The sequence below is a fragment of the Spea bombifrons genome, chromosome 12 (genome assembly GCF_027358695.1).
Source record: "Spea bombifrons isolate aSpeBom1 chromosome 12, aSpeBom1.2.pri, whole genome shotgun sequence".
NCBI classification, from domain to species: Eukaryota; Metazoa; Chordata; class Amphibia; order Anura; family Pelobatidae; genus Spea; species Spea bombifrons.
In genome coordinates this window covers 13,559,301-13,631,389 of record NC_071098.1, presented here as the reverse complement: position 1 = coordinate 13,631,389, position 72,089 = coordinate 13,559,301, and the positions used below count along the sequence as shown (strand labels likewise).

Sequence of the window (72,089 nt, the reverse complement as noted above, 5' to 3'; positions counted from 1 at the left end):
CAAACACATACACCAGGACAGACTCTGCCACACCAACACCCAAACACACACACCAGGAGAGGCTCTGCCACATCGACACCCAAATACACACCAGGATGGTCTCTGCCAAACACACACACCAGGACAGGCTCTGCCAAACACACGCACACCAGGACAGGCTCTGGAACACCGACACCCAAACACACATGCCAGGACAGGCTCTGCCATATTAACACCCAAACACACACACCAGACAGGCTCTGCCACACTGACACCCAAACACACACACCAGGAGAGGCTTTGCCACACCGACACCCAAATACACACACCAGGATGGTCTCTGCGAAACACACACACACCAGGACAGGCTCTGCCAAACACACACACCAGGACAGCCTCTGCCACGCCTACACCCAAACACACCCAGACACACACACTAGGACAGGCTCTGCCAACGACATGAAGATCCTCTACTTGTAACGACGAACTGTTCTGTGAGCCCGCCCCCTTGAGCCTTACGTCTTGAAATAGGCGGGAGGAAGAGACACTGGCCCGGTAGGCCAGTCAGGTCCTGTATGATGAACTATAAATGTGATAATATACAGGGATATTTTTTGGGGGGGGCAAATTATTATAGCTAAGTGTCTCCAGAAGTCAGAGCCTGCCGGTGAGGACCGTCTCAAGGTGTCACAGGTACAGGTAAATCAATTTAAGGATTTAAGTGAATAATCTTGACAGGTCGTGGGTTCTTGCAGACTGGTACTATTTGTCATTGCAATGGATATATAACTACCTGAAATCTTCAAAGAGTACATTGAATATTTGTCCTTGTTTATGTACAGTAACGTGCAAAAGTTTTAGGCAGATGTGAAAAACAATACTGTAATGCCAGAATAAAAACAGGCATGTTAATAGTTTAACAAAAGCACAAAATGCAGAGATGCAAAAATGTAAGTGAACAGAAGAAAAATCTAAAGCAATATTTGGTGTTAACATTTTTGTTTTCAAAACAGCATCACTTCCAAAATCTCTTCCATATCAGGACATAATAACAATCATCTGTTCCTTAGCAGGTCTAAAAAATAGTTAAATACAACAACAACACATGACATATTATCATAATTTATTCAACAAAAATAAAGCCAAAATAGAGAAGCCATGTGTGAAAAACTAGGTACACCTTATGATTCAATAACCTGTAGAACCACCTTTAGTGGCAATAACTTGAAGTAATCGTTTTCTGTATCAGTCTCTTGCATCGTTGTGGAGGAAGTATGGTCCAGTCTTCTTTACATTGCTTCAGTTCATTGAGGTTTGCAGGCATTTGTTTATGTTTATCTCTCTTAAGATCCCACCTTTAGCAGCCATTACTTGAAGTAATCGTTTTCTGTATGATTTTTCTGTCTGCCACATCATTGTGGAGGCATTTTGGTCCACTCTTCTTTACAACGTTCCTTCAGTTCATTGAGGTTTGCGGGCATTTGTTTATGCACAGCTCTCTTAAGATCCATCCACAGCATTTCAATTAGTTTGAGGTCTGGACTTTTACTGGGTCATTGCAACACCTTAATTCTTTACTATTTCAGCCATCTTGTTGTAGATTTGCTGGTGTGCTTGGAATCAAGCACACCAGCAATTGTCATTGTCCTTTTGCATGACCCAATTTCAGCCAAGCTTTAGCTGCCAGACAGATGGCCTCAAATTTGACTCTAGAATACTTTGGTATCAGGGCCAGCCCGACAATGGAGCCGAGTGGGGCAACCGCTCCAGGCGACACTTTTGAAGGGGCGGCACTTCGGCGCCCCAAGCCCTTTTTTTTTTTTTTTAAAGCTAAAGAGAGAGAAAGGGGCGCCGAGTGGTTTTCGCTTACCAAGCTGTCAGTACCCGCTCGGCGCCCCTCTCTCTCTCCTCTGCAGCGAGTCTCCCTGTTCGGTCTCGGTGCCGGCTTGTAATGCTGAGTGCCAGAAGATTTCCGGCGCTCAGCATTACAAGCCGGCACCCAGACCGAACAGGGAGACTCGCCGCAGGACTGCTGACATGTAAGTACAGGGGGGGGGGGATAATTGGGGGGGCAGGGAAGGAGGGAGAGGAAGGGTAGATAAGGGGGGAGCGGCATTTTAAAATTCGCACCAGGCGGCATTTTGCCTTGGGCCGGCCCTGTTTGGTATACAGAGGAGTTTGTGGTCGACTCACTGACTGCAAGGTTCCCAGGTCCTGTGGCTGCAAAGCAAACCAAATCATCACCCCTCCACCACCATGCTTGACAGTTGGTATGAGGGGTTTGTGCTGATACAATGTGTTTGGTTTTCACCAAACGTGGCGCTGAGCATTATGGCCAAACATTTCCACTTTGGTATTTGATTAGCAGCACCTGTCAGCTACCTAGCATCTTAATTCCTATGAAAGCAGTAAAGGTGTACACAAAACAGGTTACATTCTCAGGTTACATTATTCTGCTGTGTCACATTTTTTTGGTAGGCTAAGCTCTTTTAAAAGGACCACTGAGTGAGTTTATTTATGTGGGTTTATGTGCAAAACTAACCTTCAACAGTCATTCCAAAATCTAGTCATGTGTAGAACTCAACCCAGCCTTTACTATGTAAGAATATATCACATCTACAACCCATTTTTACTTGGTTACCTAAGAAAATCACTATTCATAAGCATCTAGTAAGACAGCAAAATCTTAGCATTCCAAATACGATTAAATTGGATCTCTAGGCATGTCTGGGCTTGAACCACAAGGAAGACGTGTCAATCAGGCATAGTTACTTTGGTAACACCAGGCCACATCAACCCAAGAACTGTCATTAATTTTCAGAACACCTAATACTCCAAATACTAGGCCACACGATCACTTTTTGTAGCGATTCCAAATAGCAAAGTAATTGTAACATGAAGGTGAAGATTTTTTGGGAGGATTTACTCATTTTATTAGCTTTTTGGGTCAAGAAAAATTCCTTGTTGTATCCCAGAGAATCTGGAAAAACTGGTACCTTGGATCATCGTCCTGGATCAGCAGGTAAGAGATAATTGCTAGAGTCACTAGTTAAAGGGAGCAGTTGATCGTAGTTACAATGTATAGACTTTGTTGTGGGTTTCTTTTCTATGGACACGGTTTGATTTTCTGTTGTGTGCCTATAACCTGAGACCTTTGAATACAGAAGCGGGTGGGGTGAGTATCAATAAGGCAAAGCTTGTTACCTTGACATTTATAGCTAGAGGTGACTCATTTACATGGCTGAATAAAAGTTATTACATGATCTGCAACATTTATAGTTGAAACTACAGTAAGCAATAACATATGTTTTGGAATTTCACAGGTAAAGAAGCAAATACACGAGGGACAAGTGTATTGATTTGTACTGTTAGTTGATGCTTAATTAGTGGATTTGGAACAAGTCACTAGTTTGATTAAACTAAAAATGTAACTAATTAACCATAGCGGTAGGTTAATTCAGATCAGCCGATCTGTTTTCACTCCAGGATTTGTCCCTGCAATATATACTGTCACATACTATGTTCAGTGAAGCACTGCGGTTGTTCATATGATCCACCAATGTTGTCCTGCCTGCTAGGAGTAAATACTATAATGCTAATATTCTGTTCCATTAGGATTTCTAAGCATTAGTTATTCATGTAACACATACAGATATGTACAGTAACGTTCTCCTGACATACATATACTGCTTTCCTAGTCATTTTGAAAGTTAAGAGTTTTTTTGAGAATTGTACATTACAACCTGAAAAATCTTGAGACAAAGATGGGGTCAAGCAAGAAAATATAAAAACATTAATTGGTGACTAGATTAGTTGTATACCTTTACTACGTTACACTAACTAATCTCCACAATAAACTACAGTCATGAAAGTGAGATTAAAGCCATGTTGGATGGGGAGTGGAACACTGTGATAAGCAAATAAAAATGGTGTTATCTACCAAATAATGTGGAATATGGGGATGTGACTTATGTTTGGCTTCAGTAACTGAGCATCCTGAGTACAGCTGATGGCTCCGTGTGATATCTCACAGTACTGCTATGTGATATCACACTTACAAATATGAAAGTGACAATGTAGAGGCCAGTTTTTATTTGTAATCCTTCCTGGGGTCCATCATTCCTCTTTTACTAAGCCCCAATCTCTCCAGGCCTGCCATGAAAATATATAATAATATAGGTAAAGGAAGATGTATTTAATGTTCTTTTCTCCACATGTTGGGAGCCCAGGATACAATCATCTATTTCTGAACTAGAAAAGAAAAAGTCAAATTTTGGTAGATATTACAGAAGGCTCACAGTAAATTACTGAAATATACAGCTATAACCATGGCTCTTTGCACCTGGCCAGGCAGCTCAAGTGTTCCCCCTTTACCTTGCAGAGCCTGAGACAGTTGACCCCCATTTCTTTGCTGAAACATATGTGCCACAACGGACATGCCAAAGCCTCTGTTGTGGAACGCTGCCAGGTTGCCAACTGACTGGTTAATTTTTGAAATCAGCACGAAAATAAAGGGGACATGAGGTCTGTTCCTACAGAAGCCTGTCGGCTATTAATGCTGAGCACCGGGATATGTCATGACCTGGCGCTCAGCACTGAAGCCTCGCACACTGTGATTGGAGCAGTGAGCTCCAATTCTGCTGCTGTAGCCCACCTGCTTCAAGGTTTGACGTGTTTTGCGTTCAGAGATGGTCTTCTGCATACCTTGGTTGTAACGAGTGGTTATTTGAGTTACTGTTGCCTTTCTGTTGAACCAGTCTGCCCATTCTCCTCTGACCTCTGACATCAATTGGGAATTTTCATCCACACAACTGCCGCTACTCTGGATATTTTCTCTTTTTTTCTTGCTGTGCGTGAAAATCCCAGGAGATCTGCAGTTTCTGAAATACTCAGACCAGCACGTCTGGCACCAACACCCAAACCAGGTTGAAAGTCACTTAAATTCCCTTTCTTCCCCATTCTGATGCTTGGTGTTAAAAAGTAATTGAACAGGTGTACCTAATAACGTGGCCAGTGAGTGTACATATAGATTAAACTGGATGTGTGCAATGTGTTTGCATATATTGAGGCTATTTTTCAAATTGCTTAATTTATTCCCCAACAGGTTTATACATATTTGCCAAAATAAACTGTATCTGCCAAGCTGTTTGATATATGTGTGCGTATGCAAGTATGTATGCTTGTGTGAGTATGTAAGTGTATATGTATGCATATGAGTATGATTGTGTGCACAGTATGCATGTAAGTGAGTATATTCTTGTGTGTGGTTTTTTTTTTAAACACCTCTGGACTACATAAGGGGTAGGCACCCACATGCAGTGTTTGCCCTTTGAGGTCTGCAACTTGGTTTGCAGAAAATTAGGCAATCAGGCCATATATTGTTTACAATCACTGTTCTTAAGAGAAACAACATCAGAGATATATTTTTGTGTTTTCACTAATGATCTTGCATGGTAAGTATAATTTTACCAAACTGAAGGATATGACCATCTCAAACCCCACCACCACCAATACATTTGCCCGTTTCCTCACCCTCCAGCTGTTGGCCATACAGGAGGCGTGTGTGCATAAACACATCATAATGGCAGTAAACTCCAGCACTGGCTCAGAGAATTTCGAGGGGGTTCTTCATGTGGAAAGCACTCTTGGCATAGGTCTAGCTGTCTCATCCTACTTATGTTACAGGAGACATCGTGTCTTAGTCCTTCATCTGACTGGTGAAACAAGCAGGCTGTTAACTCAATTGAATGCAGATACATTTGTTCCTTTCTATTCTCCTTTTGATGATGTGTTGAAAAACTAGTTATCGATATGATGTAGAAAACAGTTTTGTAACGCTGTGTGAACATGTGATATCCAGCCGCCGGCCACACTTCTGTCATTAGGCAGCTGCTGGACTTAAAGTGCCAGGTCCGCCTCGTTACCCCCAGGTCGGCTCAGCTCTTCATGCAGATACAGCTGCACGCCTTAAATGCAGTCTGAAGTTTACTTTAACCAGTCACGTAACTACATTACTTATAAGAACACGTATGCACTAGTTTCATGTTAACTGAATACCAGAGTCGTTTTGTTATCAATTCAGTGATAGGGCCGCCATCAGCAATTTTGGGGCTTTGTACAGGTGTGTGTTGCCTCTGATGTCCATTGCCATGTAAGAGAGGGCGAGGGCCAGTGTGTCTCCATAAGTCATATCAGCTGCACACTCCTGATGGCATCCCTGATGGTAGTAGTATTACTGTGCTGTTATCCCATTGATATCAGCTGGATAGCTAGAGCACTTGTGCAGGATTGGTACTTAGGTACACTTCTTGCTTTCATTAGAGTCAACCAGGGGAAGAGAACAATGAGACGGGAGTCTTATTTTCTAACTCATAAATAAATGAATTGGGGCACTGATTTGTTTGGGGCAAAATGGATGAAATCAGTGCAAAATTGACTCAACTATGCATTAATTTAAAAAAATCGTGACTAGACTTATATTTACTGGGGTCCAGAGCCAAACCGGTTTCAAAGTAGTGTGACATTTTGGTTAATAGCTTGTGCCACATATTGGTTAACATAAAATAAGCTGAGGATGGGACAAAGCAGCTGCTGAAACAGACAGACCCGGGTACTTTGGCTTTCTAAAAAATAAATAGGGAGAATAAATCAGAATGTACCTACCCTTCATAATCTGGTATGTGCACTTTATGGCAGACGAATCATATACCGGCTGTAACCAGAAAATGAATTCTGTGAATGAATCACATATGTGATTCAAACACACTGCACTCAGCAGGGGCGGGCTGGGGAGGACAAAGCGGTCCTGTCGCTTAATGACAGCTGGATATGACAAGCTGCGCAGTATGTTTTACGCTCACACATCGTGTGGCCGGCCATATCCGAAAGGTGAAAACTTCGAGGGAAGCCTGAGTGTTGGATCTGTGAATATGTGCATTCTCCATCTTCTCTACAGCCTGGAGATGGACCCAGGTGCTTCATATTCAAAGTGTTTTACACCTTTAGCTCTCCTGGACATTTCAACATAAACATCAGAACTTTATTTGTATTCACAAAATTCTTTATATCCCACAAATACAGAAAGTGGGTAAATAAAAATACTATTTCTGATATTCATTTTGTGATCATGCAGTAATGCTGTATTTTCTCTTTTATGTTTTTGTTTTCCTCCAAAAATTTAAGCACAGACCAAGAATAAAATAAATTTATTATTAAGCCTCTGAGAGCTTCTGCATGAAATATACCGGTATTTTATTTGTTTAAAGATCTATTAGCTTTCAATACTAAGATGTATGATGTTTAATGTTCAAAAAAAACCTGGTACATAAAGAGAACAGCAACTCATTTTCTAACATAATAGTTTATTATTGTTTACTGATTTATATGTCACTGACATATTCTGCAGCGTTGTACATTGGGATATGTTAAAGATCATATTGCTGTTATTCTATATAAAATTCGGGGTTTACAATAATATCTTGACTTCTGGATCACTAATATTTAGAAATGTAGCAGAATAAAAACATAAGTTCTGACTAAACTGACAAACAAGGTTCATTTAAAGTCCTCAGTATATATCAAATATATATATAAATATATATAATGTATAATATATATATATATGTCCTGTATAGTATATATATATTTATGTACTGTATAATAAATAGTGTATATTATATATATATATAATATAGTGTATATTATATATATATATATATATGTACTGTATATACATATATATATATATATATATATATATATATATGTCGTGACAGCAATTTACTGGGACAAAGTCTTTGAGTTGTCATCCATATGTGACAACCTTACATGGGAGAACTTGGCAGCACAAGCTGGGCGCCATTCCCTATTTACTATCCCTCTTTCTGTTGTAATTGTATCACTCCCTGTACGTCTTAACGGCTCCCAAGCCTGTAACCGTTCCCTTCCCGCCCAAATATTATATCGCCGTCCCCGGACATGCCGCGTGCCGCCACCGCAAAGAGCGGGAGATGCGCGCGCCGCAGCACCTGTAACTTCCAGCCCCGGGGTCCAATCCAACCCCTGCCCCTCCCTCGCGCCCGCTGACATTGCCGCGCGACCGTTGAGACGCTCCACGTTGCTATCCTGCTGCATATAAAAGGAGAGGGCCGGGGAAAACAGGTCAGCGAACTCTCCACGGGACAAGAAGGGACGGTGGGCTGCGAGCAGGTGGGTCCCGGTACTCGCGGCGTGTCTTGCGGGTTATGGTAGGAGGATAATTACCAGCAAAACGCTCACTTCCGGTGCTTCAGGGACCCCCAAGGAAATAAAGGTGTGCGGGGAAGAGTGTCATGGCTGGTACCTGGAGTGGGGAAATAGTTTCCTCCCAGTCCTTCATTTTACCGATTGATGGGTTGGCCAGTCCATGGCATGGCTCTGGTAGTTTATCATTTAATGCTGTCTGTAGCGGCCACCGTATAATTATTATTAGTAAGGGAAAACTTTATTTGTACCAGATGTTAGTGGTTTGAGACACTAAATATTTTGTTTAAACTGCCATTGTTATGTTGTGTTGTACAGCTGCATGCCACATACTGCTATTGTTAAGTTGTGTTTCCATTTGTGTGTTGTTGTGGCATGGACATAGTAATGGAATTTTGAGTGAATATCCAATGTTTGGCTGATTTTATAGAAGTATGTTTTCTGATGAGGTTTCTGGCTGTGAAGGTAATCTATATGCTGTGATGGAATGCCAACGGGATGGTAGAATAGATTAAACATACTATCCTATACAGTTAATCTTTAATGACAACTTCCTTGTCTATACCAACTGTAAATTGTGATCCGTAATGAGAATATTTACATTTTGAAACAATATAGATGACTGCCACAAACTTCTCTTGGATTATTACTAATATGATGATCTTTAAAAGTGCGAATATCCAAAATAATCATAATAATCGATTTTAGAAAATGTAATGCTTCTTTGTGCAACTGGCTGTAGTTTTTCTTTGTTTGCTTCTTTCTCTGGTTGTGTCTTTGGATTTTTTTAGGGGGATAAAAAGAAATCGAGAAGGCCTTTCTCAACTTTTTCTACTTCTCTTTAAATGATTAGTCCGCAGGTATATCTTTCCTCTAACACTACCAAATCTAGCTTTAATCACATAATTGGCTTCTGTGGATGGCAGGGAATCATTGACACGGAACCAGGCTGAACATCACATTTATATTCAGGCGTGATAAGTGATCGGCTCTATCAGCTATTGATTGAGTGTTTAGCGTATATGCGGCTGTCTATGGAAACCTCTTCTACAAAGACCTGGTAGTTGGTAAGGCATATGAGTCACGTGGGTTTGCATTGCCTGTACACGCAGAAATCCACCTGCCCTCTTTTACATCACTTACACACGTCCATGGCTACCGATTGTATACAAAAACTTCAACAGACTCTGGGTTGGTCGTAACCGTTCGAAAGGGGAATTTGGTTTTATTGCAAGATCTTGTTATGCTTTGTGCTGCTTAAAGATGTTTTTTGAGGAATATGCACGATGACGGTGGGTGAATGCATCCGATTGACATAGATTAACAATTGTAATGCATATTATTATGGACATTATTTAATAGAAACTGATTGATGGTTCAATATATATATATATATATATGTGTGTGTGTGTGTGTGTGTGTGTGTTTTTAAATATACACGGCAAAATGCTTTGTATGGATCCAACCACCAGATTGGATTATTTTAATAATAACAAAATAGAATTGCCCTACTGTTTGTAAATTCATGTATGTACCTTTAGATGTTGTTTGTTGATGTTGGACATTTCATGGGGATATATGGAATGATTTGATTTCTGTAGCTATATCTAAGCCAAGGAGGTGAAGGGCACATGGAGGTGCACTGGGCAAATCATCTGGTGTTCTATAGCTTAAAAAGAGTGGCCCATATTGTGGCGTTAAATTATGAATAGTGAACAATATACAGTGTTTTCGTGTCCTCGTTTCTGCCATTCCTCCATTTATATTTTTGTGTAAGATGTGTTGCTGGCAGGTCAAATTGTTAACATGTTTTGTTGTTGTCTCCAGGTTGCGTGGACACATTGCCCAGCATACAGTGTTTGGTTTTGAGGCAGTGTAGTTAGCTGATTGTGTATTCAATAAAACCTGCAATCACTAACTAAACTACCATCGAAACGTAACACAAAACCACGCTAACACCAGGAACTTCCACAGGATGAGTTGTGGACCCGCAAGAAACTATAAAGTCGGCAGTGGGTGGTAAACATTTCAGTTACATCTCTAATGCATGAAATAATTGTTTCCTGTAAAAGGATATTATCAGCCTGGTCACCAGGCAGTGTAGTTAGATGATTTGAAATAATATCAATCACTAACTACACAGCCAGGTGAAAGGGTCTGGACACCAGCCTTTGGCTTTAGTAGAGATGGGAAAGGAAAGTACCGTCAAAGTAGCTGAAATCAGACTTAACTTTGGCTTTACAAGCAATCTGTGTCTCCGGTTCCTAAACTGACAAGTTCATTTTATTTTTAAAATGCTGCCCGTTAAAAAATGTTTGGCATTTTACCCCTTTAATTATGGTGATTTACTATGATTTTTCTATTTGATTGGAGAATATAACCACCTAAAGATGAGGCAATCTAGATTGTATTATCAGTTACGGAACTGGAGGCAGTTAATGTAATTATAGGAGAACTTTGAGTAACATCTGACAAGACTGTATATTAAGGTTTGCAAGAGGACCCGAGTGTTACATAGAGTATTATAATGCATGCAATCTGTATTTCTGATTCAACTAATTAATAAAATTGGATTTCCTTATGTCTTTTGTCTATTTCTAATGCAGTTGCAATTATTAACTTGACATGGTAGTGTTAATGAGTCAATGATCTAAAATGCAGAACAAAAGTGCTGATTATCTGTCCATTATATGCTTATTACCGTATTTGCTTGATTATAAGACGACCCCCCCCAAATCTGAATATTAATTTAGGAAAAAAAGAAAAAGCCTGGATATAAGACGACCCTATAGGAAAAAAGTTTTACTAGTAAATGTTAATTCATGTCAACTATTTTGAGAAATATATTTTTTGGTTTTTATTTCCTTTTATTTTCCAACCTGCCCCCAGGCTTGCCACTCTGCCCCAGAAATGCCTTATGCCACTGTGCCCCATAATATGCCTTTTAACCCCCTATGTGCCACTCTGCCTCCAGAATTGCATTATGCCCCTAAATGCCACTCTGGCATTTAGGATGTTAAAAGTCATATTATGGGGCAGAGTGGCATATAGGGAGGTATAAGGCATTTCAGGAGGCAGAGTGGTGTATACAGGGTTAAAAGGCATTTCTGGAGGCAGAGTGGCATTAAGGGGGTAAAAAAGGCATATAGTGCACTCTGCCTACAGAAATGCCTTATGCCCCCCATTTAACATCCCCCCCCCCAAAAAAAAAAAACTTACTGGCGCTTCTGACTCCCTGGTGTGTAGTCGGGGCAGTGGGTAGATGTCTACGCAATTTGCGTAGGCAACTTCAGCTGCAGCCGGAAGGAGGTGCCGTTAGCAGCGGGGGGTTGTCTGCGTCCATCACGCAGACCTTCTCTGGCTGTCAGAGAGGAGAGTTCCTTGCAGCGCTGCAGCGGAAGTTGCCTACGTGAATCGCATAGACATCTACCCGCTGCCCCGACTACACACCAGCGCTGTGGGGGATCTGGATCTTTAGTCTCATAGTCAGACCTCAATTTGAGGTCTGATTATAAGACGACCCCGATTATAAGATGAGGTGTATTATAATCGAGCAAATACGGTATCAGTCTTGATGATTTCTCTTTATTGGAAACTTTCTGTTACATTTTTGCTTTCATTGTAGCCAAAGATTACTTGAGTAAAGGTCTATGGTATAGTCGAACATACAGTGGGGGAATAAAAATGAGCCTGTCTCAAAATAATGTAATATATACATTCATGTTATGTAATAATGCTTGTTCTTATAACATAAAATAGACCGTCATTTCCCTTCCTTCCTCTCCCTGAATAACTGCTCATTTTATATCGTTTTAAATCTGTTATGGCAGTCGTGAGGAGGAATTAGTTATGCATTTTTTTTCACACCGTCTGATAGGACTTTGCTCTGCTTAGGTAAATTGGCCACTGGGTTCTTACCCAAAAATATTGTCAATTGAAGTATTTATTTATTCCATCACATACAACCTTAGAAAAAGAGTTTAGGTTCCCATCTTTGACTTCTCTATACATTATGAAATTCCAACTCCAATGATCTTCTGCTTCCGCAAGAGCTTGGCTGGCCCTGTATAAGGCATACTTAAATGGATGTGTCCAAAACCATTAAATTATGTAGGCCCCTCTTACTGGAGAAACTTGCTGGTGTTGGCCTTCAGAATGAATAACGAAATAAGGAAGTTGAAACCACAACACTCCCTTTAGTAAATAAACCCATTTGTTTCAATAATTGCCCCTGGAGTTCTTGGCTCTATTACATGACTTACCCATGTACTATAAAATGCACACCCCACCCCTCAATGGTCAACAAATTCCACATACTGGAAACCAAGCAACAGAAAGAAGTCAACAACAATTGTCCAATAATGAAAAAGAGAAAAGAAAGAAAATGCTCCGAGTGCCAGAATTATGTAGACTGCGGCGTGAAGAAGCGATATACGGCAGTTTGTTTTTCATGCTGGTTCATGTAAGCAGTTTCTTTATGATAATTAAGGTTGTGGGTATTTAAATTTTTTCTGTCTTGGCGTGTACGTTTTTCATGCACATGTATGACCTCTTTTTTGCACGCTTTTTACATGGTTACATCATCAAGGACCACCGTGAAACACTTTGAGAACCAATTTTATAATGACACTTGAACTGGTTTCAACAGGACACCACGGCTCACATTGTAGAAGATTCATATCACTCAGGTCCCTTCACACTGCTGTATTGGAGAACATAATTACTCTAAAGTTATTCCTCGGGCATAACATGACTGACGCGATTATTCATAAACTGTCATTTTACCTTAAATTATTTCAGATTAGTGGGAAAATAATTTCCAGGTATAAGAGCAACCTAGTCATGGATCAATGACATCATACTATATAAACTTTCCCATCTGTGGAGAACCTCGCAGAGGTTCTTCAAGCAAATGAACATTTAGCAAGTCGTGTGTTCATTTTATTTGCTAATGAAGTGAAATGATCATTTTAAATACAGAGTATCGTCTGAACAAAGTTTTAAATGATCTATTTGCAAAGTATCTGGTTTATAATCAAGAATTATTAATGCGTAGTGTTCTCACACTCTTTTTGTAGGACCAGTTCCGAAGCTCACCAGCATGTCACAATCTTCCCACAGCAAACTGCATTCAAAAGTTTCTGATGAGCCCCATCCTAGCCCCCCACCCCTCAGGTTTAGATCATGACCGGCAGATACATAACTGTGGTATTAACATGTCTAATGTCAGCTATTACAAATACATCATGCGCTGCTTGATTGCTGAGCTGTCAGTCTGCATGTATTTAACTGCTTAACATTTGACAGCATCTTCATAAAGAACCTGTTTATTGGGCACTATTTACATAAACAAATGATCAGCTTTCAGCTTTGACAGAGACGAAAGGTGTGAGAAAGTGAAATTCCATACAGTAACACGTTGTCTTAAACAATTATGCTATACATTTACACAAGTTTGGAACAGAATCACAAATAAGTGGGCTCTGTTTCTGGGTGTTTTGTGAAACGATTGGTCAAGACCTGAGTTTCTTGGCTAATCCTACACAATTGACCTTATCCTATTATATTACAATATAATGCCTGGATCTTAATCCCTTAGAAGGCCATCACATTAATAAAGGATTAGGTGGTGGGACATGGTAAATGTTTGTCCTGAAGTGGACTAAAGTTTCGGCGTGTGGCTTAGTACCCAAATATAATTACCGTATTGACTCGGATATAGGCCGCCCCCGTATATAGGCCACACCCTAAAAGTTTGGTGCTTTTTTAAAGAAAAAGTTTTTTTCTTTAAAAAAGCACCAAAAAAACATGTTGCCACTCTGTCTCTCCCCCCCCCCAGATATGCTGCCACTGTCCTCCTCCCCCCTCTGAGCACATCCGAGAGTAGGATGCAGGTCCCCTGCACCGCTGCGGGGGATCTGTATCCTAACCCCGCTGCCTGCCCGGCGCCCGGGACTGCATGTCCCGGGCTTCGGGCGCTAGACCCCGAATATAGGCCGCACCCCCACTTTAAAGACTTAAAGTGGGGGGAAAAAGTGTGGCCTATATTCGAGCCAATACGATATAAAGAACTACAGTAAATGGCACCCACAGAATGTTCAAGCCGTTTAAGACAAAGTAAAAAAATACATATTTTATTGTAATTCAATGTAAAAATGTATAAAAGGCTCCCACAATCACGCTCAAATACACAGATCAGCTATAACATTAAGAACACCTGTCTAATATTGTGTGGGTCCCCCTTTTGTCGGCAAAACAGCCCTGACCTGCTGAGGCATGGACTCCACTAGACCTTTGAAGGTGTGCTGTCCTATCTGGCACTGAGACATTAGCAGCAGATCCTTTAAGTCCTGTAAGTTGTGAAGTGCGGATTCCATGGATGTATCCGGGGGCCATGTGATGTAAAAGAAAATGTGATCCATCAGAACCTTCTTCCATTGCTCCGTGGTCCGGTTGTTATGCCCACGTGCCCATTGTAGGCTATTTCGTCAGTGGACAGGGTTCAGCATGGGCTCCCGGACTGCTCTGCGGCTACGCAGCCCCATACGCAACAAACTGCAGTGTACTGCGTGTTCTGACACCTTTCTATCAGAACCAGCATTAAGTTAATCAACAATTTTAAGCTACAGTAGTTCGTCTGTTGGATTTGACCACACGGGCCAGCCTTTGTCCCCTACGTGCATCAATGAGCCTTGGCCGCCCATGACCCTGTTACTGGTTCACAGCTTTTCCTTCCTTGGACCACTTCTGATAGGTACTGACCACTGCAGACCGGGAACACCACACAAGAGCTGCAGTTTTGGAGATGCTCTGTCCCAGTCATTTAGCCATCACAATTTGGCCCTTGTCAAAGTCTCAGATCCTTACGCCTGCCCATTTTTCATTGCTTCTAACAAATCCACTTTGAGGACGAAATGTTCATTTGCTGCCTAAAATATCCCACCCACTTACAGGTACCATAATAACAAGATTATAAGCGTTATTCGCTTCACCTGTCAGTGGTCATAATGTTATGGCTGATCGGTGTATACTCTCTCACTGTGAAGAGAATCCACATTGAACAGATCAAAATATCAAATAACAGTGCATTTATTTCATCAACAACAAGCACTGTGTTCTCATGCTGTTCTTATATTCCTAAGTAGAATATGGTTGCAGCGTAATAATCAAAACTCAATCCTGTATCTTCCATCCAAATACCCATAGGTATACCAATAGAGTTGCTCGTACGGACATTTAAAATCCTGGCGCCAAAGCTGCTGCCTAGTGCGTACCGCGTTAACCCCATATTAACCCCTTCCACAAAAGATGCCAAACACGAAGAAAAGAAACGAACACGGAGAGTGTACAAGAATATTCGCCCGAACCGAACGCAGGAAGGGGCGAATATTTGTGGAATATCCCCCACGAAGACGAACACGAAGAGTTGGCCTGCGCCCAAATCTAATTATTATTATACTGCGCAACATTTGAAATGAGCAAAGAGGGCCACGTGCTTTCTGGGATACTGTTAGAGGACTGATTAGCATTTGGCAGGGATTTCTATGTGACTTTGGGATCTACTTATTGCTATATATTCAAACCTGTCAGACATAAGAGAAGAATGATGCATTTTTTCTACACAATGTAATTTAAACAGATGTGTTCTCGTGTGTTTCTATCTATTACTGTAACTTTTATGGATGTGGGACACTGCGATACCCTCTAAATATTCCGAGCTCCAAGAAAGTGGGGCAGAAAGAAAGAGAAAAGGATATGGATCCCATAAAGGGACTGTACCTCCTAAAAGGGGACTCTTGGGAGGTACTTTTATAGATAACCTCCGACAGGGTTATAGAAAAGCAGCCATAACGGCTTCTGACTTTTAACCCCACTGTTACTAGTGAGGATCACAATACAGGGGTTACAGGGGAATTTTGGTAATTTGCGCTGATAAAACCGTGCAGGGGATCCAAGTTGTGGCCCTAACATTCGCCTCATTATTAAACTATAGTTTGGTGTTCTGCCCTCTCAGGAGAAAGCACAGAAAAGCGGTACCGGCGCTGGTAATTTACGCTTTAATTCAGTGCAAGTTACCCCCAATGCAGAGTATTGCCAGTGAACAGAAAATCTTCCCGCTTTTGAATTGGCTGGGGGGGGGGGTTATGGGTATGGGGGCTTTACCCAAACTTTTTATGTGACTTTATCACATGATGGCTGTTTATGTAACAGAGGAAGACATGTAGAGGAAGTGTAATGTGTTTTATTTCCCTGTTATTATACACATTACTGTGACTTTAGGCCTACAGAGCACAATGATACACTCATACCCAGCAAACAGTGCGAGGAAAAGACTGTCCCTGCTAAAGAGCGACGCTTGGGAGGTATGCAGCAATAACTGGAGGTTCATTTTGATGGTGAAGCGTCCTGTGACCAAGGCAACAAGAGCTTCCGCTGCGTGTTTGAGCTGGGCGTTGTGTAGTCATGGAGACGGCAGCGTCCCAAAGTAACCATGGTAACGGAGCGAGGAACTGCTGTGAGTCCTATGGCAGCTTCCGGTGTCAATCAACCATCTCTGATGGAGAGTGACAAAGATATATACGGCGATTTCACCGTATTTACCGGCTCATCCGAGCAGGACGTCATGTGCTGTAAAATCTTCTGGAATTCGGTGACTTTACAGCCGCCGCTGGAATCCAGACTGGTGTCCGGGGACATGGAGCAGCGACTGAAAGCGGCCGGCAGCCCGAAACTGCGTGAGTACCGGGGGGGGGGGGGTCTGCGATAATAACGCGGATGGAGTGGATGCTCAGGGAGAGATATAAGTAAGTTGGCGAGGCAGATTTACAGGAGCGAGAAGTGAGTAGGAGTGAAGGTGGACAGGTGACAAGTTCTCCAGAAAGGATGTGGGGCGGAATAAGTGAAAGCATGAGTGACAAATCAAGCGATAAGGTAGAAACAGTAAGGACGCGGCGCAGAAAAGAGCAACTATACCGAAAAATAACCAAAGTAGTCAGTAGAGGAGTACAGACAGGGATACGATGATTTAGTAATCCAAAGATTCATCCCTGCTGAGCAACAATATTAATGCTGGCCAGTACACCTGTGCTCTGGAGTCAAGCACGATATCAAGACGATTGCCAATGATAAACTTCATTTATTATCGATACATATGTATGTGTATATATATATATTAAATATATATATATTAAATATATATAAAGTATACTTACTGCTCCTTTGCCTAAAATGTATTGAAATCATATAAATAAAAGTAAATAGAATTTTGGAAATATTGTCAGTTTGTGGTAAGTGATGCTCTTACCTAGATGGAAACCGAACACAACAAGAACCTTTTTGGCCAAAATCCATAAGTGTACTTAATTGTAAATTTAATGCAGAATGCTTTGAAAAATGGATCCTCCAGGCCATAGCTTTGCCTTGGCATCTGTCCGCAGATGTCACATAGTGCCAGCCTTGTCCCCAAACAGCTTGAGTGCCACCTTTGCTCCAAAAAGCTTCTCTGTGCCACCTTTGTCCCCAAAACAGCCGCCTGCTGGATATAAGTGACCAACACACTGTGCTTCCCCTCAACCGACTAGATTGTAAGCTCACAAGAACAGGGCCCTCTTCTCCTTTTGTTCCTAATTGTTTATGATTTTAAATTGATCCTACCAACTCTGATTGTAAAGAACTACGGAATCCGCTATATAAATAAATGTAATGTGTATGAAGCCCACAGCCAGACATTCCAGGATCGGAACTGTTACGCTGGCCCGTGGGCATTTGCCAAATGCCCTGTGCCCTTCTGTCCTGATGCCAGACCCTTTTTAAACCTAATAGTTTTAGTGCAGCAAGCTGGCAACGCTCAGAGCTCCTCTAGGAAGCCATTAAAAAATACCCAAAATACATTCACCTCGCTTTTCTTAAAATGCCCCCCCAACAAAAAAAGAACAAGGCGGGCAGCTTTCACCAGGAGCCCCAACTGCACTGATCACAGTAATATTTCCTAAAACCAACCCCCTGCCAGCTTCTCCCGTACCCGTTACAAAAAATCCCATGGCCAGGGAGATTGCTATTAACCCCCTGCGTGCCACTCATTAACCCCCAATGCCATTGTGTTGGAGCTCAAGTATCGTGTTTTATGACAGCATAGAAGGGGTTAATGTCTTATTGGGAGGTAATTATTATATATCCAGAAATACTATGCAGAAGATATCGATAGGTAAAGAAACAATAAACCAGCTTCCCATTACTGATCGTGTGAATCAAAAATACAGCTAATATAAGATATATTATTCTCTCTGCAGCGTAATATACATTTGGTTTATAATCTATACAGATATATGTCTATGCAGAATGCTGCTTCGTGAACTATGCTATATGTTCTGGACTCCGACAGCTCTGGCCGGATCATTAATCCACTAATCGTTACATTAAAAAGGTTTCGACTGCGCCAAACAATACTTAAACAGCCATGTCAGGGAAACACGAATAAAAAAAATCAATTGGAATCCGCTTTTGGAGCATTGATTGCATTTAATGAAATGATTCTTCGGGCCGTGTGAAAAATGTGCACTAAAATAAGATGAATAAAATGCTCATGGTGAGTGATTCATTTCCACAATCACATGTGAAATACTAATATTTCCACATCAGTAAACAAATTGTAACCCCTTTTATAGACGTTTCAAAAGGTTTGAGTTCATTTCATTTACTGAGAGGGTGATAGATACATGGAATGCCTCCCAGCAGAAGGGTTAGGGTCCAATGCAGTCAGGGAATTTAAACATGCATGGGATAGGCTTAAAGCTGTACTGATCCTAAGACAAGACCCACGACTGATTAAAGTCTGAGTTTTTACATCAGCTTCAGATGATGATCTATTTATTATATATAATATTATATAATTAATATCTAATAGATATTATATATCATACATTATATATATTCATAAACTGTAAAAAAAAATATATATATTTTTACACTTTATTATCTATGCCTGGATAGACTTCATTGAATGTCTTCGAGTTACATTTACTATCATACACTTAGCATTAGTAGGCATTATTGATTATGGGGGATATTCATTGGTTTAATTTAATATATGATAAACGTTCTTTCTTTCTTTTTGGCTCATTAGGAAGGAACTCTGCTCAGCAACAATTGTTAGAAGATCTCAGTAAGTATAAGACATGATGCTCCAGGAGAACAGAATGAACAGCTTTGGATAATCGCTCACAGATTCTACAATGTTATTTTAATTAGTATTGGCCAATCCTTTCCTGTTTATAAATGATAAATCATATTTAGGTTTACCGTGTTTCCCCGAAAGTAAGACAGTGTCTTACTTTCTTTTTATCCCTAAAAGCCCCACTATGTCTTACTTTCGGGGTATGTCTTATATTGGGAAAAAATTGTCGAATTTTTTGTTTTAACCAAAAAATTAACATTTATTAACAACCTGAACAGTATTGTATTCACCACAAAACAGGTCCACACACACATATACACCAATCCACACACACATATACACCAATCCACACACACATACACCAATCCACACACATATACACCAATCCACTCTCACTTAATGCTTTCCTACCTTTCCTTTCTTCTTTCAGCTTCTTTTCCTCCTCTTCGCTCCTCTTCTTCAGTTCTTGTCTCCTTCCGGGTCAGAGGGCACAGACAGCGGTGGGCGCGGCTTCAGTGTTGTGCACCGGGATCTGACAAGAAACCCCGGCGCACAACAGCTGTTGCCGCGCAGATCACAAGGGAGCGGTATCGGAGGTCATTAACAGACCTCCGGCTCCCTTGAGTGATTTTAAGCCGGGTTGAACCCGGCTTAAAATCACTCAAGGGAGCCCGAGGTCTGTTAAAGACCTCCGATACCGCTCCCTTGCGAGCCTGCTCCTCCAGCGGCGGACATTACTGTCCGTCTCTGGAGGGGTGCCGGGTGCCGCAGGTTGGCACCCCCTGGAGTGTGGCGCCCTGTGCGGTCGCACACCCCAAAGGTCGGCCCTGCTCTAAGGGGCCGGCCTTAGGGGTCTGCGGCCGCACAGGGTTTAAATAAAAACATCGGGGGTTTTTTTCAACTTTATTTAACATCCTCCATGTTAAATAAAGTTAAAAAAACTTTATTTAACATCCCCCGTGTTTCCCCGAAAGTAAGACATATGTCTTACTTTCGGGGTACGGCTTATATTAGCTGACCCCTCTGAAACTCCCGATACGTCTTACAATCGGGGGTGTCTTACTATCGGGGAAACACGGTATGATTCAGAAAAGTTCTATAACCAGTCCCTCCTTGGGAAGCAAACCCTATATATATATATATATATATATATATATATATATATATAATATATATAATATACACACATGACAGGGTGGATTATGTATAAAGAATGCTTCTGCTCCAGTCATTTTTTTTTTATCTTCAGTCATCATCTTGACACATATTCAGATGACATTTAATCTGCAGTTACTTCGTGACATTGTAATTTAGCTAAACAGCTGTAATTTTGCCTTTTAGAAACTGAATATTTCATACTTGAAGCTCAGAAAGAGGAACGACTGAAGCAGAAAGCAGTTTATCTAGAGAAGGTAACATGTTTGCAGAGGATCAGATGTTCCTTGTTTATGTTCAATAAAATTGTTTTTGTATTCTTGTCGATAATAACCCTTTTATTTATTGGTAGCGTATCAAAGGTCTGCCCGTTTTACTTTGAATTATTCTTTTTCCACTAATCCTCATGAAATCAGTGTTGTCCGTTTCTCTCTTTTCTGTTGAGGGGAAGGACCGGGTAGATACTCAGCAGATATCTCTACCCCCTTACTACAAGGTAGAGCCCTGCGCAGGACTGTTTTCTTAATCCCGCTCCCGCTGAATTTCTGACCACTCCCGCCCGCTCCCGCAACATATGTGTTCCACTCCCGCCCACTCCCGCAACATGTGTGTCTGATCCCGCCCGCTCCTGCAAACATAATTCACATTCATCCCATCATTCACAGATACTCATTCATTCCCTCATTCACGCATACTTATTCATACAAACTCCCCCACCCCCTTACCTGAACTTCAGATTTCCTAGCATCTCTTCTCTTGCAGCCCGCAATACCCAAAAAACTGCCCGCACCCGCAATTTTTTTGACGGGTCCTGAGGAACCCGCATCCCGATGCAGTCCTCTACTATAGGGTTAACATGGGGTGTCGCAATAAGCTGCCTCAACACTTATAGGCAATCACACTTAATGATTTGTACTTTTATCATTTTCTTTTGATCTATTCATAACTCTTAGGCTAGGTTTCCATTTGGTTTTTTTTTGCTAAAAACGCCTATAGCGCCACCTGGCGTTTTTTTTGTGAAAAACGCATGCAGCCAGATGTTAGCTGTTCTTCAATAGGAAATCGCAAAATGCCATTTCCACTTGGCGTTTTTCTGTTTGGCGTTTTTTCAGTCCTCTTTGGCGTTTTTCTGCTTTTTTGGGCTCTGTGGCAGTTTTCCAAAATCGCAGCATGTTGACACTCTGGCGTTTTTTGCAAGAAATCTTGGCGTTTTTCCTCCAATAGAAGTCTATGGGAGAGAAAAAACGCCATGAAAAAGCCATGTGGGTTTATTGCCTTGGCGTTTTTATGGCGTTTTTTCCACAGTTACAATGCAGAGGATGGACCCAGTATCTGTGTGTCCTACGAGAAATAGGCTGAAAACAAACAGTTTCACACAAAACAAAGTCCTGGACTGGTTCATATTGAATTTTACACCATTTGGAACAAACATGCCATTACAAACAAACATACCCGACGCATCAACTGGATCCTGCGTGCCAAAAGCAACAGCAAACAATTTGCACCATCATTTGGGGCCAATCTTCCCAGAGGAGCAGACATTCGGAATACAGCATGCCTTACAAACCACAGAAAAGAGACAAAAGGGTCTACCAAGTAAATGACATCAGGAGAGGGCAGATACTTGCCATTTATCCCAATCCCTTTTAGCTGGGTGAAACTTCTAACTTGTAAAGGCTGGAAAAACTGCCTAAGGTCAAAAAAAGCAATTTCCACAGAAAGGCTAAAACGCCAGAAAAAACTGCAGAAAAAACGCCAAAACGCAGGTAAATGCAGTGGCAGTTTTCTTGGCAGTTTTCCTGGCGTTTTTCATCAAGAAAAAAACGCCGGACAAAAACCCAAGTGGAAACCTAGCCTTAGGAAGGTGGGGTGAAATCTGTGACTTTGCTTTCCCTGCTTGTCTGTGCAGCAGTTGGGTTGAGTTGCTTGTGGAGTTCAGGTAGCAGCAGTACATATATACAAAAGCAGGTAACCCTGCGCAAGGTGACACATCAACCTGCGAAACCCCCCAACAGTGCTATAAAACACATGAATAGATTAATGATTCCAGATCTAGATAATAATAGAATACTATACCTTCCCAAAAATCACGGAGAGCAAATGGTTAAAAGTAAAAAATAAAGAAACATTAAATACAATAAAGAAAGTGTGATGGCGATACTGAACTAATACAGCAATATCAATTTTCATTCTGTCTATGACTCCCCATTGGATCACTTGGTAGAAGTTATTTTGTATTCGCTTCATTGTAGCTTTTTGTCAAAGAATCCATGACCGCTATTTGAGGGTTAATCAGGTAGTCGAATAGCAAACTATGCGTTTCAAACACTCTTTACACCTGTTAAGGCTCTTTAATTCTCAACCTATAGTTTTGGCCTCCTCGTGATGTTTCGAACCTTCTACAACATACAGTTTATCTTCCGTGAAGGGAAATCATTTCACTAATTCTAATGAATAGAGGATCCTATAGATTTGTCTTTGGAGATTGATCGTTGTCAGAAGGATGTATGGTCCACTTAGGGCATGAGTGGACAGATGTCAGTGGGAAACTAAATGTATAAAAGGGCATAACACAGCGGTGCATTTCTAAAATGATTGCAGAGAACGGTTAAAAAGCTTCCTGTACTTCCCTTTATATATATATATATATATATATATATATATATATATATATATTTATATATATATATATATATTAATGTTTTTTTCAGGTAATTAAAAAGATGGACGTTTCTACCTCTGGATCATTAATTAGATAGGCTTTAACCCTTTTGACTCTACACTGTGTTTGAACCGGCAGATTTGTTGGAGCGCCATACACCCTATATATATTTTGTTGACACATTTTACAAGCATCTCGTCAGATGTAACGAGATCTTTTGATTGCCAATAAAGCTTGCCATTAGAACACAGTCTGCGCTGGCATCCACTCATTGATTGCTGATGTTTCCATGAGATGGAGCATTTTAATTATTTTATTTACAAGAATCCGTCTGTGTTTAGCTTGTAAATTTGACTGGAAACTTCCCAGAACACTGAGCATTTATCCTAATATATAAAGAGAAAATACTCCCGGAGGAACATCGAGTTTTATATGGAAATGGGGCTTAAATGTTCAATTCCCCATGAGAGTATTAATCTTAACTAAACTACCGTAAAGAATCCTTTACACATAACTTATTGAGCATCAAGAATTGAATGTTATGAAATCGAAAATAATCTTTAAAATCGATTGGCCCTGAAGATTCCCCTATTTTTTATTTTTTTACATTGGATATACTGTAAACACATACTTGGTTAGTGGAACTTGGTATGGTCCATCCACTTCAAGACTACATGTTGAGTGCTCTGAGATGTCCATCATGCATGCTGCTGTTGTAATGAGTGCTTATTTATATTATTATTTGTTCTAGGTGTTTTTCACCCATTTTTGTTATTATTATTATTTATTGTTTTTATATAGAGCCAGTGTAAAGCACTATACAATGGGGCCATTAAAAAGCTTGATGTATCGAAAGGGTTGAAGTGTAAAAAAAATAATAATAATCTAACAAATGGGTTAAAGCTATCAAAGGAATATCTTAATGTCTGTCTGATTTGGATTCTAAACTAAACAAGTATGGGCATACCTAATTTCAATAACCAATTCAATTAGATTACAAATGGATTCCATCAATTTTAAGCTCAGCCACTTAGAGGAATATTATTAATGCTAAATAATTAAATCTTTAATTTCCAATTCCATCAGAAGTCAGGGCTATTTTATATTTAACTACAGAAAATTGGATGGATCCTAATTAAAGCTTTCTCCGTATGGGTTTTCTCCAAGTTGCTCGACTGAATGCTTTCGAGATTTTATCACGCTCCCATGATATGGCATTTTGTGGCAAACAGTATTTCTGTTTGTTATAGGGCATAACATTCTACCTCTGTAATGGAAATGACAATCAATCAGGGAATGCCAACATTCTTACTTAAAATGGTGCGCCAACTATGGAAACTGCAAACCGCCATCTTCTTCTGCATAGACAACACAGCCTAACCATGCGCTGCCCACCTGATACCCCCAATGCCCATATGCCACCTCTTTGTATATGCACAGTGTCATTTTTACTGCTTCTGTTGTGCCTTTATATTTAAAATGATTGTCAAAACCATCCCAAAGGTACAATTAATACATTACAATAACTTAGCACAAGTAACAATAACAAGTGGCTTAATGGTTTAAAAGGTAATTGCATAATGTGTAGGAGGATTTAAAATTTTAATCGAGGTCCGCGGGACCATTAGTAATTTCCATCAGAAGAGTCAGCGTTATGTCAATTTAGACAATAATGGAAATTGCCATTGATTTGTAATGACGGTTAAATTGAGCAGATACAGCTTCATCTACGTTCATTGGTAGCGGTCCAGGCAGCACAGTAACGCTTGCTGGTAGACTCTATGGATAGAACGTTACGGTGAAGAAAACGGGAACCGGGGGGGGGGTCTTAGCTGGAGTGTTTGATTCATCCAGTTCTGCTTTTTTTCTACACAAAACCATGAGGATTTAGGTCAGTGATACAAACATACCCACCAACATTCTGAGTTCCTAGAAAAGACACATCAGAGGAGCAGAGAGGTCGAGGATTTTGGGTCCCAAAGTGGGCCTGCTGCTTCTAAAGGGTCATCTGGAAGAGATATATTATACCATGTATATTGTCTACTGTTGTGAGGGATATAATCTTAAGTATATATGCAAAATCAGGGAACATTGTTTTTCTTGATGTAAAGTCTTAATTACCGTATTTATCGGCGTATAACACGCACTGGTGTATAACACGCACCCCCATTTTAACAAGGAAATTTGAGTAAGAAAAAATTATTTTAACTTGGAAGCTATGAACTTAATGTTGGAATAATATTTATTACATTATAACATTTATTATAACATTTATACTACTTATAAGGCAAATATGAAAGAAAAAGCACCTCTTTGAACAAAAAAACTGAACAAAAAAAACTTCATCAGAATCACTGCAATCTGGGAAACCACACACACACACACAGTAAGACACACACAGTAAGACACACACACTCAGACACACACACAGTAAGACACACTCACACTCAGACACACACGCTAAGACACACACACTCAGACACACACAGTAAGACACACACAGTAAGACACACACACACTCAGACACACACAAACTCACACACACACAGTAAGACACACTCAGACACACACACTCAGACACACACAGTAAGACACACACTAAGACATACACACTCAGACACACACACTCAGACACACACACTCAGACACACACACACTGATACACACACACACTGACACACACACACTGACACACACACACTAAGACACACACTTAGACACAGACACAAACAGACTCAGAGACACATACAAACGCACTCAGACACACACTCAGACACACACACTCAGACACACACTCCCTAAACCCCCTTCTCAGGATCTCCCCTCTCCCTCCCTAACCCCCCTTCTCAGGATCTCCCCTCTTCCTCCCTAACCCCCCTTCTCAGGATCTCCCCTCTCCCTCCCTAACCCCCCTTCTCAGGATCTCCTCTCTCATTCCCTAACCCCCCTTCTCAGGATCTCCCCTCTCCCTCCCTAACCCCCCTTCTCAGGATCTCCCCTCTCCCTCCCTAACCCCCCTTCTCAGGATCTCCCCTCTCCCTCCCTAACCCCCCTTCTCAGGATCTCCCCTCTCTCTCCCTAACCTCCCTCCCCCCGGTCACTTACCTTCAACTCCTGTGTTGGAAGCGTGAGGCGTTTGTCTCGGGTGCCGGCGCTTCACTGCTGAGCGCCGGCGTCTGACGTCATATGCACCCGAGACGAACGCCTCACGCTTCCAACACAGGAGTTGAAGCGCTGAGGCAGGCGGCGGCGGCCGCCGCCAGCAGAGGAGTCCTGGATTTCTGTCAGTCAGGGGGGCCCGAGAGTTGCCGAGTGGTCGTCTTCAGCAACCGCTCGGCACCCCTTGGGCCCCCCTGACTGGCAGAACTCCAGGGCCCGGTCGCAGTTGCGACCCCGGTAGTTCCGCCACTGGCTCTAGGATTTATTGGCGTATAACACGCAGGTAGGGTTTCAGCTTCATATTTTAGTTAAAAAAGTGCGTGTTATACGCTGATAAATACGGTAGTCCTTGGTCTAGATAGCTTTTTGCCTATCCCATGCATGTTTAAATGCATGGTTTTTTTGGTGTATGTATATGTGTGTATATATATATATATATATATATATATATATATATATATATATATATATATATATATATATATATATATATATATATATTACCTAGCCACTAACGCAAGACAAATTCAAGTAAGATTTTTGCCGCAAAGACAAGATGGCAGCCCAGCTTTGGTTGTTTATATATCTAAAGGTAGAGATAAATATAAATGCTTTGGGGTTTTAGCTTCTTCACATGTTGCAAATTGTGCTGGTGAACAATTTGGGGAATAGCAACAGGTCCATTGTGTCCTACAAATATATGCTACATTAATTAAGGGCGTCAGTAAGTGCTGCTTCATGCGTGGAGAGTACAATTTGTGGTTTTTATTATGCTCTTCAAAACTCCCAGCATCCAAAACACTGCAAGTGAAGCAGGTGCTACTTAGCAACAGAACCCTGTTATTTATCCCTAGCCTTTTCCTATTTGAACCCCTTACTCTTTACAGACTCACACCTTCTGTATATGAACTAGTTAACTCATACCTCCCAACCATCGCCTGGGGACAGTCTTGATTTTCAGGCACTACCCTGCTGCCCTGTGCTTGCGTGATGTGGGGATCGTGAGCTGGTTGGGGAGATGCTGTATCTCCCCTGACCAGCCCTGCAAGCAGCGAAATTGATGATGGTGCTATGTGCTTTTCTAGCACATATCTCTATCATACACGTTAAAGCTAAGCACCACAAAGTGACTGAATGGGTCGGGTAGACTGATGGTCCAGCCCTACCTCGAACCACTTTACTGCCCCCCCCTGCCACTAACCATGCCCCAGGCCCGGCCTGTCTGCCCCCCCCCCAACAAAGGGGAACATGGGATATGTTGGGAGATATGTGGTTAAAATCGTCTTCTCTTACCACTGGTCTCTTTTGTTATCCTCTCCTGGTTGTGAATAGAGCAGACCCCTTTAAGATGTGCGCTCCCCTCTTTTCTGATGTTAGAAATCAGCAAGATATATGGCCAGAAGGATTTGATTGTGTTTCCCAAAATAATGTTTTTAGCAACAACCGTACAAATGAAAAAGAGTGCTATAGGTATTTTAAATGTATTTTGGATAATTTACTGGTATAAGGAGCTGTATGAACTGGTTGATTATTCAATTATAATGAGCTCTACCTCTGACAGAACATGCTGTACTGTAGAAGAAGACTTAAGCAGTTGGCCTGGCTCGCTAAAGAGATTGTTTAAATTGAAACCTTGTCTGCTTTATGGTCAGAATAAAAGTCACCGTTTGGAGATTGGAGCCATGCTAGGTCTTCTTTTCGTATTTCAGTTCTGTGTGGGGATAAAGCTAGTTAGGGAGAACTGGCCCAGCAAGCTGTGAGATTAATCCTTCTCTTGTGACCACCTTGCCACGTATCAAAGATGAGCTCTGAAATATGAAGTCGTATGATGGCAATCATGGTATTCTGCTTCAATACACCGCAAGCTGGTAAAGTGGATCCTGCCACTTACAACAACCTACAAACCATGGGCACCTGAAGTGCTGGGGTCTATGCTCTGGTTCACCAGAAACTGCTGTTAAGGTTCTGTCATTATGAGATACTTGTTTTTTGCTGTCCTCCTCTAAGAGACATTTACCTTTCATATTTGACTTACAGGGGTGATAAAATTAGCCATCTTCAAGGCGGAATTATCTTTTTATAATTTATGCAACCCAGGCCTGGACTGGGGATCTGGCACATCGGGGAAATGCTTTACACTCACTCAATGTGCCTCTCCAGCCTCTCATAGGATGCTGCTGTGTCGGCTTGCCAGCTAGATATGCCCAGCCACATGCTACATGAGCATAAAAACGTAACATGGCCACACATATCCAGCCCCCACATGTACTCACGTCATCAGGAGGCTGCCAGCCTTAAAGTGCCATGTCCGCCTCGTCAACGCCAGTCTGGCCCTAATGCAGCCCAAGGGTGGCTTGACATAATTCACCTGGCTTCATGTAATAAAATAATGTTTTTTTCCCCATAAAACAATAAAGCTCCAATTTCCATTGCAAGCTGTAAGTAAAAGCTTCCACTACAGACTCACATTGATAATAAAATATTAGTAAAGTTTGCATTTTGTACCAATTGTCTAAAATCCTTGAAGTTTTATTGTTCAGTTACCCTAAAATAATTTTTTTCGCATTGAATTTGCTTTACTTCCTTACCATAACTTGCGTAGTTTGTGTAGCAGGTCTGAGTGGCCCTTTAAGTAAATAAAAATCCTTTATCTGATTAAGTTTGTTTCGCATACCCCATATATTTTATCCACATTGCATCCAATTTACGCCAAGGAATTTATAACACTTTCAACATGGGCTGTGTAAGCCGGCAAATTTGTTGTCATTCCAGTAAAAAAAAAAATCTCAATTTTATGTAAAAAGAGTGTGTCTCAAGCCAAGGGAATAGAGCCAGATGAACAAATCTTTCTAGTAGACGCTCGAAGAAGCTGAGCTGGGCAACTCGGTGTATTCTGCAAGTCAGCAAATGCTCGTTTCCAATTAACTGCAGACCAGAGCTTCTTATCCATTAGGATACATTAAACCATCCCTTCCAAATCGCATCAGCCGCAAAGCGACGTTTCCACAATTTTACATAAATTTCAGGTGCAATGGAAGGCCACGTTTTGAAATTGCACATTTCTGGTTTGTAAATAATCCACTTTAGTACTTTGGAAATAATAGTTGGAGGTGATAACCTACAGAGAGTAGCAATACCTCTCATGTGTCCCACTTTAGAGGGGTCAGTCCTTCATTTGGCCCTACAGTAAATACATATTTCCCTCTCTGCCCCCCCCCCGGATGTTTCTCTTTTCTGTCTGCTTAGATGTTTGGTGGGTACTTCATGTTCTAAAGGCAAAACAGTTCATAAGACTATAGGTGCACGAAAAATTATTAACCTTCTGTCTGATTTTCTCCACTTTTGCATATTTTTGGCTATATAAAATGAAATCTGAGTCAAATATCCACACATAATCCTCACATACTTTAATATTCCATTGAAAATGTATGAAACACCCAATGCTCATGTGAAAAAATAATTGTCCCCTTTGACTCAACATCTACTGTAGTTCCGCAACCGGTGGCGGCAATAACTGCAGTTAGACACTTTCCGTAGTTATCGATCAGTCTCTGAAAGGGCCGTAGAGGTTCCACTGCTTTAACTGAATGCCGTTCGTGGGGGTTCCAGCTTGAACTGTTCATTTTGGTAATAAAATTTCAACGGAGACTTTGACTAGATCATCATAACGCTTTTTTTGTTCTTCAGCCATTCTTATCTAGACAAAGTTGTGTGTTTTGGAGTATTTTGTTGCTTTGTTGTATCTTACAGATAGATGATCTGATGTTCTTCTGTAGAATTCTCTGATACAAAGAAGAATAAAAATGGTTCTTTCATTGACAGAAAGTTGTCCAGATCCTGATGCAGCAAAGCATACCTAAACCATGATAATGTAATCACCATGTATGAGCACATTTACTTTTGACCAGACATAGTAGTGTCCATGTTCCTCAAAAGGTCCTACTGTTCCACTAACTAGTTGCACAAAGCCACAGTCCGATACGGGTGGGATGTCTACATACATACATATCTATCCAGTGCTAAAGCCATGCTTACTAAAACCAATAACTTCACAAGCGTTCAATGTATTTTCTTAAAGGCCAAAAGAAGAGAAGAGATTATAGCACTTTTGAAGAAACAAAGAGAAGATCGGATGAAGGTAATATGAACAATAATTAGACATAGGGAATGCATTTTGTATGATGGGTGGACCTGTTTCATGTGAAGCTCATGGTTTATCTCATGCCCTATACATTTAATAAAGTCCTGCAAGCGTATGTGGTATATAATTGCACGGTCATTATATTGATACTGCAGTAAGGAGATGTGATATACTGTATATCAATGTGCCAATGTTACTACTAGTAATTTATGAGAACATTGCACACCAGTGTTCTCAGCCTGCCATCCTGATCTTTATCGATTGCTTTTTAAATGAAGTATTAATAATACATTGTGGGTTAGCCCGCTGCAGTGAGTTTCTTGCTGTAAATACAGTTCAACCCTTCAGCTGCCGAGTCAGCAATTGCTGATAAATGGCTATTGTTAGTAAACATCCGAGGCCAATCGCTCTGGAGCTTCCTGTTGATTGCAGTATTTGTGTAAAGCAATACTTTTTAGGGAAATAGAGAAAAACAAGAACAACAAGGGGTTACCTTAATTCACTTTTTTAACTTAAAATATGGAAGCCACTGGGTTCATTGCCTCTAGGTGGAATGCACTCAAGTGTTGGGAAGCAACTGCTGAGAAAGGGAAGCAGTAAAGAGGAGGAGTGATACAGATAAATAGGAGAGATAACAAGAAATGTTAGAGATATTGAGAAAGAGAGATGAGATAAAAGGTGGGGTATAATGAGAAAGGAAATATATATGGAGAAAGGGGAGGGAAGGGAAGAGAACGGAGAATGATAAAGAAAAAGGGGAGATGTTTGTGTTTGGAAAGTGTTTGCATGTTAGGGCAAGTTTGTCTAAGGACAAGTAAGTGAGTGGCTCCAAGGGCAAGTGTGAGACAAGATGTTTGCATGTAAGGGCAAGCTTGAATGTGCATATGTGTATGTATGGTTATATAGGCATTTGTAAGAGCAGTGTATATGTGTGTGTATGGGCAGTGTATATATGTGTGTATGGGCAGGCATGTGTAAGGGCAGTGTATATGTGTGTGTATGGACAGTGTATATATGTGTATGGGCAGGCATGTGTAAGGGCCGTGTATATGTGTGTTTTTGGGCAGGCACTTGTAAGGGTGGTGTATATGGGCAGAATATATATGTGTGTATGGGCAGGTGTCTGTAAAGGCAGTGTATATGTGTGCATGGGCATGTGTCAGTGTACAGCGCTACAATGAGTACAACCCTAGACTGTGTGGCGTGTTAAAATGAGTGTGTGCGGAATGTCAGTGTACAGTGTTAAACTGTGTGTGTCAGTGTACAGTATTAGGTCGTGTTGAGTATTAGCGTATGTTGTTAGACTGACTGTAAGATGAAATACAGTGTTAGACTGTGTTTGTTGTCAGTGAAAGAGTGTATGGGGAGGGTGTCCGTATACAGTGTTTGGGTGGAATATCCATATACAGTGTTAGAGTGTGTGTCAGTGTACATTGTTTGCATGCCAGTGTATGGGCCAGGAGCGTGGTGCGCACATGATGAGGGAAATGCAGAGGGTGGAGTAGTGAGCAGTGAAGAAGCTGTACAGAGTAGAGGACAGAGCGATTATTTTGTGTGCCTGGGTATGATGTACCTGTCACCCTGACTCACTTGCCCCAGCATAACAAATAATTGCTCTGTATAGCTTCTTTGCTGCTCAAAAGTATTCCCACCTATGTAAAAGAGTAGGGGAGCGGGGCCACCAGAGAATATACTTGCCTGGGGTGCCACTTGCCGAATGCTGATAATAATTCAATAATTGCTTAATCATATAACATTACGACCTAATCTCACTGTGTTTCGTTTATTTAGAAAGAAGCTGTTTCTCTGGCATATAAACCAGTCATGAAAGAGAGAGAGTCAAGGTAAGTGTTTTTATGATATGGTGACCAGTTCAGGTAGGGCCAGTCTGTTTTTAGCATTCTCAACCAGTACATCTCTCTGGCCCACATGGGCGTTATCACTGCCGGTCCAAGTGCTTCCAGCAGGTTCACTCAAAGCAATCTTTTTGAACGAGGCTCAGGGCTGCCAGCGATAACCCACATCAGTTCAGACCAGTATTTGGCCCAGCACGTTGCCAATATGTGTTACATGTAAACTGCTAAATGCCATGGCTGTCCCATGCGTGTGATCAGTTAAATAGATCCCTAGTCCTTCCCTAGTTTAGTGGCAACATTACCAGTTGGAAAGCTAAAGTATGAAATCAGAGCAGCTTCCAAAGGAATTAGTTACAGACTCAGTGACCCCAGGAATCGGTAACCCCGTTCACCCTGATATTGCTGTAAAATCCCTGAGATCTGGGGTTCCCAAGTATCCGGTCTTACCGCATAGAAATATATTCCATTATGTTACATCATGAAAGAGCAGATACCCTGCAGAGCAAGATATGCCTAGAGATTTATCTTTTCGCTCTTATTTATCTCATCTACCTGCTTAATTTATTATAAAAACAACCTCATTGGGAAATATTTTATGGCTAACATTTAATTAACCTATAAAGCAAATCTGAGTTTTTAACATGCTTCGCTAGAGCCATATTGAGTAATGTAGCCGTATTAGACATTTATTTTCTGGACACATGTCAGAATGTACGTGTTGTGTGCCGGCAGCTTCCTTTATTATGCAGATGTGTCATTTCCTTTAAGTAATTGATTTCCTTCTTCAAGGTAATATCTCACACGGTAGCACTATAGCTCATCAACATGTACAAATTAGATGTGTCCTGGAGAAAAATGGCTGATATGACATGCCTTGGGCAGACCTATGTGTGTTTATTCTGAGTATACAAGAGATCTTTATTGATTACTTTGTAATTTAATCAGCAAACTATTTCCTAACAGGCTGTTTGCCTGACATTAACATGACATAAGAAATATAGAATCATGGTATAGCTTTATGTATAGCTAAATTCTAAGGTAGCCAACTTCCAAGAGTCAGACACTTTTTGAACGACAACTAGTCAGTGGGCATATGGCTGTCGGAAGACTGAGAGTCATGGGCATTGTAGTTCAAAAACAGTTACATTCACATGAATCATTCATTCATGTGATTGTAAGGGATATGCACCAACAACAATTAAACCAGCTTTAACATAAACTCTTTCATATCATAATAAATAAAGACACTGACAACTTTGTATTGGATAAACAGGCCGTGGTCTTTTATTTAGCTTAGCAATGTAAGTTGCTACGTCCTTCATTCCCCACTGAAGGTTCTTATGCACAGCTAGCTTTTGTCTGAGAATCTCGTCGTAATTAAACCAAGATAATCCTCCAAATTTGTATATGCCTCTAAGACTGCTTCTAAGTGCTGAAACAATCCTGCACTTTTTCCGCTATGTTTCTCAGATAAAACACTAGCAAGAATACAGAACGCTTGAAGCCAATTATTAAACGATCTAGGAATCGGTCATGTTTTAGCAAGAATTCTTTAGATGCAGGTAATAAAGATAGTATATCCACATAGTCACCATTCCAAATCTTTTCCTTAATACCCAGACTCAAATGAAAACCAAGTGGTGACATTTCACATGCTAATGATTCCTTCATACATGACTCCCCCCAAGCCTGAGCTGGATTGGGAGACTGCATTTCTTTCAAAAAATACCAACCAGAGAACCTACTAATTCACCAAGCTTATCAATATTAGATTAAGAGTGGCACTGCTTACAAAATTCCATTTTCTGTTCTGCAGCTCAGGTCGAGACAGCCACGATCCCGGAGTACTGGAAGATATAAAGGCCGTTGAGCAGCTTAAATAATAATAATATAATGTGTATATGGTGAGGTGTATACCGTGGATCTTCACACCAGCCCCATCATCATGTTCTGCACAATTACCTTCTTCAGAACCATAGGGCCATGCTCGCATGTTACCCTCCAAAAACAGGATACTTTGTTGACTATTACTTAATCCTTGTTTTGTTACAATTGTAAATACTAGTTCACAATGTGCAAGAGATGTTAAACATTGCCTCCATAATATGAAAAGAGACCAGTTTCTACAAATCAACTTCAAAGCCAATCGACAGTTTCCACTTCTGGTATGCATATAAAGGCTTCTATATGGGGTTGAAATAACCATTTGAGAAAAAATGCAAATAATGTGGGGAGTCAAAACATTACCTAGCCCAGGCTTACATGTAAGTAGTCAATATTTCCTCCAACAGCCTCCCTCAGCCTTCCCTGTTGGGAAAAGAACCTTAACAAATTCTAAAACAAGTTAGCATCAGATGTCTTCCAATACTTCTGAGAGGTCTCAAAGCAAAGTTTCTAGTTATTTTTTTTTAATTGAAAGTTTCTCAATGATATAAAAAAGAGACAAGCGGTCTAGTTTATATATAATTTTTGGAACTTAATATAACTGACTTCAACACTATAACTACACATACTTCAGCTTCAGCCCATCTCACTAGATTCAACTCAACATTTCGTTAAAAATACCTTTGGCCTCCATCCATCGTAGAAAGATGCAGCATTTAACCAGGCTAAAGTTATTATTCACTTATTTCTTCCCCTTACTGATTGTTTTCGTAATTTTGCATTTCAAGCTTGTCACCAACTAAAGTCTTCTTTTAAAAAAAAGACCAAGTGGACAGATTTATGAAGATCGTTATATTCTTATGGTTTTGTAGCAGAACGCTCTTCTCTGCTCAATAATTGATATGTTGGCAGGTCAGCAAGTAAATAATGTTCTGAGTTGTACCATAATGTCTTTCAATAAAGACCTGATTCATTTCTCCCTACTTAGCACTGTCAAGTTTTTTGATTCTAGATACTTAGTGCACCTAAAAAAACTGTGGTCGTTCCATAAAGAGTTTGATGTGTCATGATGTACGGTGAGAGCATTGCCATTATTAGTATTTTATAAACGCATAATGATGTGGGATGAAACTAATTTGAAAAATAAAAAACTGTACAATTTGTTTTGTTGATGTTCTCCTGGACTAAAAAATAATAAGTGGTAGAAGTTCTGGATTTATCGTTCAGGTACCCTTGAACTATTAGGGCCATTGGCTACCCCATGCACATGGTCGGAGGGTCATTGGTATACAGTGGGTGAGGCTTGACGGAAATATGGTGTCACAATGGTGGAAGTGGGAAGTTTTAAGGTTAACCCCTCCCCCTTTTGACTTTAACGCCTCCCCTTTTGCCTTCTGGGAAAGATAGGTGATATAAAGCATCTCATACACCCTGCCCCGCATGCAGCTCATTGACTAGTCCTTCATGTTAAATACATTTCCACGACTAAATGTTGGAAACACATTTTGCTTCATTGATGTTTATTTAATGTGTTGTTGAAAGCTGAGTACAGCGTGGGGTTCTTCAGCTTCTGTTCTTTCCTATTACAAAAAATAAATAAAGTACAATTAGAAAACGTAATTTATTCTAAAGACCAAAGATGCTATGAAGGTAAAAATGTATCTCTGTTAACTCCCAATATCCAGGGTAATCCGAATGCTTCGATTGCTACTATCTATAGTTTTTACGCTAATTATTCATCCCACTACTTACTTTCCTTTCAACGATCTAGACCCTGTTTCCACTAATATAATCTCTTCCTTTCATCTGCTAAAGTGATGGTGTCATCTCTACCTCATTTATTTCTCCTTATTACTCAGGGTTACAGTTACAATCCATGCACTAATAGGCTCAAATGCCACAAGTACTTCTCCTCCCCACACACAAAAGCAATTAATGGGTGAGATACAGGCAAACCAAGATAGAGAATGCTAGAACAAGGCGCTACAAAGGGATACCAATATGGTCTGTTGGGTCCCATACACGAAGGACCTCTACAGAAGAGCTTCATCTGCCTTATCAAGGTCCCATCATCCCCTCTCATTGGTGCTTCTACTTGCTCTTCTTTAAAACATGATCTCAGACTCAAGTTGCCATCTTACTCTATTGTGACTTTAATGATAATTCAATAATTATGCAATTATTATTTTTTTTGTGGAATTGCTTCAGAAGCCGTATATGTGATTACCTGTTTAGTTCTTCTCGAAACATCTATGGAGCCTTTGAACCTGTGAAAAAAAGTTCTGAAATAATAAATATTAATTAAAAAGCCAGAAGATTCAGTTGATGTATCCAGTTTGGTTGGAGGATGACTTTTTAAAAAAACATTATTGATCTAAAAATGTTTGCTTCAATATTATAGTTACACACAGGAAACTACATATGAAATTGTAAAATGTGTATGAAGTATGTATCTACCAGATATAATGAGGAAGATCAAAGCTATTTCCTGCAGATATGTTGATACCAGAGGGGCTGTGTTTTGATGACTATAACATTCCTTTACTGTTTTTTTATGGGGTACCTAAGGAATAAGTAATAATATTGCAGTATTTGATAATACGGTAGAAAATATTAATTTTGCAGTCTGGATGGTTCAATTTATTGTAACTGATCCATAGTTTTTATTTATATTTTATTAAAGTTTCTTATAGAAGGATAAAAGACGAATAAATACAGATATAAAATACATAGTCCCTGTAGCGACCCAGAACAGCCTGATTAAGACAATGGAGTTAATATGCATGTCCATTGTAATATAAACCAGTTGTACCACTCTTACTATACAACAACAGGGTAAGAAAAAAAACCAAAGATCACCAAAGAATATAATTTAAATATGTATTTAACATTCATACAAACGTCATACATTCATACATCCTACAGGACACACACATTCAGTGGCGGTGGAGGGGAGCCCAATAATTATCCATCGGTTATTAAGGGATATCACTGCAACACTAATCCCATTGGGGTGTTAGGTTTTAGAAAGGCCACATAACATTAGCTAATACTTGTATATGAGAGACAAAGTTTGGAAGAGAGAGATTAGATAAAAGATATAGTTCAGATATTAGAGTGTATATCTTGAGTATAGTCGAACCATAAGGACCAGATAGCATTATATTTGAGAAGATTTTGATTTAAAGAATAAAAATATCTTTCCATATTTGCTTGGAACATGATTTACTCAGTAATCTCAATCCAACTAGGAGCTTCCACATTGCGCCAATTCCTAGCGAGGCAGATTTTTATAGAAAGTAAGATGTTAACTGCTAGTATTTTGCGTGGACTGGGTGCAGAAGGTAAATCCAGGTGGAAAAGCCAAGTAGGGGAATGTAGGGAGACTTTAGATTTAAATATATATGTGAGAAGCCTAGTTGCTTCTATCTTAATATTCCCTAATTTAGAACATGCCGTCTCAGAACCACATCTCCAACATAAGCTACAATTTAAATTTGAGAATCTACCTAATCGAAGGGGGACTAGATACCATCGGTGTAAAAGTTTAAAAAACATCTCATGGAGGTTAACTGAATGGACCGCCTTCTTAACCATTAACCATGTAGCTACCCAGCTTTCCATAGAGAAGGAGATATCACATTCATTTTGCCATTTCTCTATAGAGAGAGGTAATGTAGCCTCTTTCACCGTGTCCAAATGAGATATTATCCTAGATATTACATTTTTTTTAATGTTTGTTAATGAATATATCAAGGCCAGAAGGTGGGTGGACTACCTGGGAGCGCAAAAAGTGTTTCAATCTAAAATATAGAAATAACTCATTATCAGGGATCCTAAACCTGGTCTGTAAATCTACAAAGGTCAGAATAGAATTATTCGATATCACCAAGTGTCAGGATATTATTTAATTTCCAGTGTGTTAAATCTATATTCTGGACGTAGTATTTTAACACCTTCAGAGGAGTCGAAAACGTAAAATCTGTTTTTGCTCCAAATAGGATCCTAAATTTATAGCTTGTTTTTAGAGCATCTTGTATAATCGGGTTCGTAAAATTTTGTTGTTTTACTACAGAGGGGTTAAGCCAGAAAATATTAAACAAATCCTGTTATTTTGCCTGAGCACGTTTAGAATGAAGTCAGCCTACAGTTTTGTCCTTTTTAATATCCCAATATAATATGTGTGTAAGCATTACAACTTTGTGCAATATTCTTCAATCTGGATACCAGGACCTAGATGCCTATAACTTCTTGTAATCGTTTTCTGGTTAATTCTAGATTTTCGGTTTTGCCAAACAAATGGAAAAAAAACAATTTCAAGAAGTTGTCCAAAATACGCCCAGAAACGCGAAGTGGAATAATCCTAAAAATATATGAGATTTTAGGAATCAAATAAGATTTTATCAGATTGATTTTACCGAGCCATGAAAAAGGAGAACAGATGGAAACATCAGCTTTAAATATTGTATATATTGTGTTGTTGTTGCTGTGTGCCAGTGGCGACTCTAGGAACAAAATATTTTTGCTGAGTTGTGTTCGTTGACCCACTGTTTCCATTATAACGCTGTCCCTTAACTTCAAAGGTGGTCTGCGATCTCTTCTCTTGCGAGGTGGTTCATCTCCTTCAGAGTCAGGAGTTTCTATTCTGGATTTAACGCACAAGTCAATTGCATCCACCCAAACCTTTCCTATTGCAGGAGAGTGTAAAGATCCTATAGTGGGGCCTTTGTCTTCATTTCGTACTTCTTCAAGTTCTTGAATGACAGTCTGGACAAGAAGCACTGCTGATGCCAAATCAAGATTTTTTGCTTGTAGCATATTGGATAACATCTGTGTCCTTTTTAATATGTTTTCAAAAAGCACGAGTGAAAGAATGAAATTGAAGTCAATGAAAATACTTTCTGTATGTTTCCCATCAGCTATTAACTTAAGGGTTTCCAAAAGAGGCTCAAGTGTTTGAAGAACAGCTTTGCACGCGGCATATTGGCATGTCCACCTTGTATCACTAAATTGTTTTAGCTTCATAATAGGTTTTGTTGACATTTGTTTTTGAACACTTTCAAACACCGAGTGAACCACAGATATGCTGGAAAAAACATAAAGCTTCTCCAATTTAGCAAAAAATTCAGATGCTTCAGCTACATTTTTAACAGTGTCAACAATAGCTAAATTAAGACGGTGATTCATGCAATGAACATATAGGGCAGTAGGCACCTCTTTTGGAATCCTTGCTTGAACACCATTTACCCTACCACTCATTACTGCAGCCCCATCATAAGCTTGACCAACACATCCATTTTTATCAATCCCTAGTGAGGAGAGGACATTGAATATATAATCTGTCAATGATGCGGCATCAAGGCAATCAGCTTTGTAAAATTTTAAAAACCTCTCATGCACAGCTTGATCAAAAAAATATCTGACAACAACAGACAGCTGTTCGGTTGTGTTACAATCTTTTGTCTCATCTGCCAGGATAGAAAAAGGACTGTCTTTTAGGCTCTCTGCAATGTCTTCTCTAACAACTGAAGCCATAACTCCTAAAAGTTCATTTTGAATAGATGGATGTAAGTACCGAGCATTTCTTGGCCCATGAAGTTTCTTTTCTACAACGTGATCTTTTTTAGCAATTAAGTATAAGATCTCTCTCACGTTTCCATGATTTAATTCATCAGAGTTGTAGCGGTGTTCTCTTTGAGCAATTTTGTTTTTTTTGCTGTTAAAAGAAGGACTTCAGCAATTGTCTTAATATAATGCCGGTTTTCTTCCACCTCTCTGGCATGTGCTTTACTTAGGCCTTTCATAATGGATGTATCCTTTTCTTTGTTTATTTTGAAATCCTGTCAGCTTACACAGGATTCTTTGTGGGCAGTAGACTTTTCATGTTGTGGCATCCCTTTTTCATTTTCCATGGCATTTTTCCAGTTGGAGTAACCAACATTAATAAATGGTATTTTTTTCATTTCTCCGTGAGTATACTTGGACACAGAAAAAAATCTACATGAAAAGCAGTATGCTGCATCTTGTGAAATTGAGTATTCCAGCCAATTAAATGACTCGAACCATTGTCACTGAGTGTATGGCGGAGTCCGGTATGCAAGCCGGGGTCAGGGTATCCAGAAGATAAGCAAAGTCCGTTAAACAAGCCGGGGTCAGGGTATCCAGAAGATTAGCAAAATCCGTTAAACAAGCCGGGGTCAGGGTATTCAGAAGGTTAGCAAAGTCCGTTAAACAAGCCGGGGTCAGGGTATCCAGAAGATCAGCAAAACACAACTTAGGTAATAGGAACGTACAGAGAGAGAAATATACCAAGTGCCCAGCAGCAGAAGCTGCTGGGTTTTAAATGTTCCCGGGCTGGTGACGTCATCGGGAGCGCGCGCGGCCCCCACCCTCCTGAAGCAGAGAAACAGGAGGCGGGGTTTCGCGCGCGCCGGCTAGATGCGGCGAGGACGCGAGCGAGGATGGACCCGTGTGTGTGCCGGCTGGATGCGGTGAGGACCGAACCGCGTCCCTGCCGGCTGGACACGGCGTGGAAGTTGCGGACAATCGACCCGCGGGTATTCCGGTGAGTGGCTGCGGGTCGGTTGTCCGCATGGTTGCTGACAGTTTCCCCCCCTAAGGCGGGGCCTCCGGACACGCAAACGTTGAGGACGATCAGGATGTCTGAAATGAAAAGCACGAACCAATGCAGGAGCGTGTACATCTCTCGCCGGTTCCCATGACCTATCCACTGCTTCATAGCCTTTCCAGTGAATGAGATATTGTAATTGCCCCTTATGAATTCTGGAATCCAATACCTCTTCCACTTCATATTCTTCTGCGCCGTCTAAAATAACAGGTTCCGGGGCGGAAATTTGTCGTCCTGAAAATCGATTCTCAACCCATGGTTTTAATAAAGATACGTGGAATACCGGGTGAATTTTCATGGTGTGTGGAAGACGTAACTTGATGGCTAATGGAGAGATAATTTCGCATACGAGATAAGGGCCCACAAATCTTGGTCCTAGTTTCCGCGTAGGCCCGGATACCTTGAGATGTCGAGTAGATAGCCATACCTTGTCTCCCACTTGGTAAGTAGGGGCTGGAGATCGATGGATGTCCGCATATAGTTTATAGCGTTGCTGAGCTTGTCTTAGCGTGTTGCGGATCACCATATAGGTTTGCGTAAGGTTTCTCACATGTTCCGTGACAGATGGGACGGTGTTGAGGATGGGAGCACCTGGGAGCATAGAGGGATTATAACCATAGCTGGCAAAAAATGGAGACATCTTAATGGAACTGTGAATATGATTGTTATAGGCAAATTCTGCGAGAGGGAGGAATTGGGCCCAATCATCCTGTAGGTAAGTGGAAAAGCATCGTAGATATTGTTCCAAGGTCTGATTGGTACGTTCGGTTTGACCATTGCTCTGTGGGTGGAAGGCTGTAGAGAGACAGCGTTGAATGTGGAGTTCCTGGCAAAATGCTTTCCAGAATTTTGAGGTAAATTGAGTACCTCTATCGGATACAATATTCTCAGGTAATCCGTGAAGCCTGAATATCTCCCGAGTGAATAGGGTGGCAGTCTCGACAGCCGAAGGAAGCCTGGTATAAGGGACAAAATGAGCCATTTTGGAGAAACGGTCCACTACAACCATCAGGGTGGTAAATTTTTGAGAGGGAGGTAGGTCAGTAATAAAGTCCATAGAAATATTTCCCCAAGGTCTCTCTGGAACTGGAAGTGGTTGAAGAAGACCCGAAGGTCTAGAACGCATGTCTTTTGCCCTGGCACATGTAACACAGGAGGATACGTATGATTGGACGTCTTGCTCCAGGTCAGGCCACCAGAAGGAACGTTTTATAAGGTCTTGGGTGACCCGAATACCTCCATGGCCAGCAGCCGGGATATCATGATGAAGTTGAAGGATTTGTAGACGAGTTTCGGGTGGAACATATATCTTTTGATGGTGATAGTAAAGACCGTTGTGCCGGGATAGAATTGGTCGTGAGGGTAGGTTGGAGGGGGAGGAGTAGCTACGTAGCACTTCCCAGATGGATTGAGTGGAAGCCAAGAAGTGATAAGGTTGAAGAATGGTGTCAACATCACTGGTAGTAGTTAGGACCTCACTTGACAGGCGTGATAATGCGTCGGCCTTGCCATTGCGGGACCCTGGGCGATAGGTGATGTGGAGCTGGAAACGTGAAAAGAAGAGTGCCCATCTTGCCTGCCGGGGCTGCAGACGTCTTGCAGAACGCAGATATTCCAGATTTTTATGATCTGTAAATACAATGATGGGGTGAGGTGCCCCTTCAAGGAGATGTCTCCACTCCTCCAGAGCCAACTTAATGGCTAGTAATTCTCGCTCTCCCACATCATAATTACGTTCCGGTGGCGTCAGCGTCCGGGAGAAAAATGCCACCGGGTGTAGTTGGCCATCACTCTCTTGGCGTTGAGATAAAATAGCTCCAACCGCAGTATCAGAAGCGTCAACCTCCAATGTGTAGGGTTTGGAAGGTTCCGGAAGCGATAGGATAGGAGCTGTGGTAAATTTTTTCTTCAACGTCTCAAATGCAGTTTGCGCCGCTGCCGTCCATTGAAAAGTAGAGTGTTTAGAGGTAAGTGCGGTAATAGGCTGGATAACCTTAGAAAAGTCCCTAATGAATCTTCGGTAAAAGTTCGCAAATCCTACAAAGCGTTGGACCCCTTTGCGGTCAGAGGGCGGAGGCCATCGTAAAACAGCTGTCACCTTTTTAGGATCCATCTTGATACAATTAGGGGATAGTATAAAACCCAAGAATTCCACAGTAGAGGTTTCAAAGACGCATTTCTCTGCTTTGGCGTATAACTGGTGTAGTCTGAGACGACTAAGTACCATCTTGACGTGTTCACGGTGAGCGGTAAGCGAGGAGGAATAAATGAGAATGTCGTCTAGGTAGATAATAATGAATTTATCCAAGACGTCCCGAAAAATATCATTGATAAAATATTGAAATGTAGCAGGGGCATTACATAGTCCGAATGGCATGACCAAATATTCAAAATGACCGTATCTAGATCGGAAGGCCGTTTTCCATTCATCCCCGTTGCGTATTCGTATGAGATTATAGGCGCCCCGTAAGTCAAGTTTTGTGAATACCTGGGCCGTGCGGGCATGATTCATGAGCTCAGAGATTAATGGAAGAGGGTAGCGATTTTTAACAGTTATGTTATTTAACCCTCTGTAATCGATGCACGGGCGTAATTCTCCATTCTTTTTTTTAACGAAAAAGATGCCGGCGCCAGCAGGGGAGGTAGAAGGCCGGATAAAACCTTTGGCCAAATTCTCATCAATATATTCTTTGAGGGTGGCAAGTTCTGGTTCTGAGAGAGGAAATATTCTTCCAAAAGGGATAGATGCCCCAGGGAGAAGCTCAATAGGGCAATCATATGAGCGATGAGGGGGCAACTTCTCCGCTTTTTTCTTTTCGAATACATCCAGAAATTGATGATACGCTGGAGGAATGGCGGCGGCCAAGGAATAATCAGTAGTCGAACATAGTGCTGAAGGTAATAAACATTTATTGGTACAAAATAATGATGAAAAGGTTAATGTCCCGGTCTCCCAATTAATAACAGGATTGTGACTTCGGAGCCATGGGAGGCCCAGGATGATAGGAAAAGTGGGGGCTGGAACAATGTCAAATTGGAGCAATTCGTGATGCTTGTCACCGATGGAAACGATTAATGGAATAGTCTCTTGGGTAATTGGTCCCGACTTAAGGGGGCTGCCGTCGACCAGCTGGATATGAATAGGGCTTGATCTCCGTTGTGTAGGAATAGCCCAGGTCTTGGCGAGCTCCACGTCCAAGAAGCATCCACTTGCTCCAGAATCAATCATTGCAGAGAGGAGGATAGGCTTTTTAGTCCACTGCAAGGAAAGAGAGATTGATAAATGTGGTGTGCAAATGTGGGGTGAAATAAGTCTTTTCTGGGTGACAATATTCTTACCATCATAGAGACGGTGGCGATTACCGCAGTTGTTAACGGTATGTCCCGGTTTCCCGCAATACAGGCACAAACTTAGTGATCTGCGTCTGGATCTTTCTTCCGGTGTCAAATGGCCTCTCGCAAGCCCAATTTGCATGGGTTCCTCGGCAGGAGTGGGTGCTCGGGAAGGCGAATACGGTACCGGGAAACGGTTGAAACCTGAAGTAACCGACGTGGGACCCCGTTCTGCTTTTCTTTCTCTCAGGCGGCGGTCAATTTGGGTCGCCAAGTGGGTAAGCTCGTCCAGGGAGTTGGGAATACCGACTCGTGCCAGCTCATCTTTAAGAGCGTCCGATAAGCCCAGACGAAATTGATCGAGTAATGCCGATTCGTTCCACGTGGTTTCTAGAGATATGCGGCGGAATTCCGTGATATATTCTTCTACCGGTCGGCGCCCTTGTTTGAGGGCCCGTAGGTTAGTGGTAGCGGTGGAGACTCTAAACGGATCCTCGTACATAGAATCTAGTGCATGACGAAACGTGGCCCAAGAATCCAGGACTGGACTCTGGGTATGCAGTAAATGGTGAGCCCATAGTTGGGGTTCTTCCTGGAGGAGAGAAATAACCGTATGAATCCTGACGTAATCAGAGACGTAGGTACGTGGTTTTAGATTGAACAGTATCTGGCAGGATGTAATAAAGGTACGGTATTTTTTCCTGTCTCCTGTAAACTTGTCTGGGAGAGCCACTTGAGGTTCTAACGCCATGGCTCCTTCTTGAGCTAATGGAAGAGGCGGGGGAGCCACAATAGATGGACTCCCTGAGGCTGCTGGCGTTGTCTGAAGCTGTTGGAGCTGTTGATGAAGCTGGATATGACTTGACTGCAGGTCTTGGACAGATTGTGTTAATGAGGACACCTGCTGAGTGAGAGTGGACATGGCGTCCAAAAATTGGCTTGCGGGCTCCATGTATGACTTGGTATAGTGTCACTGAGTGTATGGCGGAGTCCGGTATGCAAGCCGGGGTCAGGGTATCCAGAAGATAAGCAAAGTCCGTTAAACAAGCCGGGGTCAGGGTATCCAGAAGATTAGCAAAATCCGTTAAACAAGCCGGGGTCAGGGTATTCAGAAGGTTAGCAAAGTCCGTTAAACAAGCCGGGGTCAGGGTATCCAGAAGATCAGCAAAACACAACTTAGGTAATAGGAACGTACAGAGAGAGAAATATACCAAGTGCCCAGCAGCAGAAGCTGCTGGGTTTTAAATGTTCCCGGGCTGGTGACGTCATCGGGAGCGCGCGCGGCCCCCACCCTCCTGAAGCAGAGAAACAGGAGGCGGGGTTTCGCGCGCGCCGGCTAGATGCGGCGAGGACGCGAGCGAGGATGGACCCGTGTGTGTGCCGGCTGGATGCGGTGAGGACCGAACCGCGTCCCTGCCGGCTGGACACGGCGTGGAAGTTGCGGACAATCGACCCGCGGGTATTCCGGTGAGTGGCTGCGGGTCGGTTGTCCGCATGGTTGCTGACAACCATTGAGGTCGGAAAGAACGAAAGCTTGCTCCCAATTTTGTCTGTGGGTATTTTTTTTAGTATTGGTTGTTTTGGCCCTTCAGTAGCACACTGACTGATGTCATGGGGCCCTGGTGGCTTGCTCTTGATGCCACCAGTGGGTCTATGTACCAAAGACAGATTATAATCACAGGATTGGGAGGATTCGCCATGGGGACTATATTGGTGTGAGCTTGTTAATGGCAAGCTTGATTCATCAAACTCTGATAGTACCTCAGGGACCTCCTCTTCTTCTTCCGCAACATAAAAATCACTTTCTGGTGAATCAGTCTCAACATATTCAATCTCTAAATCTGGATGGTTAGATTGCGGACTTTCATCCTGTTGCTGCTCCTTTGCAGCAGAATCTGATTGCTGCTTTTTTGTAAGAGACGAATAATAAGATCGTATGTCCATTTTCTGGTGTTATTTTCACGTTCTGCAGGTTTTAAAATACAAAAGAAAATGTTCCATTCTGTCAATTCAGCCACACTGCCTGACACACACACAGACCCACTGCCTGACACACACAGACCCACTGCCTGACACACACAGACCCACTGCCTGACACACACAGACCCACTGCCTGACACACACAGACCCACTGCCTGACACACACAGACCCACTGCCTGACACACACAGACCCACTGCCTGACAAACACAGACCCACTGCCTGACACACACAGACCCACTGCCTGACAAACACAGACCCACTGCCTGACACACACAGACCCACTGCCTGACACACACAGACCCACTGCTTGACACACACAGACCCACTGCCTGACACACACAGACCCACTGCCTGACAAACACAGACCCACTGCCTGACACACACAGACCCACTGCCTGACACACACAGACCCACTGCCTGACACACACAGACCCACTGCCTGACACACACAGACCCACTGCCTGACAAACACAGACCCACTGCCTGACACACACAGACCCACTGCCTGACAAACACAGACCCACTGCCTGACAAACACAGACCCACTGCCTGACACACACAGACCCACTGCCTGACAAACACAGACCCACTGCCTGACACACACAGACCCACTGCCTGACACACACAGACCCACTGCCTGACACACACAGACCCACTGCCTGACACACACAGACCCACTGCCTGACACACACAGACCCACTGCCTGACACACACAGACCCACTGCCTGACACACACAGACCCACTGCCTGACACAGATACATAGACATAGATACATAGATATTTTTATTGAAGGAGGAGGCATGAAATACAACACATTTATTATTTATTGTTTTATATAGCACCATCAAATTCCATAGCGCTGTACAATGGATGGACAGGACATAACAAGTAGTATGTAACATAACAATGTGACTTACAGAGACAACAGGTGAGGAGGGCCCTGCTCAAACAAGCTAACAAATAGACATAAAAAATAGACGTAAAAAAATACTATGCCTTTTATGGAGCCTGCTGCATTACTCTACACAGGTTTGTTTTGAGAATGAAAAGCAGACTTGGAAATATTGGGACACCAGCCCCATATATGTTAGCACATGCCACTACCCTTACACATACCTTTTTTGAAGTCACACTAATTGCCATTCAAATAACTATGAATAATTATTTCTCAAATATATAGTAAATAGTTTCTTAATGATAACAGAATACCACATTGATATTAAAATCCTTAGGAAACAAAAGTGTTAAAATACTGAGGAACAGACAGAATTTTAACTCAATGGCATCCATGTGTGCTGGATAAAGATGAGATCAGTGCGAGGCAGATAGTATGAGGTGGGATTGGGAGTAATCAGTCCACTAAAAACAACAGTCAATCCTTGAAATAAATATTATAGAGTAAATAACACAATACCTTAACTTTTCCTCTCACTGATTTGTGGGCCTAGAAAGTTTTGTCTCTGGATAAGTAAAAATGAAATAGTTCCTACTGTAAGTTAAGTGCCAGGAAACATGCGCAAATGCACATATCAGGACAGGCTCTGCCACACCGACACCCAAAAACACACACCCGGACAGGCTGTGCCACACTGACACATACACACACACACAACAGGACAGGCTTTGTCACACAGACACCTACAACAGAATGGATTTTCCACACTGCTTTTTCATTGATCCCCACTTCTGTGTTTTTGCCCCTTTAGTATTAATTAATGTGGTGCCCCCAAACCCTTGTATAAAGGTCAAAGGCCTCCAGCCAGTGCTATATGTATTTATGCCCCCGGCCTGCCCCTCCCTTTGGGCCTTTAGTATTGATTTATGTGATAGCCCCAGTTGCCCACTTGTGTATTGATGTTCCTGCCAGCCACCCTTTAGTATTGATTATGCGATGCCACCAGCCAGCCCCTACCTGTTTACTGATGCCCACACTGTCACATCCCCTTGTATTTGTGCCATCCAGCCAGCCCCACATTGTTTATTTATGCCCCAATTATGTATTGATTTATGTGATCCCAACCCATTATGTTTTAATTCTCCCACACACTTGTATGTTGCCTCTATTGTGTAGTTATGCCCCCACACAATTATGCCCCTAGCCAGGAACCCCTTTAGTATTAATTTATACATGATGCCCCACCCAGCCCTCTCTTGTTTACTGTTACCCCGGCCTTACTGCCTTGTGCACTTATGCCCCCCAGCCAGCCCCCTTTAGTACGTTATTTAGATTTCATATATGTCCACACCACATTGATTAGAGTCCCACAGAGCAACAATTTTATTAATACTGTAGAATCCGTAATTCCATATTTATTCTTGCTTTCCCGGCGAACTTCTCTGCTCAGCCTCCTCTCTGCTCTGCACTCGGAACTCACTGCACCGATGACTGTGTGAGCCCGCCCCCGCAAGCGTCATGTCTCGTCTTCAAGGGGGCGGGATGAAGAGCCTCAGCGTAGCAGCTGTCAGAGGCGTCGCAGCACGGCATCGCGATCCACCGGTCCCCAGATCAGCCGGTCCACCGAGGAATCTCCCAGCTTCCCAGTAGGCAGTCGGCAGTTAGAAATTTGGCGGGGGGGCAACAGGGGGGGCAAGGAATAACCTAGGGGGGGGGCAATTGCCCCCCCTTGCCCCCCGTAGCGACGCCACTGCTGTGTGCATTGTCAGGCTAAAGCCATAAAGAACATTTATTGCCCGGGAATTATGGCCTTAGGAATTCTCAAAGATGCTTAGCTGTTTTTCTTCTCTTTTGCAGCCAGTGGCTTTATCATTACATGTGTCTTAAAATTGCTCAACTAACTAAGCTTAATAAAGTTCCCTCATGATGTGTCTTGCAGTAGGAATCAAATTATTATTATTATTATATTAGGAAGGACATGCTACGACTAACTAATCATTACAGGTCACACTACCAACTCTTTCATTTTCATTACCGTAGGTTTTCGATGTGGGTAACTGCAAAAAATGGAAATTGACACAAATATTTATTAAAAATATACTGTTGAACAGCAGTGCTACTAATAAACCCCAGTTCTAACATCTTGTATCAGGGCCCTTGGTTTTATAACGAAACAATACAATCTAGACAAACTTTTAGCAAACAAAGAGAAAAATTGCAAGCGACCCCTTAAACTAAAACTAAGGAGTCAAAGCTGGAAACTATAATAAAATGGTGAGCATGTAACTGTATAAATGTGTTTGATTTAAAACTTAGTTTGAGTATCATTTGTGTGTGATCGCTTGCCATATACGAGACAGACCGTGATTTATGAACACTAGAGTCCACAGGCAAGGCATGAACCCTGACTGCTCTTGACCACACAAGGGAACTAGTAATCAGCAGTTCCTTACCCATAAATTAAGATGCTCATAATCAGAAATACATTGCTGTTTAATGAAGAACATTATAAGCTGAGTTGCCATTTGCCCAAAGTTACCCAAAGTTCTTATGGTGCAATTCTTCCAGATCTCCGATATGGTTAATTGGTTGGGATGACATGACATGGCCATGGAGTTTTAACCACTCTAAGACTTTTTCATCCCTTGATCTGATCATCTCTGGCTTAATACCAATATGCTTCCAAGAAAATAAAGTTAGCAGCAAACTACAGATTAAGTTAAGTTAAGTGGCTTGGGAATGGTTTCATAATAAACGATCAGTACTCTTTGCAGAGAACTACAAAGATCTTCCAGACCTGCTGTTTCAGGTTATAGATGACTTTTACATGTAGGACTGATAAGGTAGGTGACCAACAATGAAGGTTACCCTCATTATTAGAGCTGGGCAGGCAGCCTTTATATATAATATAAATATTCTAAAGAAAAAAAGACACTTACCTTCTTAATTCAGCTGGAGGTCCTGCAGATGAATTACAACGCAACGATTATATATTAATGTTTACAGTGCCCCCCACCTACACATACAATGCACCATAGGAGTTGTACGCCACTGCAGAATATGGCACGATATAAAACTATAAATAAAAACATATTGTATAGAGTATATATGTAGATAGATATACAGTTTACATTCACAGGGGAGGGCTGGTACCTTCTGGACCGGGGGGGGGGTAGGGCAGGTGCAGCTGAGTAGCCCCCCAGCCCCTTGCTCACCTGTAACACGCACACTAGCACACACACTCATTTCAAAACATATAGATATATACTGTATATATAACTTTATATATATATGATTTTATTGAATGAAATGGCAGACAATAAAATATACTATTAAAAGTCTGCATATATGATTTGATTACAGGAGTTAATTCACTAAAAGGAGAGTTTGTTGGAAATTTTAGGTTTCAACTGGCTGACAATGGCAAGTCTGTACAGCAAAAAAGGCTGAATTGGCTATGTTTCATGTATAATTCAATGGGTGAGCAGACTGAATAAGCCTCACTGATTTAACTATGCATTATGCAGGGCCAGCCAAGACCTTTCTGCAGCAGACGCTCACTGGGGTTGATTCTTTATAATGGATAGAGAATAATGAGCTAAAACCACAACTATCTTGCAGAATCTCCTGTCAATGCTCCCTTTGGTGAATAAACCCCATTGTATTATAACCACATGAAGAATCAGCGTCACAGAAGGCTAGGAACACAAAGACAATTTAATGAACAGATTAAATTTTTGATGGACTTACCTCCCTCTAGTAACTCCAGGGCCATCACCTTTAAAGCAAGAAGAGCACAGTTATTCCTTATTCGCACAGCCGCTAATATTTAAGAACATACTTGAAATATTTATGATATAAAACACGCCATCCACCAACTGGAAACATTTCACTTTTTTGGTGCTAATTAATTGTTGCAAACGAATCATCCGAAAGTATACCAAAAATTCCTTGGAACACATTTTCTACACACAAATCTACACACACCTTTTTACATACAAATGCATCAATTTAGCACAAAATCAGTGGTAGGAATATTATTCGGTAAATTGTAAAGCTCTGAGTACTGTACATCTGATATATCGCATAATAAAAACAGAATAGAGTGATTGCTAGTACACAAAACTGCAAATGTAGCACAAATAAAGGTAAGATAAGATAAAGATAAAATAGTAAGAAGGTGTCATGAGCACTATTTTGGAATCCATAATTTACTGACCAGAAATGTGTGGATTTGGGGATCCAAATCTTAGCAGAAAAAAAATAAAATGTTTACAATATTTTTGCCTCGCCAAAGAAAGTATGTATGCCTGGGATGAAAGGTTCCTTTTTATTAAAGTAGATACATAAAATGAGAATAATAACAGCATAATTGTTTCAATATGATATGACTTACTGGAGAAAATAATACCGCTGTTTACTTTTTACTGAGCTGTTTACTGGAAGAAGCCGTTTCATGCAGTGTTGCGCCAAGGTCACTTGCCTATACTTTTCACATGAGTTGCTGTTTAAAATTCTCCAGTTGCTTTAGAATTAAGCTAGTATGGAAGAGACTCTTTACTTGAGGTGAGCAAGGAGTAAGGCGCAGACACACGGATGCCTCAATGGCCCACGTCTGCCAAGACTGGAAGAGACAGAATATGCAGGTCCTGCTCCAGCTCAGCTGTGTTGGAGGTCAGGTGAAGAGTGGCAGCATCAGAGACACAGGTCTTGTTTACCACTACAATACCCTAGACAGTGGTGCATTCTACCCTAGAGCAACTAGGTTTAGACCTACTACCATACCTGGGGGCTCCGTTGCTTTTTTGGGTCTCCAGGCTACTAAGTGGAAACTCTGAGTCGCAAGACCGGTGTTGCAGAACGACCAACTCCATTACACTTCACACCCTTAACTTACCTGGAGCTCTACCTTGTAGCTGTTCACATATAGTGCGACCAGCAACTACCATGGGGTCACATAACGTTGCATTGAGTGACCTGGTCTAGCTCTGGCCCATCGAGTGCACACCTCTATCTCTGGCTGATCGCTGCTAAGACTTGAGACAGAATATGTAATGCCGTATTCTTGAGGCCCATGTCTTGCCACAGCTAAGCTGTGTTGAAGGTCGGGTGAAGAGAGGCACCAGGGACAGAGATCTTGCTTTCCACTATAATACCCCAGACAGTGGCGCATTCTCCCCTAGGCCAACTTTGTCTAGACCTACTGCCATACCTGGGAGCTCCCGGGTTTCGCCCGGAGACTCAGGGTGAAGCGCTGGATTGCGGGAGCAGTGTGGAGGAACGCTCCTTGGAGTGCTGTGTCTAACCAGCATAGCTCCTCTAGTAGTGACCTTTGATCTGGAGCGCACATGGATGCCGGGATGGCTCTTTATAATGGGTAGGGAATTCAAGGACCCAGAACCATAACTCTCCTGTCAACCCAAAATAGTTGGAAATAACGGGTAAGGTTAATGCAAACAGGTAAGGGTAATGTTTGGGATCCTCCATCTCTTTATACCATATTTGAATAATAAACTTTCCTTGTCAAATAACGAATATATTTGAGACCCTTAAAAATATTTTTCCTTAGTAAGAAAACCTTACCATTTCTGTTAAGTTCATATCTTCTACCTGAAATTGCAAAAAAATACAACACTTAACATTACTGCACTAACTCATATATTCTACAATTTGGGTTAACAAATCCAGTCGCCCTCAGCAGCAGGTTTACAAGACATTTAGACATAATGGGGAAAAATCTTTAATATTTAATAACAGGAATACGCATTAAATATACTGACACCAATAAATGGAGCCAGTACAAGGCACTCCTACTACTATTGAATAACTTATAAACACCTATATGAGCTGGGAAATGGTGTATATAGAACAGGGGACCGTACAACTGGATTAAGTCAAGTTGTGACTAACGCGCGTGGTGAAGGTTGCAAGAAGACCTAGAAGTTGCCATATGTCAGCTCGGGGACAGGCAGCTTTAAATAGTTAAAGCAGATTAAATAATGTGTGCTACATAATTGTCCTGGTTTGTTTGTGGTGGAACATTGCCAAAATATAAGTAACTGGATAGGGTTAAAAGTTAAGCATATGATTTGAGTTAAACAGCTGTCTATGGCAAGCGCCAGATGTGCTCTATGGCAGAGCTGGGAAGGTACCAGAGGCAGGGGCGTAGAGTATTTGGCACCTGGGGCGGATCCTGTATGTGGCACCCCCCCACACACACACTTTAAAACTGCATAGCTTCTACCGTTACATACCGGCGCAGACACTGAAGGTCGTACAGCATTACTGTTATCATTATATACTGAGGCAGACATTGACGGTGGTACAGTATAACACTTATCACTATATACTGAGGCAGAAATTGACGGTGGTACAGCATAACACCTATCACTATATACTGAGGCAGACATTGACGGTTGTACAGCATAACGCCTACCACTATATACTGAGGCAGACAATGATGGTGGTACAGCATAACACCTATCACTATATACTGAGGCACACATTGACGGTGGTACAGCGTAATCCCTATCACTATACATTGAGCCAGACATTGACAATAGTGCAGCATAACTCCTATCACTATATACTAAGCCAAACATTGATGTGGTGTAGGCCTACCACTTCATTAGTAGTAGGGATGCACCGAAACGAATTCTGGACTGAAACCGAAAATGCAGCATTTACCTGGCCGAAACCGAATATGACCCTCCCACACCATAAAAAAAAAAATCTAACACTTTTATTTAAAGTAAGTAACACACCAAAATAGGACAAAACAATTAAATAACAATATTAATATATATCTATATATATCTATATCTATATCTATATATATATATATATATATATGATTGTTAACAGCAATCACATTCCTATCATGCCCAGGCATACCCAGATTCCAGGATGTACTCGCAGACTTGGCATGATATGAGTATGATTGCCCTATCTACCCCTTCTCACTCCCTTTTGTCCTACCTACCCCTTCTCATTCCCTTCTCCCTATCTACCCCCTATCCCCCCGTCTCACTCCCTTCTCGCTATATACCCCCTCCGAACTATCTACCCTCTCTCCCTTTGAAGTTCACTTACCTTTCAGGAGTCCTGCGGTGGGGGTGCAAGGCCTCTGTCTCCCAGCTCTGCCACTGTATGGAATAGTATAGAGTGATGGGAGTTATGATGTACTAGAGCATAATTATATAATGAAAAATACATTGGAAATGGTACAGCATAACACCCATCACTCTCACACACTTACCAATCCACACATACACCAATCCAGACATACACCAATCCAGACATATACCAATCCAGACATATACCAATCCACACATACCAATCCACACAAATACCAATCCACACGCATACCAATCCACACATATACCAATCCACACATATACCAATCCACACACATACCAATCCACACATATACCAATCCACACATACCAATCCACACATACCAATCCACACATAATAATCCACACATACTAATCCACACATACCAATCCACACATACTAATCCACACATATACCAATCCACACATACCAATCCACACATACTAATCCACATATACCAATCCACTCTCACTCACTGAATGCTTTCCTACCTTTCCTCTTTTCTCCTTACAGCTTCTTTTCCTCCTCTTCGCTCCTCTTCTTCAGTTCTTCTGTCTTCTTCCGGTTTAGTGGGCGCGGCTTCAGTGTTGTGCGGCGGGATCTGACAACAAACCCCAGCGCACAGCAGCTGTTGCCGCGCGGATCGCAAGGGAGCCGTATCGGAGGTCTTTAACAGACCTCTGGCTCCCTTGAGTGATTTTAAGCCGGGTTCGGAACCCGGCTTAAAATCACTCAAGGGAGCCGGAGGTCTGTTAAAGACCTCCGATACCGCTCCCTTGCGAGCCTGCTCCTCCAGCGGCGGACATTACTGTCCGTCTCTGGAGGGGTGCCGGGTGCCGGCAAGTTGGCACCCCCCTGATGAGCGGCACCCGGTGCGGACCGTCCCCCCCGCCCCCCGCTAGGTACGCTACTGCATGGAAGCATAATGGATGTCAGCCTATGTGAATCACTCCCCTGATCAGTACAAATGTTACAGGGGTAGCCAGCAACAGGCATTGAGCAAAACATATCAGTAAAAGCCCCACAAGCACCTGAGTATTAAAATACAGACACACCCGAGAGAGCAGCCATCTTAACCGTCTGCATGATTATAAATTACATGTAAATAGACTAAATGATCAGTGGCAGTGCTTTAGAGAAGTGGTGGGAATTTGCGGTCACATCTTGTATTCCTCGCATTGGGACACAAGACAGAGAAGCAAGGTTGTAACATCACACGGGGAGCCATATTATTTGGAAAGTGTGTGTGTGAGCTATTTTAAGTCATGGCAAACCTTCCTGAGAGGGGCCTCCAGCCCAGTCATAACTGCTGGTGGCGTAATGTGGTGGGGTTTGAGCAGCTGGCGATGTCTATTGAGCAGATGTCTATTGAGATTTTATTTGCCCCTCGCAGGCTCCTGATTCTGAGCTCCAGGATATAATGTCATATCCCATCGCCAGGTAATAGCACACAGTGGGGAAAGTATGCCGGCAGCTGCAGAGACCTCTGCCATATCTTACTGACCTGCTTTCCCCTGGCAACAGTCGAGATGGCCCAAGGAACAGCTGCTGTGGGCCCCTAAGCTAAGCTTGGGCCCAGGGTAGGGGCAGACTGGCCTAGGGATCAGGGGGAAATTGCTCACTATACTGGTACACATTCTTTAACGTTGCATTATCTAACCCCACTGTAGCGGTGAGGTAACATTCAGGACAGAGGTAAATCAGGTTCCGAGTAAGGACAAGTGTGTGTTTTATACGTACACATGGGCCATGAGACGACCTTGCTTTTCTTACTCCCAGGTCAAAAGGTGTCAGCCCTCCACTGCCTCAGGGTAGCTGTCACTTGTTAAAGACAGCCCTGGTCATATGACATCATACTTCACAAATCTACAGCGCCTTATTCAGGCATCGAGCAGGTGTATTTGTGAAAGAATGACGGTGAATGAACTGATGGTGGATACAATAGTCCAGAATGACAATTTGGGCCCTACTGTTCAGCTTGTTACCTAACAGCACTCTTCAAGGAATCATGGCCTTTTCTATTTAAAGGAACTAATGACAAGTAACTAATGCACCAACTGCTTGTTTTACTATTGATTAAACTACAAAGAGTGTAGGAAAGGCAGTGCAGTAGATTAGTATATAGATCATGCGCATATTGTGCCAGTTGTAATGGAGCTTATCTCACAAACCTTTTTTATGATTCCCTGAGTTGCATAATTTTCTGTACAAGATCAATTACCCTGACTGATGGCATTTTGCAAGGCTCATGTGAAAACATTATGCATTATATTATTACATAAAATGACTCTACATCTCTGCCTGTTCTTTTCATTCTTAGACTTTTCTTTGGCTTCCCTCCTGAAGATCCTCAATTAACGTATCAAGATGTTGAAACTTGAGGGTTAAACATTCCTAATAATTCACAGAGAATGCTGGAGAGTGCTTTGGGCAGTCCTGTATTTTGGTTGAGGGCCGTTGGAGGGCTGATGCAGGGCAGTACCTGTGTGGCCCTCACAACTAACCTCCTTGGCCAGCATCTTCTCAGCTCCAAAGGACATGCAGTGCTTCATACGCTTTATATTGTTATATTGAGCAGCGCATCAAGGACGCTGATTGCCACAGGAGCCCCCTGTTTTGTGGTATAGATCTAGATCTGCTTCTTTAGTCAAATACCCCTATAATAGGCGATATGTTTTTGTGTGAAACCTTGCAGCAGCCCAACCACAGATTAGCAAATTAGGTGCTGCCTAAACTTACACGGGGCAGGAGGCCATACAAATACAAAACAAAATCAAATGAATTGAGAACGTGTCCAAGGAAACTTTGTGCCAGCCTGGTAAAAGTGAAATTCATTTTATATTCTAATTATTAGACTCCTTTCCAGACTTAAGTTCCTCAATCACAAAGTCTTTTTGTAATTTTTACAATTGTTTATTTAACCTATGGGTTTTATAAATAAGGAGCGGTATTTAACAAAATGATATCAAAACAATAGGTTTTTTTTTCGTAATTACCAAAAGTAATTATTTTGGGAGTTTCACCAGTATAGCTCAATGAAGATAAAAAATATACCAGAATTTAGGGAAATTCAGGTTAATCGTATAGCTTTGTTAGACTGTCCTTTTTTTGTTTACCTTTTCCACTTTAAATAGTATTTATTTGTCTTCCTATTGTCCTTAAAACAAAAAAACCTTCTAAACAGGATTTCCTTTCACGTCAAGCGGTTTGGAAGAATAAACTGGATGGACAGAATGCAGGAAATTCTGAGCATTAGTCTTTCTACACAACATTGAAGGGAAAGTAAAATTCATGGTCATAGCGGGGGGGGTTAAGGGAAGTGAAGAAGAGTAACTTAACCCCATAATTTCCAGGGACCAAAATAAACCCCTTGGTTCAGCATATAGATAAAGATATAGATATTATGAAGACACAAAAACATTAAACATATGGGGGAGTAGGTTGGTTCCACCTCTGCAACTCACCTTGTATATAAGCTTTATGAATATAATGAGAAGCTGCCCAGGACCTCCATTGGGCCTTGGAAGTTGAAGGGGAAATATGTGTACAAGGATGACTCAGAATCCTCATAAAATTACATCAAAAAAATTATTTTTCTTGAAAACTAATTTGTAGCCCTAAATGATGCGTTCCCTCAATCAAATTATCTGCTTATATCTTAACAGTTATTAATGATGGTGGAAAATACATGGCCTCACCTGCGTTTTACCGCTCCATTCCATTATGAACTTTTCTACGATTTGACAATTGTCTGCAGTGGTTTGTGTTTAAGCAAAAAGAAGGTAGAAGTAGAACGTCAATACGTTCTACAGAAAGCCGCTTTAAATGATTCTAAAGCTAGTTAAGAGTGAATTGTGCCACAATCACTACAGCAATCAATGAAATGTTCCTGCTAGTAGCTCCACCTGTAGTAAGGTAAGGAAGCCTATTCTAGTTTGTCATATGCTGCACCAGGGCTGGGGCAGATGAGGACCAATTGCAGAAAGGGAGGATAGAAGCAGCTTTATCTACCTTGCTTCCCTCCCAAATTGCTCTTTAGACATATGTTATAATTTTCAGTATTTTCCTCATCTTAGCATCTGGTGGCCCAATAGTCAGGGTCCGATCCGCCATTACATGGACACTCCAGCCATAATATGCACTTTAATGCATATGATAACACACGTTTCATGGGGCCCTCCTTGCAAACACATGGGAAATCTCTGTAGAATCCCCTTATATGCTCTGGAGGAGGATGTGGTTGCTCAAACACATCTCTTGACACAGGTACAATGACCATAAGTCAGCTTCATCACCGGCGTGGTAATTGTTCCTCCGTATGCATGTGCAGAACGTGCTCCATCTGACTTCAGGCATCCAATAAGGGGTCCAAAATGTCAGAGCATTGAGGGGTAATTCTGCTGCGTCTCTGGATCTGCAGCTTCTCTCTACGGCAAATGTTTTGTTTTTGATCTTTTGTTTGGAAGTTCAATAAAAGCAGATTAAATAACTTACATAGTACTTTTAGTACCTGAGATGCCTTTTGTGGGCATGTATGACACCCAGGGGAGGGAAATGGTTTAGAACATTCTCCAATATCTGCTCTACCCCGATGATCACACCTTACCCATTTTGGTCACCCTTCTTTAAACATAATCCACTAAGTTTTGTTTTGCAAGCCTACAAGCACCCAAATGTAAGCTACGTCGACTCTTTAATGGTCCTGCAACTACTAAGAATCCCAAGACCACCGATTTTTGCATATTCTATGAAATTTTATGAGACAATTTCTCTAAATAATCAGAACTGTAGCAATTTCAATATAAATTCAAACACTCGAAAGTAAATATTAATATTTTGGCTTGAAGGGGTGTTTCTTTGAAGGACTATCGGTTTGGAAGGTTTAACTATACATTCTTTGGTGTCCTCTAAAAAAGATGAACCGTTACATTTCCCTTTAAGAACAAACCATGTCACTCATCTTTTTTTTTTGCACAGCAAGGGAAAAGGAAATCCATTGGAACTGCTTTTTATAACACTCAGGCTGGGAGACAAACCGGTTTTCAATGATCACAAACATTCTGCAGGTCATCCCTGCAACAATACACGCATCATATGATCCAGAGCATCATATGAACCATCAGTGACCAAGAAGTTACCAAGACTGAAAAGCAAATGTGGATTTCAACACCTCCTTAAAGGCTGCGTTTAAAACTGGAACTGGTGGGGGATTTTTTTGCTGACCCAGCTGTCTGTAAAGGAACTGTATGAATTGTGAAATTCTGCTTCTTCTGAGTGTGCACAGATTTTGCTGACACCGTCAGGTTTAGCTGAGAATGCATTTTTTTAAAATAAATATTAAGGAGCATTTTAATTAAATGTGATTCTTGCTCATGAAAGCATTTAGTGATATATGCTTGCTTTGGGGGTCTCCCACAATGCCTGTTATAGGTCCTTTATGGAGATCAACTCTTTGTATAGATAATTTGTGTTATCAGGGTTGAAATTAGATTCATTGGGAAGGATATTCTCTAGAATACATTGTCTAGAGGGGGATAGTGTCTTTTTGGTGTGTTTTAGGGGCATTATGTTTAAATTTAGTGTTAAGGGTCAACCTTGCAAGATTGCCGTTTTGGGAAAATAATGCACTTCTTTAAAAGATTTATTATATAGCTTAACTTTTTGGACATATTCTAGGTATACAGTTTGACTTTAGGAGAACTGTACATTTTGCATATCTTGTATCTAAAGCACAAGAGGTTAAAAGAGTTTTATTCTCTGTGCTTAATAGTAACACATAATAGTAGAAATGTACATATTTTATGAAGCCTGGGTCATTTTCCAGTATTGTTTTGCAGTTGTAAATTGGTTTTCACTTTTGTTAATTCATCTAAAGATAATTACCATTGAAACAGTAATGCGAAGCCACTGGTAATGCAGAAACCCTTATAGATCTAGATTTAAAGTATATGTCAGCTACTGCTGGAAACTGCCTTTAACAGCAGTGACAATCAATCCATCAGAAAGGTTTTAAGAAGTCATTGCTTTCAAGTAATTAAACTGACAGCCCTTTGCTATGGGACTCCCTTCAAGTTTTTATATTAATGAAGCATTTGAGAGTAGCAGCCTCTATTGGTTTGGCTGAGGCTTCTCCTGCCCCCTCCACAGTGTCTCTGATAGATCTGTATTGATCCCAGCAGCCAGAAGCACTTGGATGTCTGTATGTTCAGCACTGAGCACAAGTCCCCAGTCTGCTCAGCTACCAGATCACTTGTTCAATGTGGGGATTCCTGAAGCCTGCTCTACCTGCCCTTATTCTCTGGACTATACCCATCCTTGATTGGGAGCTAAATGATGGATCTTCTTAAAGCTTTTACAAGTTTTATGATTGTCTATATCCATTCCTGCAATGGGACCAGTCTGGAAAGTGGTAAGAATCTTTATCATATGTCCCACTGTATGTCTAGCTATAAGTTAAGTTTAATGTAAATATTGTATATGTGGTTGTATAGAATAAATATGTGTTTAGTGCCTATTCTATATAATGCATAAGTGTGTATTATAAGATATTATATTTATATAATAATTAACTTTAGTACCTTGTATTTGAAGACAAATAGAGAATAGCTATCGGTTTGCATGCTTCTAAACTTTTGGATGGAGAATGGACTAGTATGGGGGTATTCTGATTATTTTACCTGTGTCACTATATCTGCAGAACACTGGTTCCCAACTCCAGTCCTCCAACAGAATTACACTCGTTTTGTACTGCCCCCCCCAGTGGTTTATATTCTAAATGGGTGTGTTACGGTCTAATAAAACATCTAACATTGTAATAACTATGCAATATAAAGGGCTGACCTGCATAATGCATATTTACAGTAACATCATTACTATTTTTATATTGCCACATATTATAGGCTGTTCTACCCTGTGTTAATTGAGGAGAAAACTATAAGGATATCTGGAGATCTGGAATCAGTGGGGAAAGCAGGAGTTTGGTAACTGTTCCAATGTTACTGTGCATTAACATGGCTCTCAGACTCCAGCTGCAGTGTTCTAATGATTTCATTAACAGATCTTCTTAAAACATACTGTATAAAATTCAACTCCAACTTATACTCAGTGCACATGCGTCTCATCCACTTAACTACATCCTTTTTAACTGCAGTGCAACACATATTAAACTTCCCCCCTGGAACCACCAAACCCTCTCTTTGGTCCCATACATATTGATACAGTAACCACCGCTCTAGAGCACAGAATAGCACCTACACAATGACAGATAACAATACAATCTGTTATATGAAGTTATTTCTTCCCATCCTTCACTACATCAGATGGAACATTTTTTTGAGTGGAGGGGATATTTGGAGAAAATAATTGGAACAGTTGGGTGAATTACCGTATTGGCTCGAATACAGGCCGCACTTTTTTCCCCCACTTTAAGTCTTTAAAGTGGGGGTGTGGCCTATATTCGGGGTCTAGCGCCCGATGCCCGGGACATGCAGTTCCAAGCGCCGGGCAGGTAGCAGGGTTAGGATGCAGATCCCCCGCAGCGGTGCAGGGGACCCGTATCCTACTCCCCTGCCATCACTTCCCACGGGGGGGGGGGCGGCACAGGAGATTGTCTAAGCGCATCGTGCAGACATTCACCGGCAGCAGCGATGCGCGTAAACAGCCTCCGCTGCCGGCACGTCTGCACGATGTGCTTTAACAATCTCCCTTGCCGGGAATTCCCATGGGGGGAGTCCCGGCAAGGGAGATTGTTAAAGCACATCGTGCAGACGTGCCGGCTGCGGAGGTTGTTTATGCGCATTGCCGCAGCCGGTGAACGTCCGCACGATGCGTTTTACCTCTGCCCCCAAGACTTACCAGAGCAGACTCCCGGGTGTCTTGCGAGGCCGGCGGGGGACATATACGCAATACGCGTATACAACTTCCGGTGCCGGCACTCAGCGGATGTGCCGGCACCAGAAGTTGTATACACGTATTGCGTAGATGTCCCCCGCCTGCCCCGCAAGACACCCGGGAGTCTGCTCTGGTAAGTCGGGGGGGGCAGAGTGGCAGCATATCTCGGGGGGGAGGAGGAGGACAGTGGCAGCATATCTCGGGGGGGAGGAGGAGGACAGTGGCAGCATATCTCGGGGGGGAGGAGGAGGACAGTGGCAGCATATCTCGGGGGGAGGGGAGACAGTGGCAGCATATCTCGGGGGGGACAGTGGCAGCATATCTCGGGGGGGACAGTGGCAGCATATCTCAGGGGGGGGACAGAGTGGCAGCATGTCTATTAAAAAAACTTTTTCTTTTAAAAAGCACCAAACTTTTAGGGGGCGGCCTATATACGGGGACGGCCTATATCTGAGCCAATACGGTATATAGAATATTTGAGGGCAGTGGTTCATAATGGTCCAAGATTTTGATGAAATAAAATATATCGCAGTTGCTAGATCCTGCACAATCAGTGAGCCTTGACAACAGGGTTAGGAACCACTGCTCTACAAGAAATTGGATTAGGACTTGTGCAACCAATTCAACCGTGTTTTCCAGGACAGGTAAAGGGTGGCCCTGCAATATATTGGATGCATAACTGGGTAACTGGTTCCATTCCATGAGTTTATACATCCCACATACTGCAGGGGTCAGCGCTTTACCTCTGCTGATGTGGTCCCGCTATATGGAGACCCAATGCTACTCAAACTTTTTACTATAACACAGACAGACACTATTGTACTGACAGTAGGCCAAAGAAGGATGCCAAATGGCACTCCAGGCATAATTCAGAATCTGCAGTAACAAAGCACCTCTAGGACATTCCATGTCCCTTAAAGTTCTCTCTCCCTGCACTTACTGGCAGTATAGGAGAATCTCCTCCGGATTCTGTCATATTGATTCCTCTGCGGTTTATAGCCAGAAACAGCACTCTTTGCTTGCAGCGGTTATATGAACGTTAGGGAAAGAGACACATCAAGAGAATTTTACATCTGAAATTACTAATGTGCATGAGGAATATACACGACAACATACCCTACTTTAACAACATTATTAAGGCTGTACCTGCTTTAAGTGTATCTGGCACTACGGACATCCTGTCTTATTATCTTTGGGTTTTTTTCAGACAATGTAATAATTAAGAGAGATGACAGGTATTAATTGGGATAGTGTTTTTCTCTGTACAATGTGCAAATCTTTCTAGGCAATATCCTCTCTTCTTTCTGTACATGGCAAGGCTAACATAAAAAAATAAACTCCTATCAGAGAGGAAAGTTAAATTAGTGGATATAATCATGTAAATCCAGTAAAAATGAAGACGCTTACAATCACAAGGCAAAGCCCTTTAAACGCAGTATGTCAGGAAATTACTAACCAGTACTTTTCAAGAAAACTTTAAAAACCCTGAAGGTTTGTATCAGGGGCATAACTAGAAACCACAGGGCCATGGTGCGAAAATTGCCCCAGGACCCCCCCCCACTTCACCAAGCAACATGTCTCACAGTGCCAGCTTTGCCAAAAACAACTTGTGAGTACTTTTGCCCACAAACAGCTTATCAGCACCATCCTAACCCCCAAAGAGCCTGTCTGTGCCATCTTTGTCCCCAGTTTGTCAAGGCCCCCAAACAGCTTATATGTGTCATCTTTGCCCCAAATTGCTGGTCTATGCCATCATTGCCCTCAAACAGCTTGTCTGTGCCATCTTTGCCCCTTGCCTCCCCTTCTAACATACACTCTTTCACACATTTGTAAACACTTACACAAATTACACACACTTACCTATGCTCACTAACACACACATTCCCTCTCACACCACTCATGCTAACACACACTCCATCTCACCACATTTACACATCTATGCTCAAATACACACGTTTTCACATCCATGTTCACACACACTTACAGATCCAGGTTCGCACACACAATTATACATTCATGCTCACACACACACAATTATACATTCATGCTCACACACACAATTAAACACCCATGCACACACTTATACATAGATATTCATGCTCACATACTCACATGATGCTTCATGTCATCATCTTTCTCTTAATTTAAGTGTCCTATTCTCTAAAACCAGCACTGCTCTTCTGCTGTGGGACACGAGACAGGCACAGGACCATGACTACTTTTTCCTTCATGCAAGCATGGCCTTCTATTAGACCCACCGTAGAAGCACTTAGTGAATAGTGCTTTATTATTTCCACCCAGCCAGTGTTTTTCTCATCACCTTCCCAAACATTTACCTAACTGATATATTGTTCCCCTAATTTATTTGTTCTTCCCCTATAATGGAAGCTGATATGTTTGGGCTATTTCTTAAGGGGGTTGAGAGTACCAAAGGCACAAACCAAGGACAACACCTGACATTTATAATAATGGTTACGGCATGGTGGAGGTGTTGTAACACTTGTAAATAGACTCTCGTGTTATCATTGGATGAGCTACACATATGTAAATGCTGAGTGACATTGTCAATAACTAATGTTCATGTGTTTGTTTTATTTCACTGCTTTCTAATAGTGGATATGATCCAAAGGGCAGGTACGTCGCTTCTATCCATCTCTTTCTGTTCACATGTTATTTGTAATTAAAGTTTCCTGCATATATATAAGTTTATTGTTGGCTAAACAATTTTTGGGGGATGTATCTGTCAAGACCAGAGATATTATACAGAGTGTCCCATTACCCCAAAAATCACCAGTCATAGCAGCCAGGAACTGCGTTCCACGGATCAATAAAGGTCATTTCCAGAGCACTAGCAAGCCCTGGGCTCACTCAAAGTTCTATCCCATTTTATTGATCTTATTTTGTATTGTATTTGTATTGTACTTGTGGCCACATGGTCTAGCAACAAAAGCATGCAACCAGATGGCTAGGTAGCATTACTACTATAACTGGATTATTTTTGATACCCTTTGTCTGCAGTGAGAAACCCAGATAAGAGCCATTCCACCCATCTAGTCTCCCCCATCTGTTATGGCTCAGACCTTAGCCAGTCCTTGGTCTTGTCTTTGATTCAGGATAGTTAAATGCCTATCCCATACACGTTTAAATTCCCTCACCATAATAGCTTCTACCACTTCTGCTGGGAGGCTGTTCCATTTATCTAAACATTCCTTACACTGTTTGTAAACTTCTGACCCTCTAGGTTTAATTATGACCTCTCGTTCTAACATTTCTCCTCATTTAAAATAAACGTCTATCCTGTAATTAAGGGGTTAAATCCCTTTAAGTATTAAATGGCTCTATCACATCTCCTCCCTTTCTTCTCTCCTCCAAACTATACATATGTTTCTTCTTTTCATGCAAACCATTTTGGCGACTGTGTTGGGATGTATTGGGCATTGCCCTCTGAATGAGGTGGGGGTGAGCTGGGTGCTGAATATCGAGCCTCTGTGCTACATGGCTATTTGCTTCCAGGGTAAAATCAGCCTAGCATTACTTTGTGTATTTTTTTTTAAATGGCTGTCTACAAATAGGGAGCTTATTCCAAAGAGCTAATCTTACCAGGGCAGTGAGACCGCCATGACTTAAGGAAGTTAGTTTTAAGGCAGTGCCCCCTGCTGGCTGCTTATACATCCCATCAGTAGCGGAGACGATCCATAGCAGCAGTTCTTCTTGAAGATAAATAAGATAGAATGCCATATTTTCACTAGATTTGCCTTCTTAAATATAACTGGTACTGCAGATGGTCACAATCATATGCATCATACCTTCAGGGAAAACACATTGTGTTATTTAACCCTGCTGATATACAATAAAATCTATAATCTACTCTAAAATTGTTAGGGGTCTGTAAGGAAATGATTTACAAACTACAATATTTATAGAGTTTTAACAACATCTCCAAAGTGTCAGCTTGACCGATTTGGGGTGCTTAGGATGCGCTTGGACTGAAGGCTCGAGTTCCACTCTTGTTGTTCAGAGCTCTCAGTCTACCTTAGGGTCACCTACACCATAAAGTTCATTTCTTGTAGCATATTTTTGGATTGTTACATGGAATCTATGGGTGAAGTGAGTTAAAGAAACATTTTCTTTAACTATAGTGAATTCAGCTTGTAATTTTCTACCTTTTCAGTTGACCTAATAAAAGTTTTATTAGTGTCATAATGCAAATTGCTGGGTCAAGGACATGCTGTGTTAATGGGCTCAGCTCCTTCAAAAGGTCCAACTGTGCACCAAGAAATTAAGGAAGTAGAGCCATCCATTACCACAGAGACCCGCAAGTATTGTTGGTGGGACTACCTCAAAAACCTTGTCATGTTATGATGTAATTCTAATAATGCATTAATTTATTTTCTCACAGGACAAATTGTATGCAAGCATGGGACACAGAAGCCCTGCTACAAAATAATTTATTTTCACGATACTTCACGGAGGGTGAACTTTGAGGAGGCTCAAGATGCATGTAAACGGGATGGTGGTCATCTTATGACTATCGGGTCTGAGGCAGAACAAAGACTCATAGAAAAGCTTATTCAGAGCCTCACAGCATCTGATGGGGACTTCTGGCTGGGCCTTAGGAGGACAGAAGAAGACACTCAGAATTCCAGTGATTGCCAGAGTCTTTATAGTTGGGTAGATGGGAGCAAACCCACATTCTGGTAAGTGTGCCCTAACTCAATAAAAGCATCTTAAAGGAAGTTACATTTTAGAAATGAAATCATTGTACGCATGATGTTGCTTTTGGCCCCCAGTCATCTGCCATATAATAATTTGAAACGTGCGCCGCTAAATCAACGATAATAATAAAAAGTCTTTTACAACTAAAGTGATTATGACTCACAACACATCAGCCGTTCTAACACTAGAAAAGCAAACAGTCATAAAATGCTGCAGAAGAAAAGTTAACATGTAGACTTATGTTTCGAATAGCATTCCCCATGTGTATATATATATATATATATATATATATATATATATATATAATGTTCACAATAGTGTCTTGCACAAGTCATTTTAACAGACTAAAAACGGCCAAAATGTGACCATGTGTTAAAAAGTAGCTAAACCCAAACTACACATGTATAAAGTAGGTGTAATTGTTATTATGCAGGGCTCTCATCCTACTCTTCAGAGTACTAAATAGAGTATGGGTGACTTTATTGAAAGATGCGTCTGTGTCATTTAAACTCATACCTTCCCTACTTCTTTGTGCTCTGCCTCCTGCTGCTCTCCTCTACCATGAACTTATATCTGTCGTCTTCAGTTTATCCACTTTGTCCTCCACTCTCTCTTTCACCCACGCTATTATATCTCACCTAACTGTCCATATCTCAACATCTCCTTCTCATTGCTGCTCACATATTACATTCTTTCCTCTGCTTGGTGCCCCATATTTTTCTCATCGTAACTTCAAATCATAGTTAACAAGTAGGTCAACCAATTTAGGATTAATACATATTAATGGGTGCCCTGATTGTCTCCTGTGTCTTTATTAGGAATTGGTACGTAGATGAGCCATCCTGTGGAAGTGAGGTTTGTGTAGTTATGTACCATCAGCCATCTGCTCCACCTGGAGTTGGAGGGCCCTACAAGTTCCAATGGAATGATGATCGATGCAACATGAGGAACAACTTCATATGCAAGTATGCGTTAGGTCAGTGGTTCCTTATCTCCGAGATCCACTTTAATGTAAAACACATATTTATGGGGTAGCCTGGTGCCATATTGAGATATTAAGATATTATCACATACAGAATCATTAGGTTGAAAATAGTAAGATCATTCAGTACCTGGTGTTTGATGTTGGATGAAGGTTAAATGTCACACGTTAGCGATGCAATACCCAAAGAGATGCAAGATTCTAAAACATTCAATATTACTGTATTTTTTGTAAACATAAGGTGTCAAGTGATATGATTTCCAGCGATCATGCTTTGGTTTAGGTCGTCTTCTTAATAACTAACACCCCATAACATTCCACTAACCAACCTTGCCAAGATAACTATAAAAGGATGCTGAAAATTACCACTAACTTAACTTAACCAAGAAAATGCAAGAAAAGCAAATATTTCATACTCTTTAACCGATTACACAAAATCTTTGTCATTTTGTCACGTTCGACAAGGCGCCTTATTATTCAGTACGCCATATGCATTACCTATTTGACTAGTTGTGCTTTCAGTCATAGACTTTGGTTCTGAAGTTGTGATACATGTTCTATTATATCAACGGGTAATTGTTTCATTTCCAAATTTTTGCTTTCTTGTCTGTAGAAAAACCAGCAGATCCTCCTTCTAGAAACTCTTCCATCGCGGGTAAGTTGTCCTACAGCTCTGCTCCTTTTCCTTGCCTCTTCTGTCTTCTTCTCCCTGGTATCCGCTCCATTGACCAGGCCTTTCCAAGCACTTCCGCATAATGGCGGAGCCTCAGTGCACCACATGGACCACATGGCCTCCTGCTGCCACAAATAAAAGCTAGTGTGCCTTTTTTATGTATATATACGTCCTGGCTCCAGCTCCTCCATTTTGTAACACAGGGGAGGCGGGTGATGTGTATGATGCCCTCACATGACTCCACCCCCAAGTTTAATTTTCAAAGGTTGCCAGGCCAAGCAATGGAAATTTGCCACAGGTGAATTAATGTTTTGGGTTTTTTTTGTAATTAAGATAATGTTGCCCCACCAAAAGTGACGCTGTCCTCCTGAGCACTAAATAAAATTGATACTGTCCGCTAATTTCAAAATAAAGCTTACGCTGTGCCCCAAACCTAAAAATAAAAAGTATGCTGTCCCCATAACCTGAGTAAAATTGATGCTGTCCCCTTAACATCAAATTAAAGCTTATGGTTTGCCCCTAACTTCAAAATAAAGATGGCCTTAATAAAATATACAATGCACAAAAGTGGCATTCCAAGACAACACTCTTGGATTCGTATTTAGGTTCCCGCTGTATTTTAGAATCCAATGCGTTTCATTTTATTTCCAGATGCTGTGACAGTTACTTTGAATCCCAGTGGTCCAATAGACTCTGCCAAGAAGACTAATGAAACAGTGCATGATGCTGAAGGTATTGCCAGTAGCTATTAAACCACCAATAAAGCTGTTCTGGAGATATAACTGCATATAAAGGTGTTAATTTAATTAGAATTTCCATTCCATTTCTTTGGCATGATTGCTTATTTGGCAGGTAGGAAGTGCTCAGGGGTAGGCTAGCTACCATAAGCCAAAATAACAAGTCCAGCAAAATGGGTCAGTAATGAGGGTGAAGAAAACACATCTTGCACCAAAGACTTAGGTGCAGCCTTTCCTTACACAGAGTAGGATTCAAGCCCCACGTAGTTCCATTTGTCAGACTTAATGATCAACTTGCCTACTAAATAGCATCTATAGTCCTGCAGTCCTCGTGGTGGCACCTGGAAAGTCCCATAGTTTGCCCAGGAGCTAGAAGCAGTAATCCGCCTATGCGTTGCACTCTAGGATAACCTCAGGTAAGCCCTATTGTTCCTGACAATAGTTTTCAGAAATGATCTAGCCATGTGTAAAGAATACCTAAATGTTTAGGCTTATTTGAGTCTAGGTTCACCTTGTAGTCATGTATAGAGCTGCAGTTGATAAAAACTGTTCAGCTCCATCCAGTAGGCGGCGTAGTTATGGATCTCCCACTTTATCGGCTAACTCATGGTTCAGTGAAAAACCACCCCTTCCCACTTATTAGAAGTCTGACTCTGCTCCCAACCTGTCTTCTATTCTGTTTATTTTTGCATTAACATGTGTTGCAAGTTGATTCGTTATTTTTGTGCCGTTTCAGAGACTTTTTTTCATTACATCCTTATTGCAACAATACCTCTAACAACCCTCGTGTTGATATTTATCGGGGTGCTTTGTTGCTGCATTGCAGAAAAAAGGTGAGTTTGCTTTTTTCTGTCCCAATTATAGGAACAGGTAGTATAATGTATTAAATATGCATTGTACATGTGATAGAGCCCCCCTCACAAGTTCATGGTTGTAAATGGGATGTTTGTTAATACTAATTTGTCACTACGGCGGTATTGAGGAGGTGTCAACTACAGATTCTGAGCTCCCAAAATTTCTAGTTATATGAAAGAGAAAATGGCGTTAGACAAAATGTGTAGAGAGCGGAAAGGTTAACATAGGAGGGCATGTATGGAACTAAGCTGGAAGGGGTGTGGAAGAATGGGCCATGTATTGAAGGCCATATAAATGGATTAAAATTTAGGAGTGGTAAATGACTTCTCCAGAACCCCATACTTTAAACTGTGCCTAGAACATATATATATATATTGCACTTTTATATCACTGCTCTTTCCCCATACCACACCTGTTAATGCATATTTTTTTTGCATTCATTCTATCATTAAAGGAGACAGGAGAGCAGTGACACCAGTGACAAGGAGCCCAGTTTCTGGTTGTCTCCAAATCGCCGGAACAGCCCTAATTTGGAAATTTACAATGTAATCAAGAGGCAGACCGATGCGGATTTAACTGGAGCCAGACCTTATATCCGTAATACCTCATTTCGGGTTCACTCTGGTGAAAACTCGCCTCCAGATAATCTCTCGGGAGACTACGATAACATGGGGGAACATCATTCCGAGAGCGGATTTGTCACATTAGCCAGCACTGAAAGTGGGTTTGTCACCAATGAACTGTATGAGCTGAGTAACCACAGATACGGAAGGAGCACAGAGTCTGGCTGGGTAGAGAATGAAATCTATGGGTATTAAAAAAGAACAAATAAATGAACTTACCAGGGATGTTCGATACAAAAAATATAATTTTTCTGACGCTACAATGAATGCCTTTTGTGGGATTTTTACGCGGAATGAACACACTACTGCAACAAATTGTACACTATAACTTTGAATACCCTCTCTGCGAGAACATGGTGGATTTGCATTCAAGAGAACATGCTGGCTTGTAAAATATTTCATGCTTATTTACGATGAATTATACGGTATGCATTCTGAGGACAAAAATTGCAATTGACAGAAACATTTTGTGAATTGAAAGCTCAAAGAGATTGGTAACTATGCATTTATAATATCAAATTAGATTTTTTTTTATATGATGGTGTATTTACCATGGTCAGTACAATAGCATATATTAGCATATATTGCACAGCAGAAAAAAAAAACAAGAAAATGAAAACCAACCTTATGTCACCCAATCAGCTCTTCACGTCAATACAAAATACAGCCTGACCCAAACTTAAAACTTTATAAACATTGAACATGGGATAGAGAATTTTGATCAAATTGAATCCTGCATTTGGCTGTTCTATACCCATGTAAGCAAACCCATTTTATTATTACGGTATATTCTACTGTATTCACCTGAACATACTATATATGTATTCTGCAATATTACCACTAGATGGCACTAGATGGCAGATAAACAAGCAAAGGCATACGAGGGAGTTCTTTCTGTACATTGTGATCAGAAATATGAAATATCAGATACATTCATTTAAAGACAAAATAACACAAAAGCTTAATATGGGAGGGTAGAAATCCAATGACTCATTCTTACTTATGTATGTAAGCACATTATGTTTGTAAGATAACTTGTTAGATAAAATCTCTTGCATTGTTTTATAGATTTATTTAAAAGAGGAATTATGGTACCAAGTTTTAAATACCTGTGTCAACATAGCAACCCCTATCAGTACCTAAAGCATTTGTTTAATGGGGGTATACTTTGCACTAGCATTGGTCTATATAAACAACACCCTAAATGTATCTAAATTTAAACCAGATATTTTCTGAATTTGGCAGAGCTATGAGCATGAATGACATCAAAAGCATACTTTAGTTACATACGTTTTTGTGATGGACTGCAGAATCTGGGTGCCAGTCCCTGATCTAGCAAGAGAGAACATTAAGGTCTGTGCCTCCAGTGTCATCCCTTCCCTCTTCCTTTGCTAGTTTCCTGATTTGT

General features: G+C 41.4%; 2 protein-coding genes across 2 annotated transcripts; both read left to right on the top strand.

The window, feature by feature from the left end:
* The first annotated feature begins 16,718 nt into the window (after positions 1-16,718).
* Positions 16,719-34,453, top strand: HOATZ (HOATZ cilia and flagella associated protein). Its single transcript, XM_053452151.1, has 6 exons — positions 16,719-16,955; positions 19,343-19,381; positions 20,735-20,805; positions 30,448-30,507; positions 32,302-32,360; positions 34,198-34,453. The coding sequence occupies exons 1-5, from the start codon at positions 16,745-16,747 to the stop codon at positions 32,356-32,358; spliced, it is 438 nt and encodes a 145-aa protein (XP_053308126.1). The 5' UTR covers positions 16,719-16,744; the 3' UTR covers positions 32,359-32,360; positions 34,198-34,453.
* Positions 34,454-60,407: 25,954 nt separating this feature from the next.
* On the top strand, positions 60,408-71,743 carry LAYN (layilin). Its single transcript, XM_053452029.1, has 8 exons — positions 60,408-60,614; positions 64,709-64,729; positions 66,495-66,792; positions 67,630-67,787; positions 68,407-68,448; positions 69,118-69,198; positions 69,940-70,036; positions 70,513-71,743. The coding sequence occupies exons 1-8, from the start codon at positions 60,536-60,538 to the stop codon at positions 70,874-70,876; spliced, it is 1,140 nt and encodes a 379-aa protein (XP_053308004.1). The 5' UTR covers positions 60,408-60,535; the 3' UTR covers positions 70,877-71,743.
* The last annotated feature ends 346 nt before the right edge of the window (positions 71,744-72,089 follow it).

What these genes read in the sequence shown, in the direction of transcription:
- LAYN (XM_053452029.1), top strand. Translation starts at nt 60,536, where the DNA reads ATGATGGATCTTCTTAAAGCTTTTACAAGTTTTATGATTGTCTATATC. An exon ending in GGATATGATCCAAAGGGCAG is followed by an intron (nt 64,730 to 66,494) that starts GTACGTCGCTTC and finishes ATTTTCTCACAG; the next exon opens with GACAAATTGTATGCAAGCAT. An exon ending in TAGAAACTCTTCCATCGCGG is followed by an intron (nt 68,449 to 69,117) that starts GTAAGTTGTCCT and finishes TTTTATTTCCAG; the next exon opens with ATGCTGTGACAGTTACTTTG.
- HOATZ (XM_053452151.1), top strand. Translation starts at nt 16,745, where the DNA reads ATGGCAGCTTCCGGTGTCAATCAACCATCTCTGATGGAGAGTGACAAA. An exon ending in ACAATTGTTAGAAGATCTCA is followed by an intron (nt 19,382 to 20,734) that starts GTAAGTATAAGA and finishes TTTGCCTTTTAG; the next exon opens with AAACTGAATATTTCATACTT. An exon ending in AAGCAGTTTATCTAGAGAAG is followed by an intron (nt 20,806 to 30,447) that starts GTAACATGTTTG and finishes ATTTTCTTAAAG; the next exon opens with GCCAAAAGAAGAGAAGAGAT.